Below are 71,203 nucleotides of genomic sequence, written 5' to 3'. Positions count from 1 at the left end.
GTCTCCAGACTTGATTTATTTTAACCAGATTTGTCTTGATTTGCGGTCGACTTCCCGTGCGTCCTGGTGCAAGTGTGAGCGCCGGGGCCGTCAAGCCGTGCACGCGTCCTGCTGCACGACACATAAAGGTTAAATCATCATTTCCTTTAAAAATAAATAAATAAATAAATAAATTGATAAATAAAGGCTCTCCAAAATACACCGTGGAAGTGCTTTGGAAACGCCGTCCGGGCTCCGTCATGTTGGAAGGGAGGAAACACAGGAAAACTAATCTTCACCCCCTGAAAAAAAAAACCCGACAGAACGGAAGCCTGTGTTTATCTGCTGTCCTGCTACGGCCAGACACCACGCGGCTCGGGGGGGCCAGGCGCGGCGCGTCTATTTTCCGAACGGGTTAAAATAAAAATCGGTGACGTGACCCCCACCCGTTCGGGAAAGGGCCCCCAGAATGGTCCAGGGGTCCCGAAGGGCCCCCCCCTTCCCTTCACCCCTCGACCCGCGCTTCATGTACGGCTTAAGAGGCGCTTTGCTACAGTACACCACGCTATGTCAGACCACACACACAGCGTTTGTGTTTCCCTGCCTGTCACACACACACACACACACACACGCACACACGCACACACACACACACATGCACACGCACACAGGGCTAAGTGGATTACACACTGATGATTTGTGTTTGACCAAAAGCATTTAGTCATGGAGAGCACAGCAATTCAAACCAGGGATTAGGACCCGAGCATGTTATCCATTCGGTCAGCGGGCATGGCTAATGGCGGCGGTGATTTAGCATGTCGTATCGGTGTGTCAGAGCGCGGCCGGGGCCGCCCGGAGCCGCTCCAAAGAACCGACGACACACGGGCGAAAGGGCCCGGCTCCCCGCGCTCCGACTTCTCCGTCTGCAACTCGCGTCGCGGGGCCCCCCCACCCCCACCCCGCCACCAGCGTCGCAGGAACGGAGTAATGGGATTACGTCTGGGACGAGAGGAGGGGCGCTGATGGGATTAGGGGGGGGGTGGGTTCAACCGGCGGCCCGCGGTCCGAGCGTGGCCCGCCTGTAAGTGTCCTTTGAGCGCATTTGAATCTCAGCGATGACCCGTAGTCGCATTCATTTCAGGAATACTGGCGCTAAAGCACCAACGACCAACAACCACTGTGACGATGCAGAAGCAGCGCGTGATGGAACCCGCTTTACACCCCATCAGACAAACGACAGCGACAAGCCGGGAGTCCTTTCCTTCCCGTTCGTCCAGTTCCGCACGCGAAAAAGCTGCTACGCGCGGCGGCATCTCCGTCTCCACGTTTGGGAGCCGACGCTACGACTGGCGGTTCGGTTTCATTGGAATCGGGCTTAAAACTAAGTCAACAAGTCACGTTTCTAAAATAATCACATACTTAATGTTGGCGTCTGATGTCACCACATTCACTGTGAACAAATCTCTTTTTATATGAGTGAGTTTGTGCATATTTTTAAGCACTTTGCAAACACTATGTACGCATTTTGTGACGCGAAACCCAGGCGCAGTTCATCCGACGGCCACTTCCACTGTCAGGTGTGTTTTCGGATTCGGTGTGAAGCCAGCTTTCGGGTATTATCTAGAAATGTGTCAGTTAATTGTCTTTTTTTTTTTTTGTATTGTATTGATAATAGTGATTTGAAGAATGCGATGTTGGTTCGGCATTTCCAAGTGTTTGTGGTCATCCGGCCCCTGAGCGGGTGAGACCGCAGGGGAGCGTCGCTGGATTAGGATGTTTCCAAGCCCAAGACGTTACGTCCTGCTCATAATAAGAGCGTATTTCAAATCGGAAAAAGAGGCGACTCAGAGGTTTTAGGTCTGACGCGGACAAATAAATCATAACGAGAGATAAAATAAAAAGTCAGCCTCTCCGACTGGAAACGGCCCCTCAGAGCGTGTGTTTGCTGCATCTCATCGCAGGGTGGGGGCGGGCGCATCCCCCCTCCCCGGCACCACCGTGACAAGAGACTGTGAATCTCCGGGAAACCTCCTGGAGAAAATCGGCTCCGACCTCCATGACCGAGTGACTGCAGCGCTGGTGTCAGGGCGGGAAATCACAGTGTGATGACAACGCCATGTGTGATTAGACACCAGCTCACTTTCCCTGCACAGGCTGCCTTTGTCTCGCTGCCTCCTCTTTATGGCCGCCGCCGCCATGAGACCCTGGATGAAAGACCTTCGCTGCTTCCCGCGGCTCCATTTTGGGGAATTGTTTAAAGGGAAAAAAAAAAAAAAAAAAAAAAAAAGGCGGTGGTGGTGGTTGGGGGTGGTGGCGGTTGGGGGCGGCGGTGGCGGTGGCGGTGGGTGGCGGTTGGGGGTCGCTCCACTCCGCTCCAGGTGTTTTTGCTTAGTTTTGAATGAATGCTGCGACTATGAGCGTCCGGGCGCTGTCGACGTGCAGATCTCTCTGATTTATTCGGGTGAATTTCTCGTCGCACGTGACCTTGTTGACTAGTAGCGCAGACACATTCAATTAGAAGCGCAACACTGTGTTTTCAGGACTTTTAAAACACGGCAAAGCTTCTTTCTTTCTTTCTTTCTCTCTGACCTTTGGGTGCGTCGATGCCGAGCGGCGTCATGTTTTTTTTTTCATTTTTTTTATTCGTTTTTATTTATTATTTTCGGTGATTGGTCACCCATGGGTTTTTAATCCTCGGAGCATTTTTCACGTGTGCGGGCGCTAATACTGTACGAGCACCGCGTCCAGAAGCTGATGCCAGGGTCGGTGTCTTTATGCCCACGGTGAAAACATGAAACATTTCAGGAGCTTTGATTCCAGGAAGAAGATTCATCAGTTCACACCAATCACCACTTTAGAACAATCAGAACATCATTTTAACCCATTATGAGAAATACTATATATATATATATATATATATATATATAGAGAGAGAGAGAGAGAGAGAGAGAGAATGTATATGTTGTATTGTATAGTTTTTACGAAAGGCTCTGTATATATAATATTACAGCATATTATACCATAGTACATACAGTACAATTTTATCAAGGTTTTAGTAGCAAATGGCAGTATAGCCATTGGCTACTAAAACCTTGATAACATATTATTGTTATACTTCATTACTTGCATATTACATATATTTATCCCAACTTTATTCCTATTCCTATTATAATGTTTTATATTTAATTTCCTTGAGTGTTTTGTGAGTTCTCGCTGTTGCACAACCAGTTAAATAAAGTTCTACTACAACTACGACTACTACCTTATTCACTACGTTTTACTGAGCCCTCGTCATTTTTTGTGATCCGTCTCAATCTGTTAACCCTTGTTAACCTGTGTTCATATGTATTTCAACGTCATCATCAATGTCATTCAATGATCCCCCCTGGATCAGTACAGCCTCCCCTCCTCCTCGGGGTCCCGGGGGGGCCTCGCCCGGACGTCTCGGGGGCCAGCGGGTCAGATGGTCTCAGTCTGGTGACATTGGTCTTGACCCGTCCCCTCTCCCCGTCAGACCCCGCTGGCCAGGAGCCCGGGGGCCCGACAGCAAACACGGCCCCTCATGTGTGAACGTCCCTTTGTCTCCCCCTCACTTTGATGTGAGATTCCCTCGCTCCGCGCGCCGTGGCCGGAAAACATGCGCTCAGCAGACGCCGCCCAAAGCGCCACGCCTTCCCTTCATCGCCACCCACGAGTTCAAACTGTACAAACCAAAGCCGTCCCCCTTCACGAAAATCAATTTATTAAGTACTGTACACACTTACTGTGATCAATAACTACGATACTACTAGAATTCAAAAAGTGCTTTGGACTGTGTATTGAGGGCCTGGCTCTTGTTTTGGCAAGGGCGGGCACCTTTCGCTGGCCCCCGGCGAGGCTCCGGTCGGAGGGTTGTGTGAACGCGGGGGCCCCCGGCTCCCGACATTTGTTTCGGATGCTACCGCGTTGCCATGGCGACGTGGCACCCCACGTAGGGGGGCTAGAAAAGGCCGCGTGAGTGACATACATGTTCCCCCCAAAGACAGCTTGGAGACGGCGGCACAATGCCCGGCGGAAGTCGGCCATTAGCCCGGTTACACGTCTTTAACCTCCACTTGATCCCTCTGGGGAAGTTGTGTGCGAGAGAGTGTGTGTGTGTGTGTGTGTGTGTGTGTGTGTGTGTGTGTGTGTGTGTGTGTCAGGCATTAAGAGAGAGACGGCGAGAACAAAACAAAAATCAATACTCTTTTTTTAAGAAACAACAAAGACGAAGCAAAGAAAAGCATTATGCATCATATCAGGTGCTATCAACTGAAGTAGCAGCTCCAGTAAGTTTGACTCGTATTTATATCAAAATTACATTTTGCACAACCTACAGTTTAGGGGACGAAGTCGCCGAGGGACCTATGGGTTGATCCTGTGAATCCCCCCCACGGTGCTCATCTTCCACGGGGGAGCCCTGCGCTCGGGAGGAGCCTCCCCGTCGTCCTCTCTCGTGTTTATCGTCCTCGTCCACTGAACACCGCGCGTCGGCTTGAGCCGCGTAGCGCTGCGCCCCCCTCTGGCCACCGGCGGAACTCCATGCGCTCGGTCCATCCCCGCCATGAGGCTGAGTGGAGAACCTCACTGTGCACTCAGCATCACCACACATCTTATATTTTTAATGAAGGGGGGGAAACACACACGCATTGTTTCACTTGCTGGAAAACACTGTTTATTCTCATTGTTCAAGTGGAACCCAAATTCATAAAGGAGGGTACCCGTCACACACACACACACACATCTCAATGTGGTACATTCAGATATTCAGCTTATTTGGGGATATCACGGTATATTGGAACAATCAGGATGTGGTTTATTCAGATAGGTTTCAGAACAAGGCCGATAAGAGCCTTGGTGCCATGAAAGGGAGAAGCTCTTCCTGCTGACGGCCTCCACAACAAATCCGTTCGTTCGTTCGTTCATTCAATTAGGCGTTTGTCCTTTCTGTCTGCAACAACAGACCGCACCGGCGCTAATGAAAAACCAATTAGCCCCGTTTGGCACCGAACCCCCGACATGGGCCCCACCTGAGACAGCCGGGGCTCCCGCTTTAATTCCCCTCCCCCCGGCGCGGCGGCCCAAGGCCTCGCCTGGCGCCGGCCCCGTCCCTTTCCTCTCCTTTTATTACTCCCTCTCACGGCCGTTTCCGCGGCTCTCTTATTAAAAGACATGCTGACGCGGCAAAGCATCTATTGCTTTGGCTGAAAATATGACTCGCTATAAGCCTCCAAAGTCCATTATTGGCTCTGTTTGGGCTCCCTCTCGCAGAGCTGCGGAGAGCGGAGACACCGGTGGAATAGGCGGCTGATTGTGATTGATGGCTTCCCATTAGCCAGTGTGTTATCGCTCGGCTGGGGAGAACAACCACTGACTTGTAACACAACACATTACCTGAGTCTCCACCCTTCCCTCTCTCGCTCTCTCTCTCTCTCTCTCGCTCTCTCTCTCGCTCTCTCTGCTCTGCGGCCCTATCCGAGAGGCGCTTAAATAAAATATAGACCCTCTCCACGAGATCCTCATTCCCCGCTCCAGGCACGCCGCCGACGGTTATCCCGTCAGCTGTGATTTGCTGAGCATTCCCACTCAATAAACACATCGTTAGTATTCATATTAACCGCAGCTCCCCCCCCCCCCCCCGTTGGAGATAGCCGAGCTCCCTCCCCTCCCCTCGTCGCCCCCTCCCCTTGTCTCCTTCTCCCTCGCTCGCTCGCCCGCTCGATCTGCTTCGCAAACCTGCAAGTCCTGATTGTGAATGTATCTGCTGTAGCTTCGGGTCAGATAGTTCTCTCACTCCCCTCACTCCCACCTCCCCTCCCCTTGGTGCGCCCCGTCAGAATGATTGATTGGGACCGGGGCACAGAGTGTCCTGCATTACCCCAACAAATGATCTGGCCCTCGCTGGCAGACCTTGGCCAGAGAGGAAAATCAATATTTCACCATTAAAATCTATCAGAGGAGAGTTAGGGCCGCGGCTGTCATCGGCGACACTATCGGGCCGCGGCAACATTAAACCTGACACGGGCAGCACTCCGGTAATCAATATCCAGCGGTTCACAGATCATTTGTGGTCACCTTTTTAAGCCTTGATGGATGTCTCCCGGGGCGGTGATTCATGTTGTGACACCGCTCAACAGGGTTTTACTCCGGTTAAGATGGCCATCCCTCAGGGAGGCGGCGGCGGCGACGGGGCGTTCGGCTCCGGGAGCGAGCACCTATTTCAAGGCGCCGCGCCTGTCCCGTCGAGATTACGCGGTGGGTTTTTATAGGTTTTACGCCCCGCTATCCGTGGAAAACAAGTTGGCCGGCACAAGGTCAAACCCGGGGGGGGGGGGGGGGGATTTGGCAGCGGCGCGTCTGGAGAACGAGGCTCGATCCGGACGGGAGACGGGCTCCTGGCGCTGACGCCGTCGCCAGCAGCGACGACGGCGCGGCGAGGCAAACTTACAGGGGTTGCGTTGGAGTCCCGCGGGGGGGGGGGGGGGGCGGGGGGAGCCTGGACGGCCTCTTTTTGGATATTTCCTCCTCAGCATATAGCTGAAAAGCTTTCAACCTTGCCTCCTGACCCTCATTCTGCTCGAGGAGATAATTGCTTGTCAGGAATAAATAGAGAGATTAATGAATTCATTAGTGGTGGGGAGTTAAGCTCTTCCGAGCAGCACTTACCGCTATGACACATCACGCCTATTGTTTTACTAGCTAGTTAGCCTTGAACAATAACATTCGCACAGCAAATTGCCTCCTACACTCGTGTAAACCACAGAGAAACTGTGTCCTCATCCCGGAATGCGGCAATAACGCAAACAAAAGGCGCTTTAAAATCCAGATTATTCATCTTAATTACTTTGGTCCGTGAGAGCGGCGTTCTGCGGGAGCCGCGACAGACAGGACACATTAATCCACATTAGTAGTGAGCTGGCGACCGCTTGATGGTGGCCACGCCGCGACGGTTCTGCACTTTGTTTGTTGCACGTGTGGCAGCCGAGCCTCCACTTAATTAGCCGCTCGCACTCGACGCCGCCGTTTGACTCCGGAGAAGATAGCCCCCTTTTTAAATTTTTTTTTTTACATAATATGAGCATCGCTCCCCGAATCGAGCGGCCCCGTGTCAGGGGAGTCCAGCGAATATTTGAAGAATTGCGACGGCGACAAGGATGAAGATGCACGGCGCGTTCTTGCCGCAAGTTGGAATCCCGTGTCACCAGTCGTCTGCAAGAAAATATACGGTGGCATATTATTTTAACTTTGAGAAGGTATTTGGGGTTACAGAACCGCAGAACTAATGGAAAGGTTGTTCTGATCTGGGGTCAACTGAAATAGTAAATAGTACAAATAAATATCTGCAAAACATATTTATTTTAATAATAAAAAAAAAAAAACCTGTAGATACCCATCAAGTGTATCTGTAATGCTTCAGGTTTAAGTAAAGAGGTGTTCACTATAGTGTGTAAAAACAGACAGGAGCGAGGAAGCTACCAAAAGTCAGTTGTTTATTTATAGATTTCTTCGCGCACAAAAAAAAAAAAAAAAAAAAAAAAAGATAAAAGTAATAATAATAGCGCACGTTGCAGAAGTTGTTTTAATGAGTGGATTCATTAAGCTTCCGTTTGGGCAACGCACAGCTTAACTCCTCCAACGTCTGATAACGCAATGAAAACAAGCGTCGCATCCGGAGCGGCGGGAACTGCGACACGTTGCCATGGAGACCGCTGATCCACATCCAGCCCGATTCAAGTCGCCCGCGTCTCAAAACTGCAGCGACTGAACTCGTTTTGGGATTTATCGTCTCCGTGTGCAATATCCCAACATATCCTGGGAGGGTTGTTTTTGGATGTCTGAAAGTTGGGACCAAAATTCCAGGATCAACAGAGGCGGCAGGAGAACTATTCTGTTTTCACCAGGGTTATATTTAAAAAAAAATAATAATAATAAAATCCAAAATTACCAACCAATTTCAGGAAACGGATTATGGTCGCCCGGGGCAACATGAAGCCCCACCATCACTCTCTAAAACCTCCAAACATCTTTCAATCAGAACAATAAACAATCGATTACAAAGTGATGGATGTTCTGTGCAACAACCCTCCTGCTGCTGCCTAACAGTCAGGTTTCCCCAAAGATGGCCGCTACATTAAAAGAAAACACTGCTTCAAAGCCTCCGTTTCCAAAACACCTTTTAATTCTCCCGATTAGACCCGGCCGGTCGAGTATCTTGGAAACCTCCCGTTGGCTTCTCAACCTTCCCCCTGCGTTGTCGCTGCTTCACTCGGCTCCAAACACTGTCGGCGTCGACCGCCCTCGGGAGCGTTAACACTGTTGCTGCCGTGAACAAACACCAACGAGCCCGGTGTGAACGACAAACGCAGGTGGAGCTGGTGGTGTATATCATTGTTGGCTATTAGCATTTTTATACAAACAAGTCAAAGATTCACAACCAGGGTACAACAAAGAATTGTTTTTATGAGGCTTTTAGAAAGATTAAAAAATAAAATCAAACAAAAGTAAAGCATCTTTTGCCATTTTTTTGGAGGAAAATTGTTTCCTCTTTTGTTGGAAATTGTTGGAACCGGGAGAACCCTGCTGTGCGGTTTGTGACTCTGGTGCAGCAAAGCGTCTTCTTCTCACGTCAGTTATTCGTTCTGACTTGGCAACGTTGCTGAAGCGCAACTGAGTCGATCTTGAGGCTCTATTTAAATACGACTGTTTCTCACCTGTAATACTTAAATATCTGAGCTGGATGCCCAAAAACAGAGAGTCAAGATGATCGTTATGAGATGAAGAGCTGGGTTTCTGAACAGCCCCCCCAGAAAAAAAAAATAATAATATCATTATAGATTTTGTTTTTTTTCCCCAGGTTGTATTTAGAAATTGGCAAAGTCACGCTTTTAACAACGCCACGACAATGTTCAAAATCAAAACGGACCTTGCCTGATAAACCAATGGGAACAGAGAAGAACGACACAGTGTCAGAAGAAAATGATGAACTTTGGGTGCTAATCCAAGTGCTGGTGGAAGGTTTTTCCAGTGGGATGCTGGTGATGCGGCTTCAGGGAAACGGAGAGTTCCACTTTCTCAGGATCTGATCCGACCCCCCCCCCCCTTTTATCTAAAACCCACAACATAAGACTTACTGAATCTTTTATAAAAATAAAAAAATATGAATCTGGCGGACGTTCAGCTCAATAGATCATCAACCATTTAGGATCTCGCTCGAAAATGGGGTGAGAAACGAGACACTTCACAGTCCTTCACCAACGGACGAACCAGATCAACACCAAACCGGCGAAGAGCGAGAAGCCGGGAACGTACAGATGGGCGCGTCTTCTTCCACGTCGCCGGGGACAGCGTGTTTGGCACGACAGTTCTGCCCATGCTCGTCACCTTCCGGTCGAGCTGCGATCAGAGGCGTCACTCCCCTCCGCCCGGCGGCGAGAGGAAAAAAAAAAAACAACAAAAAAAAAACGGAGGTTCGTATCGTCGCCGACGTGGCTAAGGAGAGCCAATCGGAGACACACGTTCCGTTCCAGGGAAAGCGTCCCGCAGCCAATCAAGAGCCGCCATCCAAGGTATACCATCAACGACACACAGACACTTTTTCGGCTGCTTCCGGCTCGCAGTCGGGACACAAAAGGGGGCCAAAAAAATGAAAAATAAAAAAAGAAGAAAGCTGAGGTTGGCTGGAAGCGAGCACTCCTTCAGTCCTGATGGGTCTTTTCTTGAACAACTTTGCATTCATACTGAGGTAAGGGAGAAGAAGAAGAGTCAGCAACATGACAGTGGAATCGGTCGCCGCGGCCACTGCGTTGCATCGAGAGAGGGAGCTGCTCAAGTGGTAACGGTGGAATTTACACGCGGCCTTTCAGAGAAGGACCTTTTCAGATCCGCCCGCCGTCTCATAATCCCCGCCGACCTATTGTCGCCAACTTTGGTTTCGTGGACGTGCAATAAAGGAGCCGGATTCAATTACTCACCAAGGCCAGCTGTCGCCCGATGTTTCCCATTGTTATTACGCCTGCGAAGAAGATGCACGGTAACCAGGAGCGGATGTAGAGGAAGTCTGGAGAGGTATACCTGCAGAGAGGGAGGAAGGCTACTTCAAATTCACCTTCAGCAACAAGCAACCACCCCCAGCAGGAACCCGACCATTTTCTTGACCAGAAATGCTTGATTGTGCAGCGGCTTTTTCTCAAAAATTGAGATGCAAAATTGAAAGTGTTGTGTCTCGAAACTGCTAATAAAAGAAGAAAGAGTCACATCTAATCACTTCCTTTTATTTGTGATCTGTTATCTGTAGACTGGAAATGGAATTACTCTCTTGCAGATACCCGTGACACATAAACCGCATCACTTCCCATGCTGCGGTTGTCATTTCCTGCCAGTGTACAATCCAGTACACACACACACACACACACACACACACACACACACACACACACACACACACACACACACACACACACACACACACACACACACACACACACACACACACACACACACACACAGGTTTCATTTGGGATTCAGTGAAGCTAATTCCACTACCAACAGCAATTACAAGTTAATATTTTCCAGGCGTTCTGACAGTGATGCCGTGTGTGTGTGTGTGTGTGTGTGTGTGTGTGTGTGTGTGTGTGTGTGTGTGTGTGTGTGTGTTGAAAGCAGCAGATCAGTGCTGATAGCTCCAGATGGGCAGACAGGTCAAACAACAGTGAGTGAGCTCAGAGACTAAACAACGTGATCCCTTTTTATTTCTCTCCCTCTGTCTGAGGCGTCTGCGGAGCGATAAGCAGCGCAGTGAGAGCGAGAGAACATTTATTTCCTTTCCTCTTTTCCCACCATTTGATGCGTGTTGTTGACATTACACTGTATTCCAGCTCGCTGTGCTGTCTCAGTTTTTAATCTTGACTTTTCTTATTTTGATGTCTCTTGTTTGGCGTTGCATTTTTCCTTTTCTGATTTGAGAGGGGCGGGTCGTTTTTAATTTTTTTTTTTTAAATTATATGTAATTATATCTATATTTCAAGAAATGGATAATGACAAAAAATAAATCAGGATACACTGATATACTTCTTCTTCTTCTTCTGTACGCTGTATTTGGGGCAGTCCACACACACACCGTCGTCCAAGTTTGATCCACATTGGTCCAAATTTGTGGTAGAAGTAAGCAAAAGAAACTGTTTTTCTCATCTCCATCAGCGATACCAAAAGGTCCCGTGAAAACACTGCAGACTATGATTGGTCACAGAGAACCGTCACCGCGTCACAGTGTCATCATTGCGCGACACGGGACATCCCAGATGGCGGCGCACGGAGACGCGGCGGCTCATTGCTCAACTTAAACAGCAGTGTTTTTGTTATTTAGTCTACTATTTAAAGCACTTGGTGCACTTATACACTCTGTGTTGAGATTCCACCACCAAAAGCCTGTACTTTATTTCAATGGAGATCCTGCATCCTGCTGCTATCGGGCTAGCGGGCCGCTCTGCTCACCGAGCAGACAGGACTGCAGACTCAGGTAAGAGTAAAGGTGGAGGAGTGTGCATATATGTTAAAAATGACTGGTGTACAGCCCCGGACATTGTTGGGAAACACTGTTCCACAGACATAGAATTCCTGGCTTTGAAATGCAGGCCCTTCTTTATGCCAAGAGAGTTCACTGCCATCTTAATAACAGCTGTTTACATGCACCACATGGTAGCGCTAAGATGGCCCTGGAGGAATTGCATAGCGCTATCAATAACCAGCTGAATGCACATTCAGAGGGAATTGTAAAATGTGGCAGGAGACGTTAATCACATGGACCTAAAGACCATACTGCCCAAACTCCACAAAAATTTTAATTTCCCCAACCACCTACAGAAAAACTTTTGACCAAGTTTACACAAACATCACGGGAGCAGACAATGCCGCCTCATCTCCACACCTTGATTTATCAAACCACATCTCATGGGAAGTGAATTTGTTTGAAAAAAGGTAAAGATTTAAGAATGGTGATGGGGAACAGTTTAAATTATACTGTATTTCAAAAAAGCCATTTTTGTTACCATTATAACATAAGGGTGTATTCTATTACAGACAATTAGGTTACATGTCATCTTGAATTGTAGTTAGTTACAAACATTAACAGTAATACATTTTTGAGTATTGCAAATATATGGCTTGTACATCCTTCATCCCAGCGACTAACCTGGACCCCATGCATTGCTGCCTGCAGCTATACTTAACATTATTATTATAAAATCATTATTATTATTATTATTGATCATCTTCATAGTGAACTCACTGAAAGACTCCGTTGTAGACCAGGAGCTGCGTGGCCAGCGTGGCCAGCAGAGCGATGCCCACCCCGAGGCCGAAGCCGCTCCGGGAGCGGTCGAAGGTCCACCACAGGCCGATGGAGAGCGCGGCCAGTGTCAGGGACAGCTGCACGTTGTTGGCAAAGTCCACTTTCTGATAGAGGCCGGGGGTCAAGGATCTAGCGGTCAGATTGTTAGACAACAGAGCCGGAATAGTTAACCGCAATCTCGAACTGCACCCCGAGAGATAAACCCAGTATTTATTTAGTTAAATAAATAAACTCAAGATGAGAATACACTCAGTGTGGAATGTCCATTCAGTTTAGTTGAAACACTCAAATGTCACCTTTTTAATGTGGCTGGGTGTTGGGCAGGATGTCACCATTCAATTCAATCTGATATTGATGAGTTGGCTCACGATTCAGTTCTATAGCCGTAGATTGACATTTTATACACAACGAGAATTCCTACGAACTTTTCAGTATACCATGGAATAAATGCCCCCTTCCACCCTGCCCGACTTTTCTGAATTCTGAAAAAGATAGTTGTAAATGCATATAAACAGGAACAATGATAAACACTTATTTGGTGCCGACAGAGAAACAGCTCAGAGGATACAGCGCTGGCGTGGTTGATGCCCACAAACACGGCCACGCAGCGCATCACACTGGACCACTCCCGCTTGAACTTGTGCGGCTCGCCCAGACGCCGGTCGATGCACGGGTACAGCAGGCCGATCATGGCTGAGGGGGAAGCAGAGGAATGAGAGCACGTCAAATGGGGGCAAAAACCACAGCTCGCTTCTACTGCTTACGGGTTATTATCGGTAACGGAAACCAAAACTAACTGAGGAACCATTCAAATCGACGGAGATTTTCTTTATTTCCATGTCTCTGAGGAGGAGGATTTCTTCTTGATTCAGTGTCCAATGGCAGATAATTGGAGCCAACCCTAACAATCACAGAGTTTAAAGTAAACGTCTATTTTGTTCTAGGTAGTCCACTGGTTGTTTATCACTTTATTCACATATAAATGAGCTTAAACTAAACTAGAGTCTTATTGGTTTTCTCAAGTCAAAACCTCATAGAATAACACAATAACACACAGGATGTGATGTTGAATCCTTGTGATGATAACTTTGGGACGACACACAGAAGCCCAATGCACCCAAACAACTTCTGTGACAACCACCTCAACTACCGCTGAGGTTAACAAGTCAGGAAGGTTAACAAGTCAAGAAAGCTGTGATAGAAATTGCCAAGAGGTTATAAAACCAAACTACAGACAAAACATAAAGAGGATCTAATGAAACTGCGCAGGAAGTACGAAAAATAGCTGGAAACTGTGCAACTCAAATGCCGGGCCCTGGGCGTCCATATTGTTGTGCAGATAAAGGCTGTTTGCTCGGCCTCCACGCAATTTCTGATGACGCGCCGTCTGGGACGACACAAAGCTCTGCTCACCACCGACGGTTCCAGCAGCTTTTCACTTTCAACGTTTGCATCGAGTCCTTGCAGCGAGTTATGACATCAGGTTTCATCATCAAGCCTTTGTGTGATTTTTATTTATTTCTTTAACACGGTTACAGCTGTGAAGCCCAGTCCTGGGTTCTACGTCGAAGCAGCAGCCTGTCGACGACTTAGCAAAGTAAACTGCTGCGAGCGCTTGTGCGGCGGTGACGGCTACAAACCAACTCCTAAACATTAATTAATTTTGCTCCGTCAATAAAGTGCTCAAGCGTCCCCTCGGGGAGGAGGGGAAAGGATGCTCGCTTTAGCAACAGGTGGAAACTGCAGCGTGCAACAGGAAGAGCAGCGTGGTCCATGGGGTCCGGGCCCCCGGGGGACCAGGCTCCGCCACATTGCAGCTCCCCGGAGAGGACATTTCAATAATTGCTGCCTGTCAAGTCATAGCTGTGTGTTTCTGTGTGTGTACATTTATATCTGTACTGTATGCGTCTATCTGGTAACTTATGTGTACTGTGCATGTGTCTGTTCAAGATATATTAATAAGTGTCTTTCATCCTCTTTCACCATCAACCACCAACACTTTTTCACAACTGAATTCAAAGTACTAAACTACAAGTATCCACTGAAACAGGTACTGATTCAATCGATTACTTCTCCTGAATAGTACAGACTTAGTTTGTGGTGCTCCATTTGTCAATCGAACTTTGACGGAAAATGTATCATAATTGATTTGTCCACTAGGGACATAAGAACATAAAGACAAAGATCATGAAGGTCCTTGATACAGCGCTTGATATCAGATATTCTCTGAAACAGATACACTGTTTCAGTCTGGTAGCAGACTGATATCCAATCGTAATATCAGTACATAATAAAACTATGTTGACTACCTAAGGCTGGTCTACTATCACCACACGGCTGCACCTACCTGAGGCCGTGCCGCAGCAGGGAGGGACCCACCAGGCGGAGGAGAAGATGCTGCTGATGACGTCGGGGGGGAAGAGGGTGACGTTCCTCTGTACCTGCAGCAGGTTCAGCACCAGGGCCAGGAAAACCCCAACGGAGAACAGCATGGCCCCGCGGATCACCAGGTTGGTGGTCCTGCAGCCCGCAGGGAGATTTGGGGAAAAGGAAAATTATCTCCAGGACAAGAATTATACATTTCTATTAGGGCTACACCGATACTAATAGCGTTAAAGGTTCCGATATTGTGCTCAAGTGTCGTGCTCCTGAAAACATGTCATGTTGGGTTGGTCTCCTGTTTCAGGTTTTATTTTTCCACACTCAAACAGTGACTGATAATGCACATTTAATACACCTCTGGGCCAAGGCAATATTAACAGGGCAATGCAAGACAAGTTTAATTGTGGAGCACATCTCATACTCAAGGGCAATTCAAAATGCATAATATAAAAGCAAAAAATGTAATTCTAAAAACGAATTAAGAAAGGACATTATAAAAGTCACAGAGTTAACAGGTTAAAGCGAAATTTAAGAAACAAGCTTGCCCGGGTTCACCAATTTCAGATTGTCAGGTTATGGATCGCGTTGGAACGTCTTCATAAGAGTTAAAAGCTGTGGACGTTGTTGACACCATCCCACACTGCTTAATTATTAATGTCACCATGACGAGGCATAAGATTCAGAACTAACCTGTTGGTGATGGCTGCGATGTAAGGCCCTCTGGCAGGCGGTGGCACCTGGCTGGACCCGGGCGGCTGCTGCAAGCCATCAGTCACCGTGCTGTCGGCCATGGCGGTCAGTGTGAGGGACATCCGTAGTCCTCAAACGGAGGAATATGCAATGCAGGCTGTTGTTTATGTCCACCAGAGAGTTTAATGTCCTCAGATGTCATCCCAAATATACTGAGGAAAGAAAAACAAAGTGTGTGGGGTCAGAGGCCGTTTTCAGCCGCACCTTAAAAGGTCGAGTAGGGATACGGTCATCTTTTGGAGCTCAGAGCATTACTTAATGTTCTCTTTTTTCAGTAAACATTTGGGAGGGTGGCTGAGTTGTAATGTGGGTCATGTTGAAATTTCCAGCCAATACCAAATCCTGTTATTCGTGCCTGGTTTACAGGTTGTGTAAAGTCTGGTGACAGTAAGTACTGTTATGTGTTGCCTCGGGTTGCCTGAGGGTGACTGCCAACCAACGTCAACAACATACATAATAATCATAACAACTGAAAAACATAATAATCATAACAATTGAAAAACATAATAATCATAACAATTGAAATACATAATAATCTGCGACATGCAAAAGCAAATAACAATGAACAAAATCAGCGTCCCAATTATTTTGTTATATTTATTGTATAATATTATTTTCAACACCGCAACTTCTACAAGGATGAATAAAGTCTATATATCTATATATCCATTTAACCATCCATCTATCCATGCTGTAGCCTTGGTGTGAGCTGTTGATTCAACCCAACTAACGGTTCATTTTCATGTGGTTATAAAGCTCACATCGCGAATTTGATCAACAATCCAGATAATTAGCTGACGCTATGGACTAGCTAACCTGATTACACAGCTAACTGACACCTATGTTGCTATTGTTATTAGTTGCTTCGCTGACTGGGGTGAACGCGGACACTCACCTTATGGTTAAGATTCAATTTCCCAAATAAAACTGTGCGTTTCATTCAAAAACCACAAGAGTCGAGAGTCACTTCGCTGGGACACAACAAGGTGCACAAATTAGCCTTCTCGCCAGCTCTGGCTACTTCCGCCCCTCCCAGCCAATCAGCGTCTTAAGCCATGACGTCACCCGTTTACACGAAACAAAAAAGTCATGCTGCGTTGCTGTCGGATTGGATATCGGCCATTCCGCCTCGCTCGATGAGCTCCAAGGTGTGTCGTTGGTTCTTTTCTGGAAAACATTATTTTACGGCAAGACCTGCAGTAGATGTGTGTTTTTCACAAGATTGGGAATTTTATAAGCTACAAAACGCATGTTTGCATGAGTTAGAGGTGTTTTAAAAGTTATTTGAAGCTTTTAAAATTAAATTAAAAATAGATGTATTCAAAGGGAGCTTTGTTCACCATAAACAGTGTGCCCCGCCATGTTGCCGGGAGGCTTAGGTCTGTCGTCTCACTAAAATCGGGCCCGAGTGATCTGCCCCGAAATTCAGACGTGAATGGCCGCTCCTTTACGGTCTCCCCTCTACGAGGACGGATTTTGACCGAGTTCCACTTTAATGGAATGCAGCACGATTGTATCGATGCCACGTATTTTGAATATGCTGCGTTCAAGTCCTGTGGGAAAAGCGGCTCGTCTGACGAACGCCCATCTACTGTATATGACGACAGCAACGTGAGGCGTTTGACAGGGAGAGGGTCTGTTACTATCTCCACATTCCCATGTGTTGCACGCAGGGGAAATCATCTTCATAATAATATACAAATGAGTATTCAATATAAAAGTCATATTAAACTAGTAAATACGTCGATGTATACCTTAATGGACAGTTTGCACATTACAGTATGCATTATTTATCTGTATATATATTACGGTCTACTATAATTATGTACAATACAATCTGCATTTAAAAAAAGTGTGTGTGCGTGTGTGTGTGTGTGTGTGTGTGTGTGTGTGTGTGTATATATATATATATATATATAAAAAAAAATTTAATTTTTTTTTTTTTATAACTTATCTGTATAGCTTGATGGCCACTTTGCACATTAGGGTGTACATTATTTATCTGTATATATATTACGGTCTATTATATATATATAACTTATATGTATAACTTGATTTGTTTGCACATTAGGGTATACATTATTTATCTGAATATATATATATATATATATATATATATATATATTTTTTTTTTTTTTTTTTTTTTTTTTCTAATTTAAATTTAATTGTATATAATAATGATGTACAGTAAAAAAAAAATATATATATATATATATATATAATGTTATTAAATTTTATTGAATTTTTAAATTTAAATTAAATTTGTTTCGTTTGAGCCAGGCTAATTAACTATTTATTCATGCCTGGAGGCTGCTGGAGCCTATTCCCTCGTTGGTGCCTTCAAGTCTGAGAAATCGGGTTACAAAGCAGGAGGCTGATGTGAGCTGTGTTTGCAGATTGGAAGGTGGTGGTTCCCACCTCTCCCACAATGAGTGCTGCATAAGGAGCTCATACTGATGTTCATGTTGAATGGTGTAACATAGATATAAATGGGGAGATTCATCGACAAATGCCAGTTTACTAAATGAACATCTTTATTCATCATTGTTTTCTATATGACTAAATACAAGTGTTTTTAATTTACCTTTTTGTTAAACTCTGGAACTACATGAAAACAAAAACACTGTCCAATTTGTCAAATAATATAAAATATATTATTTTGTAATAATATCATAGAACGTTTTTTTTTTAATCCATAATTTAATTTGCTTTATATAGCTTTTTATTATTAGTATTATTAGTAGTAGTAGTACTATTATTATTATATATTATATATTATTGATGTAATTTTTTTGCCTATTGTATTGTCTGCTTTTGTTATGTACAAACAAATATATATCTCGGAATGTATTGCACTAATGTACTTCATGTGAAAGCAAATTAACATGTTCATTTTCATTCACTTCATTTAAAACTATAATACCACAAAATAAAACCAATGTGCACAAAGCTTTCTTGTTTCACCGGTTGGTTGCGAGTTGGACCGTTCGGCCTACGCTGTCTATCTTTTATGTTTTACCAAAGAAAAGAACGTGTTATTGCATGTACTATTTCCACTGCCGCAGTGCACTGTACAAGCACACGCCCCGAGATACTTTTTCAATCTGCTGCATAATATGAAAACTTCCATTTTTTAACAATAACAATGACAAAGTTTGCCCTGAGCCGCCTTGAAACGGGAAACCATGGATGGTCTACCCCTCTATATGTCCCAACTATTGTGTAGTCAGGTATAATCCCCCAAACTGCATCACGAGCAGCGTGTCCTGGTATGCTGAATACAAAATGTAGTGTAAATGAGACGAGGGATTAACTGTGATCCACTCCACACCGTGACTCCACCTCTGTAAGCCTATTAGCCCACAAGAGCAAATCAAATATGGCGATGGAAAAAAAAAAAAAAAAAACCTGTGAAACCTGAGGTGTGGGAGGAATGAGAGGATTGCGGATGAAAGATGGCGGCAGACGGAGGGACGGCGGAGGGGCTTTGCCGGCTGCAGGCTCGGAGGAAGAAGCCGCTTTCTTCGGAGAGTCGAAATCGCCCAATTTGTTTGACTAAGGCGTCGGGGATTAACGTCTTGTCGATCCTTTTTGTTTCCGACACGTTGCCGCGCCCCCTTTGCAATTACAAATTTCTTCCACAATTTTTTTTAATTGACACTTCACAATTTCGCCGTATTTAACGCCGTTCAAAAACGCCTCAAAAATAGTGCAGGAGCCGACCGGAGCCAGAGAAGAATATTAATTTGAACGGTTAATTTTACTAGGGCAGCAGATGAGGGACATTCTGATTTGATTAATTTACAATCCTTATTACATTTTTTTCTATAATTTTGTGACTCAGCAGGTCCTACATGTGGAATTACCCACAATCCCGTGGGATATGTCCTTAACCCCAATAATTAGAGTGATAAAGGAAGCCTTGTGGGTAAAAGGAGGATATGGGGTCTTTCAATTAGTTGTCAAGGGCTATTTGGAGGCCCCCTGACACCGGCAGAGCAGAGCCAGGGATACGATTCATCATCCTGCCGGTGCCAAACGTTAAGGGCCTTTTCATTATCAGCGCAGTGAGTCCCAGTGTCTGCGCCCCGGTATAAACGTGAGTGATGGCAGGGGGTGAGCGGGGGGCGGAGGCGGTGGAGAGTGTGGAGGGGTGGGGTGGAGCCCTCGTAAATGTCATCCCCATTGGACCGTTGCAGGTCTCAGCTCCCAAATAATAGGCCCCCTGACCTCTCTGTTGTCTATAATTAACCTCTAACCCCCCTCCCTCTCCGCCTCATCCACCAATCCCCGGATAGTGATGATACAGGAGATGCGTTTTGCCGCGCCCCCCGCACCCCACCCCACCCCCCACCCCCCCGGTCTCTGCTGCATCTGTCACTTTGGGCGCGATGGAGCCCAGCACGGGGCAACAAAAGAAAATGGCTGCCGGTCCTGTGCGGCGACCTGAATTTGTCGTGGGTTTTTTTTCCGACGCTTGCCAGGAAATTACGCGGCGGCTGTAAGGTTTTGCTTTCGACGCGGTTTGATTTGTCCGGATCTGAATCGTCCGTTCACGTGGCAGTTATCTGATCACGTGAGCCCCTTGAACTCCGATGCGCATTTTAACGCACAAAGCAAAAATGCACCGATGTGCGTTGCGCCGCCGTGAGCCCCGTGTGTCCCTCTGCACACGACTACCGACGTCCATTGTGCGGCCGAAGCCTCGCGCGCGAGCGTTTTGGATCCTGAAAGCAGATTAAAATGAGGCGGATCGTCGCCGGGTTAGAAACATCCATGATTTCACCAACAGACACAGTACATTTTGGTACATAAACATACACCTGAGGACTCTGGTTATTTGCAGAAAAGGCCGTTTTGTGTCTGCTGCCTGTGAACACAACCTCCGCCCTCGGGGCGTGCAGTATGGATCAGGCCTTTCCAGATACAATAACCGGTTCACATTTATTTTTTTTGTCTACCCCCCCCATCTCTCTGTGCGTGACACACAAAGAAAGTGCCTCAACATCTGTAGCTGTGCCATGTACCCGCTAGCAGGGGACCGGCCGGGGCCGCGGACGACAACGCCGGAGGAAAAAGGAAAATGGGTTGACGCGCGCCAGGCCCCTTCCCCTCTGCCGACGCTCTGACATTTACCACAACAATGACGCACCAGACAAACAAATTACGGCGCTGTAGGTGCCGGCTTAACGACCCAAAGTCATAATGGAAAGTCAAACGATCCCTAATGACCCGATCAGACAGCCTCGCACGGGTGTCTTTGAGGGGGAGGCGCGACGGCGGGGCCGCGGCGGCGGCGGAGCGCTCAGGAAAGTGAGACGTAGAAGGGGACGGGGCGGCGGGGACAAAGCCGCGGCGACGGAGCTCCGTCTTTCTTTAAAACCAGCAAAGGGGGGAAATACACCTCTCATCTCCATTGGCACGGGGAACTGAGGGTAATCATTTTGGGCTCCACAAGTCGACCAGTTCATCATTGTCTGAGAGAATTCTCCGGACTACAAAGGGGAAATGCAAATGCTGGGTTTCTGGCACTGCCACGCAGGCGGCGGCGGCGTGTGTGTGGCATATTGAATGATAATGACAAAGCCAGTTATATCCCCCAAGAGCAAGCCTGCGGAACAATGATTACAGATTGGCCGGTGTATCCCTCCCCCCACAAGGGATCCTGATTCTAATGCTAATCAGAGCTGCTGCCCATTGAAATATATCTGTACTCGCAAGGCACGAGAAAGTAAGATGGAATGCCCCAGTTAGGCCCTAATTGTAGAATAAAACCCTGTTTATTTTGATATTCCACCACACTGGGTTCTGCACGTCTGGCGGTGCCAGGCTTAACCTATTGCTCCACCTGCTGGCTTTGGGATGGAAAGAGGGTTTTTTTTGTTGTTTTTTTTTGTTTGTTTTTTTAAGGGTGCGGATCTACTTTCGACCAATTATTTCACCGCTTTCAGCACTGTCGCACGTAGAGGCTGTGAATGAAGAAAGTGTCTCAGAATGAACCGTCTCTTTTATCTCCAAGAGCTTTATTTAATTAATTTCATAACAAGAGCACCACATTTTCTTTTATTTTCTTTTTACATATTATTGTGTTGTTCAAGTTATTGGTGTTTATGTTAAAATAGATATTAATCATTCCCTGGGCATATCTTAAGAAGCCATAATAATGTGATAATAACACAGTAGAGGCACTAATCGCTGCACAACAACTTTGGCAACCTATTGTGTATCCATGTTTTGACAACAGTTTATAGATTAAGAGTTTGTATTGATACCTAAAAGCATTGCAATATGAAGCTCTCTGTGGTTTCAATGTTTTAAATGTTACGCCATGTTAATGTAAAGTGTCTTTGAGCACTGGGGAAGTGCTAAACAAATACAATGTATTATTATTATTATTATTATTATTATTATTATTATTATAGAATTGAGGAAGCCAACATCACGTTATGACGTCGACTTGTAACAGTTCATATTTTTTTAATGCAAATACACACACACACACACACACACACACACACACACACACACACACACACACACACACATTTCACTGCATATATGTATGGAAGTATGTATATGTATGTGACAAATAGAAAATCTTGAATCTTGAACACACACACACACACACACACACACACACACACACACACACACACACACACACACACACACACACACACACACTATACCTCCACCCTGAACTCCATCAGCCACTGAATTCACTTTATTTTCATTCTGGGGGAGAGAAACAAGCTGCGGGTTAACGGGAGGAGGAGCGGCGGAGGCGCGGCAAAGGAGCGGCGGAGGAGCGGCGGAGGAGCGGCGGAGGAGGGGCGGAGGAGCGGCGGAGGAGCGGCGGAGGAGCGGCGGAGGAGCGGCGGAGGAGCGGCGGCCTCCCATTGGCCGTCCGCCCGGTGACGCGGCGGCTGTCGGTGTTAATCAGCGCGCATCTCCTAACGGGCGGCGGCGCTACCGGAGAGGTGCGCGCATCGCCATTCAGGACGAAACAGATGATAAATCATTTGTACATAATTAGTGCTCAGCAAGGTTACAACTGACACGTATTTTCATCTTAATTAGGGGGGAAATTTGTTCCATTAATTTAATTTGGCGCGCATGAGCGGCTCAGCACCTAACTAAGTTAATCTTACACCTGTCAGGGGTGGGGGGGGGGGGGGGGGGGGTGTTGGATTAAATGGAGAAAATGGGAAAGAGTCCTCTATCAGGACTGCTTCATGTGTGTAGAGGCTACAAAGCCAATTGGATTGTACCGGGGCACCAAGGGAATATAATGCACTGTGGACAAGAATAAAATCAGGGTTATACATTTATAAAATGTAAGGGTCTTTGACTGTTTCACACCAAACAGAACTATAATAAATGAACACATACTGTGTATGAAACTGGTGTACGTCAGGTCAAAGTGGAACCGGTAAGATCATTTGGTTTAAAAAATACTATATTTGATATTCATCCCCTTAGCTGGCAATTTAGAATAATAAACACCCATTCAGTTTGTGTAGTTGCTGTTCTGTATGTGCTCCTCCATGTGCCCTTCCTATTGTCGTATATATATATTGTATATATTATATTGTATATATATATTGTATATATATATATATCCCCACCACCCCAAGGGACTAAGAAAAACAAAAACAATCGATCAGAAGAACAACTTTAAAGAAAAGAAAAGAGACTGTGGAGATGAGTGTAGGACCTGGATGTTGCCGTTGACGATATAACAACATCAAGGCACGGGGCCAACGCAAGAGAATGTAAAATCATAGGTATTTAATCTCTGATGAGTGCAGAGGGGGGTAAAACGCACCTTCAAAACATAACGGACAGTTTTTGTGCTATGAGGTCCCGATATTAAACCAACTTCGATAAAGCATAAGTTAAAACAACACGAGTCAGTATGGCGTGCCACTCTCAGCATCATCAGTATATTTCTCCTCTCCCATTTCCCCTTTCCGGGCTCCATCCAGCCCATTAGATAGGCATAAACGTTCCTTCATCCTAGAGCAAATATTTGACCGGCTCTCACAGATGGGCGCTATGGAGGAAAACACGGTCCATCACGGGAGCTGTTGTCCATTTACACACCGCAGTGCCCTGATTTAGTGCTGAGGCGGCCTTCATATATTTGAGTGAGAATCACTGTCTGCGGTCGTTGCAGTCCAACAGGCAGGGGTAGGTCCCAAGGACTAGCTCTCTTTTCATTGTGAGAGGTGTATGAAGCTGTAGTAATTGCCCGAAAGAGATAGTTCTATAGAGAGAAAGAGAGAGAGTGGGAAACAGAGAGCGGGGAGAGAATGACTGATTTAGTAACTATAGGTTTTCTAATGGAATTCTCCACTGTCTCTTGGGCGCTCAAGCTGACAACCATTACCTGCACTGATGCATAGTCCATTATGGGATGGCCCACTTTAATAGAGTGTCTATCATGTGAAATACAGAGACGTCAGGTGCCACAGCATGCACTCTCACCCATGTGTGAAGGTTTAACCCAACTGTAATGGCTTCACAAGGCTGCATAGCCTCACGAATGTATTGAAAATCAACACCAGCCCGAGAGAAGAGGGAAGAACCAAGTGGAGCACAGACTCGGCTGAAAGTGACTGTTCTGTATTAACTTGTTGACTCGCGGCCGCTGAGCGGTGGCCGGTCACACTCCGAAACCCAAGAGCCATGTGATCAGCGGGTCTTGTCGCTGCTCTGAACTTTTAACGCCCCGACTGACGGACATAGTTTGCCTTCCCGAAACAGTTTGAGGGAACGGTTTGTAGGTGTGACGGCCAGTTCGCCTCATGTTTTTACGCGGGTTTCATCAAGCCCCCAAAGTCTTGCAAGATAGACCGGTGATGAGACTCTGTAGGACGGTAAACATATACTAACGATGCCATGTGCCGAGGAGTGGTAAAAATAAAGTTATTCAGCAGATTGAATTTGAAATGTCAACTCCAACATTATTATCACTAGTGTCAACGGTTGATCTTGCCATTGAACTTGTATTTCCAGATTAAACGGTGTGAATGTAAATGCTTAAAAGGACGTTCGGAAATTCTAACATGAACTCACCAATCAAGTCCACAGAACAATTATATAAATTTGTAGAAAACTGGAGCAATTTTCCTCTAAATCAAAAAAAAGAGGGGTTGATGGAGTTACATTTTCAGACATGATTTGGGGAGCCCTCGTCTTCTCTTGTGAACAGACAGCAAGCGTGACATGAGAAGATATTGTGTGAGTTTTAATTTTCATGATTACCTTACATCTGTTTTGAAAACAACATTATTCAACTCACCTGATGTTCACCTTTTGGTGCTTTTAAAAAAATCCGTCCTGCGGGAAACAGCGCCCCCAGTGGCGACAAAAAGTCACTTGACCCTGGATTCTCCTTGAGGTGTAGAAATGTCTCCAGCAGCACCTTCATTAAGATGGATACAATGCTGGATTTTATGGTTTTATAATAGTGGAAGGCTGTAATTTGCATGGTTATTGAATAAGGGTAAGTTATTATAAATAATATTTGGTGTAAGGTTTGATGAGAGCTTGAGAGGGAAGCCCGTCCCGTCAGTTTGAACAGCATTGCCAAATACGTTATTGTTCTTGATCTCGGAGACAATGAGGCACGGCTGCTAAATTTGGCCGACGTCATTTCTACCTTTATATCCCTGAATTAATTTTGATATGGTAATTTGAAAGAACTCGGTCTACAAACCATGAAGGTTACATCGTTTCCTGAATGAATAAAACGCACCAGGAAACAATTGATGACAGAACAAGGCGGATGAGCTTGATCTACACAAACATTTCGTTCACACTGAACCTGCACATTGAATCATGAACATAAATACATAAAAAAGAAAAACCTTGTTTATCACGGAGAAGGGACATTCCGATTTAAAATTTGAAGATGAAATATTTCACATACTGCCCAATTATATTTAAATAAATAAATGAATAGTTCAAATATTTTCCTCACACCTGTTAATGCAACTGCACATGAACTACACACGCAGACTGCCATCGCCTCTTTAACGCCAATGAGGATATTTATTCAAGTTGCAAACATAACTTTGAAACAATTTTGAATCAAATACACAGTATGAAATAGTAAACACAATATTTAGTAAATACAAACGTGTTAATTCATCTCAGAGGTGGATTCAAGCAAATAGACTGGAATCAAACAGCCCACTACACCGACACTGAAGTAAAAGTCCATAAGGTTACCAAAATAGCAACGTCGTATAAAACATGTTTTTTGTTCCAGGAATCCCCCCCCGTTCATTTTTAGGTCTTTTGAGGATTTCTGAAATCTCTTTTGCGGGGCATCTTCCCCCCCTGAGATCCGCTTTTACTCTCACTTTTATTCCCATTCGCCCTCATCTGCTTCTCGTGCTTCTTCAGGTCCTCCCGACTCATGGGCTCGATGATGGCGCCCAGCTTGGTGACGACCTTGGGCAGGGTGAGCTTCTTCACCGTTTGCTGCGTGTTCCAGGTGCTACCGATGGGGGTCCGGATGGTGCCCTCAAACTGCTCCAGTTTCTTGAAGGGAAACGGCAGCGAACTCAACTGGTGGACGCTGACGCCGCTGTTCCGCTTCTGGGAGATGATGACGCTGGGCAGGGCGCGGTCCCTCCTGGGAGGGGGGGGCGCGGCCCTCACCCTAAACTTGCTCCGCTTCCTACGGGACGGCTTGAGGCCGAGGCCCCCCCACTCGCCCCACCCGGGAAGCGTCAGGTTCACCTCCTTCGGCTTCCCCGCCTGCTCCTCGCTGCGCTTGTCCCTCAGGAAGTCGGAGACGACGTCGTCCCCGGCAAACGCCTCCTTGATGATGCCCCTCTGCTCGTCCTTCTCCTCCGCGTCCTCCACAGTGGTCGGGGCGAACGGAACCGCGATGACTTTGGCCCCCTTGGTGAGAACTTTGTTTAGGTCGATCCCCCTCTTTCTCTTCCCGGTTCTGGCTGTTCTGTGCGTCTCGGGTGGAGCGGACGGCGGGGGGTCCGTCGCGTCCGTCGCGTGTTCGTCAGGGGGCTCGTCCTGACCGAGGAGCTCCACATCCTCGAGGTTCCTGACTCTGAACAGCGCCTGCTCAAGCTCTGCGGAAGGATCCGTTTCACCGCTTTCCATGGCATCCTTGGCCCTGGCCTCCCGCTGGCCATCCGCCAGCCCTTGGTAGAGGCTGGTGAATTTTGCAAGCTCCGCCCCCTCCTCCTCCTCTTCCTCTTCCTCCTCCTCTTCAGCTTTGCTCTCCTCTGTCGCCTCCTCATCGCGGTTCAATGCATGTACAAGAGGGTCTTTCTCAGATTCGTTCCGCATTTTACGCCTGGCGGCAAAACCTCTCAGTAGGGCTTCTTCCTCAGTTTCCTCTGTGCCCTCCTCCTCCTCCTCCTCCTCATTCTCCTCTTGGACTGTTGCACTGCCAGGCATCTCTGCGGTAAGCTCTGCTGTATCCCCTGCCCCGGCTTCTGCTGGTTCAATGGAGAGTTTGCCTCTCATCCATGGGTTTGCGGGGTCCAGCCCTGGCTCAGCGTCGTTCACAAAATCAGGAAGCGCCTCGGCATCCGACACCTCTTCGGCACCTTCTTCGTCATCGTTCAGCGTGGCTGACTTCTTCTGAGTCAGATCTCTGTTGACCTCCAGCTGTTGCTGCATGGCTTTACGGGCTCCCTGGTCGTATTTCGCCATGATGGCCTTCGATTTGGCCCACTTGCCGCTGTTCTGGTGTTTGAGCGACATCCTTTCCTGCATCCTCGCCGTCTCCATCTTGCTGAGCTCTTCCAGAGCAGCGGTGGGGTCCGTCTTCACCATCTCATCAAACTGCTTGACAAAGTCCTTGCGTTTGGCTTTGTTGTGCACCTTATGGTATTTCTTGCTCTTGATGCTCCTTTCCCTCTTGGCCTTCGCCTCGTAGTAAGACTGCAGCACTCTGGCCTTCTGGAGCTCCGCGCGACGGATCTTCGCCTCCTCCAGACTCATGGCCTTCAGGGAGTCTTCCTCCATAGGGGTGAGGACGGGGTCGTTCACCGGCTGCTTGTTGACCGACAGCAGGCGGAAGATCTCTTGCTCCAGCGGAGTCTGTGCTTTCCACCCACACACCACCTGCTCCAAGGGTTTGGGACCAGACGGCTCCTGGTTCAGGGGGAAGACCAGCTGCTCGGCCTTGCTGTTCTGTTTGACGATGCTCTTCCAACGGGAAACCTCCTCGGCGGTCTTCTGGTAGGCCAGGTCCCTCTGGATCCTCTCAGTCTCCTGCCTGCTGAGGGGAGAATCAAGGGTTTTTCTGCTGAACTGCAGGCTCTTGATTTGGGATTTGGTCTTGGCCGAGACACCGGGGGTCTTGCCAGCGGTCTCGATCAGGTCGGAAAGGTCGATCTTGTCACCTTCGCCCTCTGCGTTGACGGAGAACTCGGACATCTGAACGGTCGCCTCGGACCTCTCGGCCAGCTTCCTCTTCTTCTTACCGCCCAGGGCGCTGATGGCCTCCAGCAGCTTCTGGTGCCTTCTCTCATCGCCGGGGCCTCCTTCGTCCCCACTGGGGATGTCTTCGTCCATCTCGTCCGGTAACCCCCCGTCCTCCTCCTCCTCCCCCCCGTCGTCGTAATCCACAGCCTTATTCTCCACCGCGGTGTTTTTGGTGATCTCCGTCGCGCCTTTAGCCTTCTTGGCAACTCTCCCTTTCTTGCCTTTCTTTATGACATCGCTCTTGTTGCGACGCGCCGTCTCACTCGCTCCCCTTCTCGGCGCCTTCGCCATGTTGGCTCCCACCGACCCGTGTGTATACACACGTGTGCCGCCGGTCGAGCCAGCGACGTAAAAAGATTGCCCACAATTGGACTCCGCCGTCGCAAAAACTGCCTTCTTCTTCCGGGTCGCGCTTGGGGAGGTTTTTCCGCGGCGCTCGATCCCCCTCTAGTGGACAAGCGTCGAATCGCGTAGTGAATTGTATTGATTTAGAGACAAACGTTGAAAAACGTTGAGAACATAAGACAACAAAACAATAAAACGAATATTAAGATGGGAGGACACGATGCATAGGGCCAGCTCACATCAACACAACATAGCAATATGAAATAAACCTAGCATTGCGACATAAATAAAACACGCATTGTTTATATACATTTTATTAAAGAAATTAACAATAAATTAAACAATTAACGATAAATCTCTGTATCGACAATTGACTGTCAAACGTAGCACGTTGTGCCAGTCAGCTTGGCTAAAAATAAAAAAAAATAAAGTGTAAAACAAAATCTCAATTTGATAAATTCTCTCTTTTCGTGTTTCCAAACAGGCGCCTCGACGGTGTTTTTTATGGGATGTCCCCGCGGGAGCGCGCCGCACGTGGTTTGATCACGTCATCACGTGACGCCGCCACACTCCAACATGGCGGCGGCGGCGGCGTCCGTCTTCCACAGGGTGAGGACCGGGTCCAGGATAGGCGCCCAGTACGACCAGGAGGGCAACCTGATCCAGGTGAACAGCTCCGCTCCACGCCGCGCCGGGTCTCCATGACGGTCCGCGGTGGAAGCTGTGATAGCACCCCGTGCGAACGCTGCCTTCGCCCGGAAGGAGCGAGCGACAGGCGACCTACGTCCCACTGGTTATGATCCGTGTTTACAATGTGGTCTCACTTGTCTGGAGGGACGTTTAACAGCAACATTTATATATAGAGAGCATTGACATGTTTCTGTCAATTATATATATATATATATATATATATATATATATATATATATATATAATGTTCTATTCTTGTTTAAGTTTACCTTAACTGTATCTGTATACTTACTTATCTGTATAAACGTTTTCTTTCACTGCAATAGTTTCATTTTTCAGTTTCATGTTTTCACTTTTCGGGTTTCTCCTCCACCTGTTGTTGTTGTTTTCCATTTGCGTGGGTGGTGTAAACGTCTTCCCTACGCATGTGAGGCTCGTTGAGTTCAGCTGGAGCGACGTTCACTTGCGTCACGCACTAGATATCCCGTAAACCACCACCACCACCACCACCACATGATACTCACGTCGATGGGTGGGGGCCATTTCCCGATGGCTGTCGATTTTCACAGCGAACATTATGGGATGGCTGAACACAGTGGAGGTTAACAGAGCTGGTGGGCGTGATTCACATGCACCTCAGTCAAACACTCCTGTACTGACTGTGGCGGCTTCCAGCTGTTTTTACCCGTGAAAAGACCCTGCTTGTTTACTATTATTATTATTATTATTATTATCTTTTAAGACTCTCTCAAAATGCGTCCGTTTTGCAGGTGGAGACCAGAGAGGATGAGGAGCAGAACGTCAAACTGGCGGAGATCCTGGAGCTGCTGCTGGCGGCCGGGTACTTCAGAGCCCGCATCAAGGGACTGTCGCCCTTCGACAAGGTGCCGCAGAGTACACGGAGAAGTGTTTGTAGTTCAAAACGAGGGACGGCGCGCTCCCCGCCCTCTCCTCACGCTCATCTGTCTTCACAGGGCACCTTTTCAAACATTTGTAACGTCGAAGGTTAACACGTTTTTTGCTGAATAGGTGGACAGGTGTAGTTGCAACCCGCTTCTCTTTTTGGCTCCACCCTCAGGTGGTCGGTGGGATGACCTGGTGCATCACAACCTGCAACTTCGACATCGATGTGGATCTGCTCTTCCAGGAAAACTCCACCATCGGCCAAAAAATGTAAATAGCTCTAAAGTACAAGCTGGTTTCCCCAGACCTTTGGAAGGGGCTGCACGGCGATGGTGATTATGATGATGATGGTGATGATGGTGTTTAACCCTGGCGCAGCTTCACGTGACCCCTGATGCTCTCCCTTGTCCCCAGAGGCCTCACGGAGAAAATCGTCTCTGTTCTGCCCAAGATGAAGTGTCCTCACCGCCTGGAGCCGCACCAGATCCAGGGCTTGGACTTCATCCACATTTTCCCCGTGGTGCAGGTGGGCAAACAGGGCAGCGTCACACACTGAATGTTTACCGGTGATACGGAGCCGGTTTTAGAACTGATCCCAGAGCATCGTTAAAAAGGTGCACATGCTCTGAAAATAGTGCAGCCCAACACTTAAACCTAATATATATATATATATATATATATATATATATATATATATATATATATATATATATATATATATATATATATATATAATTTTTTTTTTTTTTTTTTTTTTTTTTTTTTTTTTTAACAATGGATCTACAATTCCTCCATGATTCACAAATGACTCACGATTACATGATGAGTGGGTTAGTTTTATTCCTGACGACGTGTTGTTCCTCCTCCAGTGGCTGGTGAAGAGGGCCATCGAGACCCGGGAGGAGATGGGCGACTACGTCCGAGCGTACTCCATCTCCCAGTTCCAGAAGACGCACAGCTTCCCAGAGGTGACGGTCTCAGAAAAACAAAACTCAACACGAGGAAGATTCAGTATAGTAATAATCAAGCATTATATTTGTATATTCTTTTCATTTTAAGGGGGAAAAAAACGTGCTTAAAATAAACAAAAAAACAGGTAGAAACTCACAGTTTTGAGGCCTTTTTAAAAGAGCACTCAGGTTCAGTGGCGCTGGCCGTTCCACAGGCGAAGTGCCGTTCTGCAAAACCTCCCATGATGCGTTGTGCTCAGCATTGAGGTTGAGGTTTTAGTGGATGATTCGTTTCCTTGAACCCGTCGCCGTTGAACCGACCGAGCCCTGGTCTGGACTCTCGCTGCGGTGATGCTGCCCCCTAGAGGCCTTTTCATGTTGTTGTTTTTTTTTGTCTCAGCAGGTGACAAAACTTTCCCCTTTTTTAGGGAATTTTATCTCAAAAAGATGACTGTCACTTTAGCTAACTGCTCTGTGTTGTCTGGGAACAAAAACGGCGTTCAGGGGTTGTAATTCATCGGTCAGCTTATCTAACCTGATGATTAAACAGGGTTGTCTCCATTTTTGATGGTTATTATGATGAATCATAATCATGAGACGCCGCTGAACACTCCAGCTGGGAACTAGCTGTGTGCCTCCACACTGTGCTGCAGGATGAGGAGTTCCTGCAGAGGAAGAGCAAGGCCATGAAGGCTGTTCTCGACGTATCGGTGAGTCAAAGAACTATTTTTATAACTTTGATGATATAAATAAAACCTGTCGCACGCCAAAGTAAAATTATCCAACCACCACGTAGGCGTGCCTGCAGTTATTAGAATATAATAATGGATATGACACATGCAATGGAATCCTGACTGATAACAGTGTCACGGTGTATTAATCAAAATTGATATTTATGTTGTTTTTGGGGGTAAAGGGTTTTTTTTGGGGGTAAATAAATAAAACAAATCCAAATGGAACTCAGGGGTTAAAGTTCTCTCTCGTATTATATTAAATGAAGTTTATTTTCTAGTCAGCACACATTTTAATTTAACTGAGCAGTCTTCTGATGACGAGTCCCGTTTTTAACGTTGTCTCTGTTTTGGTGTTTTGGAACCCGCCTTGAGAAGGACCTCCCGCCCGCTCTCGCAGCGGTGGCCGCGCCTACTTTTGCGGAAGGCGCTTGACTCTGCTTTTCCTGTTTTGTGTTCTCCGCCGGTGCGCTCCTCCGATCCGCCGTTTCATCCGGGTGGTGCCCGCGCCGGGCTCACAGGAAGTATACAAACCCAGGAGGAAGTACAAGAGGCAGGTGGAGGCCGGGGAGCTGCTGGACGAGGAGTCGCGGGTCCACTCCACCCTCCTGGAGTACGGCAGGTGAGGCGGCGCTCCTTCACTCCGCCCTTCTTTCTTTCTTTTCCTTTTTTAACTTGCTGTTGTCCGTCTCTCACCCCCCCCCCCTCCACCCCCCACCCCACCGCACAACGTGGAGGAAGCTGGTTTGTTTGTTTGTTTTTCTTGTTTTTTTTTAAGTGTTAGTGAAACCTCTCCTTCCTTACATTTCCGAGCAGTTCACTGTGTTTGTGAAGGTGTCACGTTGGCCACGCCCGGGCGCCGTCGCCGCTCGCCGGGTGTTTTAGTTCCCTGCCGTGGCCTCGCGCTCACTTCACCTTTTCCGTCCCCGCACTAGAATGTCAGATTACCTGCTGTGAGTATGAGAGCCTGGTGTGATGTGATTTAGACTTTCATTGGGTTTTTCTGTTTTCTGCCCGTTGCTGCTCCCGCCGGGGTGCTTGAACGCGCATGTCCGCGCACGTTTGACGTGTTTCAAACCTCTGCTACTGGTTCCGCCTGGCGTACAGGCAAACAAGCTGTTTGGAGGTTTTTGTTTGTGGCGTGACTTGTTTTCAGTGGAGCTCTTCCTGCACAGTGTGTTTGTCAGTGACTTACGACCTGTTTTGGTTTTTTTTGTCTTGTTTTTTCTCCTCTTCCTCTTCTTTGTTTCCTCAGACGTTACGGCTTCAGCAAGCATTCCAAACAAGGAAAAGTAGGTGTCGATAAAATGGATTGAAACTCACATGTTTACACGCTGGTTTGAGCCTTCTGAACGCTTTGCTATTATCAGTAAACACTGCAAATGATACGTCATTGATTTTAAGATGCAATGAATGACGGCACGAGTATGTAGTAATAAAATACTGAAAGGAAAGAAAACACCCACTCATACAAGTTTCAGTTATTATATCTATGACGTGAGTGTTTTTCAGTGAATTTAAAAACACGATGAACGACCGGATTCTCAGTGCTCATAGTAAATCTAACGACACAGGTTCAGGTTGTTTTTCTTCATCTTTCAATTTAAGCTATGCGTCACAGATTTTCTATCTTAATGTGCTAATATCAGGTTCTTTAATCCACCTCACCCCTCACCCCCCTGCATTTTAACAGCGTGTCATCTCAAGTTTCTAGAATATATGTATATTTGTTTTTAAGATCCAGTCTCCCTGTTTGCCTTTAGGCGGAGGAGCGGAAGGCCTCCTCGGCTGCGGGCGCTCAGGCCACGCCCTCCGGGATGGCGGAGGTGTCGGAGGAGGAGGACCTGCAGGCCGCTGAGGAGGTCGGCCAAGGGCTCCCTCACTTTTCTCTCCAAACTGCTCGTTCTTTATTTATCGTCAAGTAAGAAAGTAACTGGTTTCTATTCGTTTTGTCGGTTTGCCTTTTATTTGGACTCCCTTCAGCTGCGTATCAAAACCCTGATGACCAATATGGCTGCCATGGCGACTGAGGAGGTAAGGAGCACTGTTCTGCTGTGTGGAAACGCATTCATGTTCTACTGGGCCTTTAGCAAACTTACTGTTCAACAGCCTCCATTTGTCTTCATATATTCTGTATAAACGAGCAGTCGACTTATCTGTAATAAGATCTGGTCTTGAAATAATGTTTTCTCGTTAGCTGTTATTCCGACAATTTTGCTTAAATAGATGGGAAGTAGGTCCAAAAAACACAAGTGGTTTAAAGTAGGTGTGAAGTTAATTGATTACCTTCTGTAATTGAGACTATTTGTGAATACTTAATATATACTATACTATATATATATATATATATATATATATATTTACAAGAGGAAAAACCTGCAGTTTGTGACTGAACTCTGCTTTCCCGACAGGGGAGGCTCACTGCCAGTGCGGTGGGTCAGATAGTAGGACTGCAGTCTGAGGAAATCAAACAGATCGCCTCAGAGTACGCTGAGAAGGTGAGTTCCAGCCAAACATCACTGTTACTCTGTATGAGGGGAATTATGTTGCAGTGACTGCTACTAGTGATCTAAATGTGATATTGTCATAGTCTTGACCCCATTGCATTAACCAGGTGAATTCTGCAGTAATTGCCATTAAAAAAAACAAAAAACAAAAAAAACAATTATTAAAATTGTCTTTATTAGCCCATTCCTATATATCATAGAGTTGTCAAAATGAGCAGAACCAGACTCTCTCTCTCCCTCTCTCTCTCTCTCTGCAGCAGTCTGAGCTGTCGTCGGAGGATCGGCCCGAGCGGTTCGGTCCGCTCCAGCAGCACCGCAGGACCACGGCCTCGCTCAACAAACAGATCCAGCAGAAGACCAAACAACTGGAAGAGGTAAGGACTGCGGGAGCCTTTACACAACCACTCACACGTCACCGCTGCACTGAAAGATGGACTTTAAATTTAAAAAAAAAATGCAATAACAGTGATAAGGAACATCTTCCGCGTCGCTCAGTCCCGTTTCCAAAATAAACCCCTCAAACTTTATAACTCTCAGTGTGAAAGCCGCGCGGTCATGTTTTGTTTGTGTGTGCGCAGCTGCAAGCCAGGCACAGGGAGCTGAAGACAGGCTGCGACGAGGCCAAGACGAAGCTGACGGAGGTAAGAAGCGCCTCTGTTTGAGGAGTTTTGAATTGTGATCGGCCTCATTTCAATGAAACATTCGTACACCGGCCGGGGTCACTTTGAGGTTGTGATGTCACGGCGACGGTTTCATGTTCTATCTGATTTTATTGAAACAAAACTATTCATAAATGAATAATTAACAGTTTGTTTTCAAAATCTGTGGTCTCAATATTATTGTAGTTTGAAATTCCTCCGTTATTGTAACGCCATTTGAGCGCCGTCCAAAGCCCAAGCAACGTTCCACGTTCCAGCTACAAGTACACTCTGGAGGCCGAAACTCATCTTTTCTGCAGCGTTTCTACGAAAAGAAGCCAAAAAAACCTGCAAATCCCGTCACAGATTGAGAGAAAGCTGCTCCAACCTCTGTGGCTGTGTCCCTCTCTGCAGGCCACAGAGTACACGGAGAAGCTGCAGGCGGAGCTGAGTTCCCTGGAGGAGGTGGAGTCCCAGGCCGACGGAGCGTATGTGCTGAGGAAACGACGACCAGGCAGATTTAGGATAAATGATGATGATAATGATAATAATGATAATGATGATAATAATAATGATAATAATATGATGATAATAATAATAATAATAATAAGATGATGATGATGATGATGATAATAATATTAATAATAATAAATGGTATCCAGCTGTGGCCTCTTACTGAGAGGAGTGCTATATTTTTATGTATCATTTAAAGCTTATCTGAAACCTATATTTTTGCCTTTAAATCCTTGTATATATATTTTTTATTTCTTTGTATCTAAGTATTATTAAAAAAAAAATTCTATGTTTTAAAATCTGCAAACGCGCGGAGATGCTGCGTGAAAGGCCCCGTGCTGTACAAATAAAGATGGTGTCTCTTAACGGTGGCCTGCTCTGCTGTTGACAGCCTGCTGGACAAACTGAGGACCCTGGTCGCCTTGAACGAGAACCTGAAACAGCAGGAGCAGGAGTTCCGCACGCACTGTAGAGTGAGCGCGCACACACACACACACACACACAAAGGAATACACCCAATACTGTAGATTGTCATTTGATTGAGATAGTGAGATGGAACAGAAATGACTGGAAACTCCATTTTGGGGTTTTTTTTTATATCTATATTTCTTTAATATTTGGTCCAGGAGGAGATGGCTCGCCTGCAGCAGAACATTGAGGATTTGAAGCTCACGGCAGGTGACGACACCGAGGAGAACAAGGTACGCATCGGGTGTGGGGGCTTTGAGTCATGCACCATAACTGTGCCTGAAGTTTTCGAGCAGCTAGCAAAAAAAACAAAAGAAAACCCCCAAAGAACTAAATCCCTCAATCCCCCTTTCCACTCTCACAAAATGTTAAAACAAAAGCCCAGAACAGTGTTTTGACCCGGGTCCGTTGTTTTTTTCTATGACTTGCGTTGCTCAGCCTACAAGTCACCCTGGGCTGGTCCTGCGTGTTTGCTTCTCTTTAAATCGTTTTTTTTCCCAAGTGAACGGTCTTTGCGCGTGTCCATGGTTTGTGCGCTGCAGCGCGGGGGGGGCACTGATTCGCCCTTTGAACTTCATCTTTCCCTCCCCTCAGGAGAGGAACCAGCTGATCGAGAAGCAGTACAACACCGACCGAGAGAAGCTGCAGAAGATCCGGCTGTTGATGGTGAAGAGAGAAGAACAAGCACACAATACCGGCTCCCATTGAATGACAGTTGTTCATATATAACAGTGAAGGGAACAAAATACAAAATATGAGGCGGAATCAGTGGCCACGCTCCAGAAAATGAACCCCCGCGGCCGCCGCACTCCAAAGTCACCGCATGTTGCTCCACTCTCTCCCAGGCGCGGAGGAACCGGGAAATCGCCATCCTGCAGCGCAAGATTGACGAGGTCCCCAGCCGGGCGGAGCTGACCCAGTACCAGAAGAGGTTCATCGAGCTCTACGGCCAGGGTGGGTTCCATCGTTGCGCCATGCCGTGGAATATTTAAATATTTAGAGAAATGTCAAATGTGGCGTTAATATAAACCACAGCATCTCTGAGTGAAACGGATCAGGCTCGTAGTTGGAGCACGGGGGCAGCGGGATAAAGGAAGAACCTGCTGTGTTTATCGCAAAATAAAGACCTTTTCAATAGGAGGGAAATGTTCTCCAAATAATTTATTTTATTTATTTTTGCTTGTCTCAGTTTCTGCAACTCACAAGGAGACCAAGCAGTTCTTCACCCTGTACAACACGCTGGACGACAAGAAGGTTTATCTGGAGAAGGAGGTAAACACAGCAGGAGAAGTCAGAGCACAAACCTTCCCCCAGATATGGACTTTGGGAGGAAAAGGGGAAATCTCTCTACGGACGGAATGTTATTGTCCCTGTCGTGTAAAGTCTTTAAAACTGCACATTTACTGTTTTCAAAACAATGTTTCGCCTGTGCTCACTTGGCCATGGGAGTAGCTTCAGTCACAGTAAATAACACTGTTCACGTTGCTGTGATGTATGCTAACCACTTTTATTTTTTCATCACATATATTTTTCATCAGATTTTTTTTTTTGTTTTATTTAATATTGTGAGAAAAAAAAGTGATTTTTAATATAATAGGTTTTTTTAATATATATACAGAAATTATTCTGAACAAATTGGAAAAACGTGGACGTGAGCGCTGTACGCCGTCGCAACAGCCGAGTTGAATCATTTCACACGACGCGATCCGAGTAGAATCTCTGAGCGGAGTCCAGGCTTGAGGCTCCACCGTTTACTTTTACAAACGGGCCTCGGATGTGTTCATGAGGGGGGGCGTGCGACACAACCTTCAGCAGAAACATCTCATCCCACCTAAACCGCTGGATCTGTGACGCACTCCATCTGTGCTCTGGTGTCTGCAGGTCAATCTGCTGAACTCCATCCACGACAACTTCCAGCAGTGAGTACGGTCGCCGTGGCGGTTTGCACGTTGATACGGTCTGTGGCTCCTGAGTTATCCAGTGATGGTGGAGCTGTGACGCAGCTTTAAATGTATTTCAACATGATCACACGCCACAGCGCTATACCGCAGCGCGTTGGAGCTGTGATGTCATTATTTCTGTTGTGCAGAATGACAAACTGAGTGAAAAGAGACGAGTGACCCTGTCCTGACTCCTCCCCAGAGCCATGTCGTCCTCGGGGGCCAGGGAGCAGTTCCTCAGACAGATGGAGCAGATCGTGGAGGGCATCAAGCACAGTCGCATCAAGGTGCAGCGCCGTCGCTCACGTCGCGTTTGAGGAAACGAGGATTTCCTGTTTGAGAAGGTGGAGCCGGGTTGAGCCGTAGCCGCCTGTTCCCACCTCTGTTTTTAAACTCCGGGAACGTCTCCTACCGCATGGTGGAGTCTTTGGTCGTCTTCTAACTTCTAACTGTTGAACATCTGCTCTACAGGGAATTTATGAGGGAATCCATGATTTATTTTTGTTCAATATCATAACGAAAATATGATGTAAAATCCCACTTTATTAATCCCTGGGGAGGAAATTCGGGTGTTGAATTTGACCATATGGTAATATACATATTTTAATGTAATTATATATAAAATATTTATAAGTACAAATACATACAGGAGACTTATTCTGTGTATTATTTGACATTTATGTGTGTTTTCTTTGGTGTCAGGAGACAAGGTCTAACAATGTTGTTGAAGTACCCATTGACGTAGTACAACAGCCTGTGGGACTTCCTTAGGACGTGCAGGGTTTTGAGCCGGTAGCCGTGTTTATCTCCTCCAAACCTCTCCCTGGGTTCTTCTGTGTGTTCCGTCAGATGGAGAAGAAGAAGCAGGAGAATAAGATGAGGAGGGATCAGCTGAATGACGACTACCTGGAGCTGCTGGACAAACAGAGGCTCTACTTCAAAACAGTCAAGGACTTTAAAGAGGTGAAACTCAGTCATACATTATACCTCTTTCTCACTGCGCCAGAAACCTGGTCACACCAGCTTACATCCGGCATTTGTCACCGGTGGGAAAGGGGAAAAACCCGGGTCTCAGTCCCTCGTCAAATGACCCTGCAATAATCCCGGGTTTTAATCGGCTCCACCTCCGATCGGCTCTGATTTGAACAGGACACCCGTGTCCACCCTCTAATTTTGGCCCCTTTACCTGCGTGATGATGATGATGATGATAGACAGGACTATCCCTGTATCATTCCATCATTTCATCCCATTTAGAATCCAAAATCAGAAGTTATTGACTTTTTATCGGCATGGGGAACCATGAAATGTTGTCAGTGTTGGGATCGGTACCAGCAGCACTGATACTCCATACTGCCGGTGCTCCACGCTGTGTGTCGGTTCCTTCATGAACGATCAGATTCTTTTGAACGACTCAAAAGTACTTTTTTATCAATTAATTTTTAAGTTTTCGTTTTATGGTTTCATGTCGTCGTTTGTTGAAGTTGCTGTCTCCGCTACTGTTTTGTTCCCTATCACACTGGAACCATGACACGCCCCTTTTCCGGCGTGTTCGCGACGACGAACGTGATGCACCAGAAATAAAAAACGGCATTTCTCCTGGCAATGGGAAAGGTGTCAATCACCTACTATCAGTCGGTCGAGCCGTGTTTAAAAAATAAAATAAAATAAAAATCCCGGCCCGACCGGCTCATTTTTGTGTGAAAACGGTATGGGCTTTCCAAACTGGGGCTGTTGGGAAGCCCATTGTACCGTTTTCAGAAATTATAAGATGTAATCCAAATATAACATCTTTTAGGTTTTCATTTTTTTTATTTCATTTTTTTCTCACTAAATATATATTTGTCGTGAAATCTGCATTTAATTTGTCAGCATAGTTCATTCTAAAATAAATCATTCTCATTTTTCACTCCACACAAACCACGCAGTGCGTTATTATAGTCAGATCATTTTATTGTGCTGGTACTGAGCTGCTAATCCATGGGAGCAAAGACTTTCAAAAACCTCTTCAAGCTGAAGCTGCTTTCACACATGGACTCCAGACAATGTTCAGATGATCAGGTTCGGATGTTGTACCACCGTTGTTGGGTTTGGGCGAGGGGTGGAGCCTGGGTAGAGCCTGCAGGAAGCTGCAGAGTTTTGCACCCAAGATGGTGGACGAGGCTACCGACTTAATTGGGTAACTGTTGTTTTTTGTTTTTTTTTGCGTCGGTACTCCACGTTTTCAAACGAATCCCCGACAGAAACGAGAGAGCGGAAAGGAATAACAAAGGAAAGCAGGAAGGGGTAGAGAGCAGCTGCGCTCTGACCCTTCTCCACCCTCGGCGAGCGGGCGCGTCCGCGTGCGGATGACGTCTGTGTCGTGCGCCCGTCGCAGTCATGAACACGCGACACGCCCGCTCGCCGACTGAATTCTGCGGGTCGCCTGCTCTGTTCACACGTACCGCTGGATCAGACATTATGCAGACTTGGGGCTCGGCTGCTGGCTGGGTGAAGTCTCTTTAGATTCAAGATTCAAGAGGTTTATTCGTCACATACATATACATACTTTCATACATATATGCAGTGAAATGTTAATGCGAGCACCCGGTGATTACACACAATATGTCCTAGACTGAACACAGTAGCTACTTAAGAAAATTTCTTTCTATTAGACCAACTAACTGATTCCTAAAGCGTAATACATTAAGTCCAATACTTATAGAATAAAATAAAATTTTATACAGTACAGTAACACCAAACAACCCAGACACAGTATGCGGTACAGTATGCTACATACAGTACAGTAAGGTAGCGGAGCCTATGTGTGTGGCTCAGTGAGGACCCCTGGTGAGGTCAGCGTTGACAGTTCTGACAGTTCTTTAATGCCCGGTTCAACTCATTAGGACATTTGTGTTCACACGTGCATCTCCTCCGCGTAACGTACACAACGTTCTGACTCTGTTTCCTGTCAAGACCGTGTGGGGAGTGTACGCCTCATCTTGAGGGGATCGAACGTTTGTTTCTTGTCCCTTTGACCTCCCCACAACCGCTAGGTTTTTCTGAAGCAGCCTCTAGTGGCCGTTTTCCGAACTGCAGTTTGGAGCGTTTCCGTTTTCCGTGGCGGTTGCTGCTCGTCAGACGCGGGCAGGGAACGATCTCCCGGTTTCGCTCCGTGGAGCAGAATGTGTCGATGCTTTTTAAATTTTTATGTATTTATTTATTTATTTTTTGCTGTGTTCGCTGCGCTGACTCTGGCGTCGTACTCTCTTCCCAACAGGAGTGTCGGAAGAACGAGATGCTGCTGTCCAAGCTGAGGGCTAAAGGCGCCTCCTAACCCGGTACCTGCCCCTCACGCGGCCGTCGCTCTTTGGATCTGTCCTCTCACCGTAACAACGTACGGCCGCAGTTTTTTTTGTTTTTTTTTAGATAAGATCTGCGTTCCGTTGCCGCAACGTGCCGAGACTCTAGATTCCTTTTCACATTCCACCGTGTTTTCTTTCGGTTTTTTTTTTCATCATCCTTTGAAAGAGATTAGATTGTTAAACCTGCAATCCTGATGATTAATAACTTGTATATAGAATCCAGCCGGAATGTCTTAAATTTCAGATGAGCTAATGTGCCAATCACGTGGGCCGTGTCCCAAACTGACAAACGGACATAGAGAACTTGGAAAAGGTTGTTCCGAGATATTTATTCTGTGTTCCGACTCTGTGTGGCTGATACCACAGCACCCAACGTATGAAGCATCTACCCTGAGTCACGTAAGCGGTGTTCCTACACGGGGCGTGCGTCAAAGAAGGGGAATTCATTCTTTCTTTGACGACGAGGATTAAAAGGTCAAAATACCTGTGAATGTAGACACAAGCCCTGTTTTTTTCCCATTGTCCGTACAAAGTAAAAAAATAAAATTAAAATAAATGTTCTTTACGAAATAGCCTTCATCCATCTTAAACCATTTAACCTGAACCATTTTATTTGCCCATACGAGCAGAAATCAATGAATAAAATCAATTTCCAGTGAAGAACCAACTACATCTTGAGTGAATTCTGGATTTTGTTGATGTGCAACGTGCTGGAGTCCTGTTCCTACCTGTCCGAATCACCTGAATCATTCAAATGTGTCTGTCGGCCGTTTCTGTGCTCAGTCTTTGTGTTTTGCAGAAAAGCAGCACAAAGTTTGACGCTTCCCCTCATTCCGCCAGCGACTGTATTTGACGCCCTTCTAAAAATAAATGTTGCGCTTGAGGTTCCCCTCTGCTTTTGAAACGCCGCTCCTTCCGTTCAGTTTGCAAATACAAAAGGAACTCACGAAACATCCGTCACCTCATGAACACGTTCAACTTTGATATCGCTGTTATCGTCTACTATATGAACACACAGTAGTCTTATGTGACCTTGAACATCTCTATAATACCAACACATGAAACGTCAGTATTACCTTTATCATCTGTGTAATATGAAGAAATGAAATGTCCATATCAGCTTTAAATCTCTACAATATGGACACATTCAACTTTTATTTTACCTTCATCTCTGTAATGCAAACACATAATCTCAAAACACAGTTTGTCATCTCTGCAACATGAACAAGTGAGACTTCTGTACAAAAAAAAAGGGTGACGCCGCTTCGTTCACTTTACATCGCGTTCTCGGCCGGTCAAAATAAAGAAAAGATATTCAAAACAGTGTTACATCGGACGTGATCGACTGAAGGAAACGTCCTGTGTCACTGCCATGCTTCAGTCACTTAACACACACACACACACACACACACACACACACACACACACACACACTATACCCAAGTAGTTTGTTTGGGCTGTGTGTTTTACTGTACGAGTCTGAAAACAGTATGTGTAATGTGTGTGCTTGTCTCTGTGCTGTATATCTGGATGCTTGTCTGTGTGTGTGTTTATCTGTGTGTTTTGATTGGTTGTGTGTGTGAGTGTGCGTGTGTGTGCGTGAATTCCGGTCTCTGTGAATCTCAAATTCTGTTCATCTCCCGCGGTGCAATCAGCGCGGCCCCGCGCTCCAATCTGCTGTGATGCAGAACAGGCGGTACGGAGGCTTCGCATGTCCCTTCCCCGTCACGGCTGCGATACGGCGTCCGCCCCCAAACACGGTGTCCGGCGGCGCTATCGCTCCACCCTCCTCTGGAGATACTCCCAGATAGCCTCCGTGTTCCAAACAGTTGGATTAGATTCTGTATCGCCGTATCTCCGCTCAATCGAGATAGCTGGTTCTGCCGAAACAGGTTAGTATGACAGGAGTCTGACTCCTGGTTCCCAGTGCAGATAGAATTCCGACGGTGGGAAAAAAAGGATGGAGAGTCATCTGCGGTGACGTTGACACTCCCGTAAGGAGAGATAAGAAGAGAAAGAGAAACACGGAGACGTGGGAACGTGTCTGCGTCCGGTTTTACGCTGCTTGTTTTTTGTCTTCACGTGTCACTGTGTCTGACACTGGGAGGGAGGCAGTGGGGGAGAGAGAGGGACGAAGGGAGGAAGAAGCGGAGCAATGGAGGGGGGAAGAAGGGGAGGGACGGAGGGAGCGGGAGGATGGATGGAGGGAGCGGGAGGACGGAGGGAGGAAGGTGTGGATGGAGGAAGGAGTAGGAAAGGGATGGAGGGGGAGGGGGAGGGGAGGGGAGGGGGCTGGCTCTGCTGGAGCCGGCAGTTGACCCCCCACAAAAAGAAACCAAAGTGATGACATTCAGTGACGAATGAGAGGCCTCGATGTCAGGGAACCGAGTAGAACGTCGCCCTCCGATGGAGTCAAATCCAACACCGTGAGGACGCATCACCAGTCCCCTCCGTCAGCTGGTCCTGAGGTACACACCACCACACCCCTCACAGACCCACGCCAGGCAGCGTCAGGGCGGTGACATCATTCTGAAAGAATTTGACCCAAAAAAATGGAGCAATTATTTTTTTTTTAAACCCAATTGGAAAGAAACTACAAAAAGCCAAAGTGCACTTCAATGTTATTTGGCCATAAATCCACAGTACTCCACCGCAGACTATCTCACCGACAAAAAATGTAAGAAAAAACCTTGACGTGTACAGACTCAACGAGCGCGGTCTGGCCGGGGGCGGGGGGAGGTCAGCGTCACCGTCAGACCTGGCAACCCGGAGAGGCCGGGCTGCCGTGGGCCGCCGCCGCCGTCGCCGTCAGACCTGGCCGTCAGACCTGTGCTCCCGCTGCAGCCGAGGAGCGGTGCCACAGACGTCAGGACATCAGACGCGGCTGCAACATCACGTTTATACAATTCTTAAAAAAAAACAAAAAAAAAAAACACATCAGCTTCATTAGGAGCCGAGCGGCGTCCTGCTCAGTGGAGGCAGCGAAATACGTGGCAGGCGGTCAGAAAGGGAGCCACACTGAGTGACAACTCACCTGAGCACTGCTGTCCGACCTGTTCTCCACCTTTTATTATTATTAAACCAAACAGTTTTAACTGTTTTAACTGTTATGTCTTGTTATGATGTGGCCACGTAAGAATCCTTGTCATTCTGATGATGCCAATTTAAATTGAATGGTAAGAAAGAGGGAGGGGAGTGAGAGGTAGGGAGGGGAGGGAAGGGTAAAGGGAGAGGAAACAGAGACAAAGAGGGGAGACGGCGAAAGGGGGGAGATGGAGGGGGAGGTGAGACGGACGGGGAGAGGAGAGACTGAGGAGAGGTGAGACGGAGGGAGAGAGGGGAGATGGAGGGGAGACGGGACGCAGATGGGAGATGGAGGGAGGGTGGACAGAGAGGGGAGACGGAGAAAGATAGGGGAGATGGAGGGGAGGGGGTGAGAGGTGGGGGGGGGTGGGGGAGGAAAAAAGGCGGTGAAAGAGAGATTGGGGGAGAGAGGGGGAGGAAGAGAGAGGGAGATAAAAGAAGCTCAGCTGCTGTGGTTCTGGAGGAGACGCCGTGACCCTGTGGAGGCTCAGTGTTTACCGTCAGCGGAGGACGCTCGCTGGGCTGGACCTGCTCCCTCAACCATCCCACGGGAAAAGTACATTTTGGGGAAATACAGGAATCGTTCTGCCTCCCTGGGATCCCTCGCTCTGCGCTGATCTGGACACGCCCCCCTCATCCCCCGAAAAAAAAAGAAAAAAAAAAAGGTTGTATGACGGGGGGACATGTGGGTAGGTGGTGGTGGCAGCGCTGCGGAGGTCCACTGGTTTCAGCTCCGTCCCAGTGAGTTCCGGCATGGAGGTCCCCGCCGTTCCCACCCTCCTCCTCCTCCTCCTGCTGGTGGCTGCCGGTGCACCTGGCGGCCTGAAGGGGGCGGCGGCGGTGGCGGGCGAGCTGGTGAGGTCACCTGAGGACCCCGGCGGCATGATCCTCGGCCTCTGGAGGCTGGCCATGAAGGAGTCCAGGTTGAAAGGCAAAGGTGAGACGACCACCGGGGAAATTTCAGTTTCGAGCAGAACATCCATTTTGGTTGGCTTGGATCGGGGGCTGGATGTTGGCTGTGTTTGTGGTGACTACAGCATGGTTAGAATGTCCTCATTTTTTCACAAATCGAGAGACGTCCAACGTGCGTCTATGAGTGAAAACAACTCCGGGTCTTGGGGTCAACCGTGTGTATTTCCGGCCTGAGCCCGAGCGACAGACCCAGGGCGGGACCAAGCGCACGGCGGCGGTAAAAAGACACAAACGGGACTTTTAGCTTTTTTGTGGACCGGGTTCCTCCTCCTGCTTAAGAAAACCTGCCCGTCCTCGCGCAGGGGGAGCAGCACCTGCTGTGGTCAGACTGCCGCTCGGTCGCAGCGTTTTGAAAACAACCTTGTTTTTCCACTTGTCGTGTTATGTCACCTTGGGAGATAGGGAGCCCTCACCGCCTCGCAATCTCCCGGACGAGGAATAACACGCCGCGTTGCGGCTGATTAAAAGGAGACGCATCTCTGTCCCTCCTGGAGGCGTGGCCCTGTTATACAACCATCTTATTAAAGGGAAAACTAAAGTCAAAATAAAATTGAAAGACACTCGGCTGTACCACTGGAAATAAAATACTGTATTTATATATTGGAAAATAGATCACGCTGAAAATAGATTAAATTTGTTTTGCGTGAAGTCATTGAATTTACCCTGCGTTACGTAGCATTACATAACTACATATTACATAACTACATATTACATAATGACATATTACATAATAACATATTACATAATAACATCTTACATAACAGAGTTGATTGATTTTTATATTGAAGAACGAGCTCAAAAAGCTGGAATAGACTCCACTTTGCAGCCAGGCCGGTGAACCGCAACGGGCCGGCCTGCACAGGTCCTCCGTCCAGAGTTTGGGAATCTTTTTTTATTTTTTATTGAATTTTTGTAGCAATGACTCCAACCCTCCTCCCCCCTCCCCTCCCCCGCAGGACTCCCTCCTCCCCCCGTCAGAGGAGCCTCCAAGCAGCAGCTGCTCTACTGTCGCGTCGGGATCGGCTTCCACCTCCAGATCCTCCCGGACGGGACGGTGGGCGGGGTCCACGAGCCCACCGAGCACTGTGAGTCACTCTTAACTGTCAGAGGTTGATCATCGTGAGGTGTGCAGACGGGGGGGTAGGTGAGACAGGAAGATGGGGGGGAGTGAGGGACTGAGTGCAGTTTATTTCGACAAATCTTATTTTAGTCCTGAATATTTCACTGAAACAAAGTCAAAATGATGGATCGTTTTGGGAGTGGGAGTCAGTGTCGGGCCCTCGGTCAGCAGGTGTCCGGATGGGACTCGCAGGGCCACACACACACACACACACACACACACACTCCAGCGTTGCTGGGGCCGGTTTGGTCAAAATTCACCCAAAGCCGCTGTGAGATTTTGTGACCCCATGTTGTTGCCGTGGGCTCCAGGTGGCCTGCAGGTGTTCTCCACCAGGCGGGGCGTGGTCGGCATCAGGGGGGTGAAGACGGCTTTGTACCTCTGCATGACGGAGAAGGGCGTGGCCTACGGAGCGGTGAGTGTGTGTGTGTGTGTGTGTGTGTGTGTGTGTGTGTGTGTGCGTGTGTGCGTGCGTTCACCCATCCTGGTATCTGACGTAGCTAGGGGCGGTCGGGGGGCTTAAGTGTCTTGCTCAAGGACACTTGAGCACGCTACCAGCCGGGGATCGAACTGGCAACCCTCCGATCACTCCATGTTGTCTGTTGTTATGAGTAGAAACCCTCAATGGATTCTGAGGGGATTCTGTAAACATGGAGGAGAAATAAAAGTTCAACTATTTCCCTGCACACTTAAAAGATAATAATGATATTTTGAAGACGATGATGTCATCGATGAAGTAGTCATAAACCAAGCCAGCGTAATAAAAAAGATGGTGCTTAATAAACCCTTCAGGGGGGAAATTCATCCTCAGTATATAAAACAAAAAACCCCAAAGTTCATCAGAATGGGTTGAGTCCTGCTCCGGTGACGTCTGCTGCCGTTCTCCGCAGACATTTAGCAGAAGAGACGCTCGACAGTCTGCAGCAACAAAAAAATTGAATAATAATAATAAAATAAAAAGTGAAGTTAAAAAAAAAAAAAAATTGTCAAATATAGACAAAAAGGCCAAAATAGGAAAATAGTCAGATATATAAAAATAGAAAAGAATATGCAAATTGTGATACCATGAATATGAATAATTACTACATACTAACCAGCTTATTACAGTGTAATATTGGGGTTATTGCACAAGTTGTATGTGAGTGAGAGGTATGTTATAGTGCCAGAATTCATCATTTAATTCATATTGTAATATTTAAATAGATTTTGGATCGAAATTCAGATCAATAAAATCAACCCCCCCCCCCCCCAGGAGCGTTTTTCGGACGACTGCCTGTTCAAGGAGAGCCTGGAGGAGAACCACTACACCACCTACTCCTCGCTGTCCCACCCGGGCCTCTACCTCGCCCTGTCCCACAAGGGGGAGCTCCGGAGGGGGGCGGGCGTGTCGCGCCACCAGCCCTGCACGCACTTCCTGCCCCGCCGGGTGCCGTGACCCCCGCCCCGGCCAATCGCAGGATCCCAGGGCCCTCAAAGGAGAGATCAACAAAACAACGCAGATCCTCCGTCCTCAAGCTCTTATCTCAAGTCGCGCGGAGAGGAAAACATGGCACTCTGCTGTTACAGAAGCCAACCCTCCGCTCCCGGACGCGTCCTGAATCACACTCTCAGTTGATTGTTTGTCCTGTATCCATGGCAACACCTTACGTAATTTACTATCGCAGTGGCCGCCGCAGAGGGGAAGGACTCTGGATCCCAGCGTGTCCTCTCTGACTGTTATTTCAACAGTTGTTTTGGACACGAGGGCTTCAGGAAACTTCAGGATGTTCAGGAGGCTTCTGCCACCGTCAAATTGTCGTCTGGGAAACGTGGTCGTGTGAAAACCGCCCCCCCAAAAAAATTCCGGCGCCATGAGATTTGGGCATTTCTGTGGTGGCTCCCTGGCTGTGTACGAGCCCTGGGAGCGCTCGATAGGGCCACAGCCCCCACCCCCCGGGGGGGGTCCTCCACGTCGGGACAAGGGGGACGGGGGCCTCCACGTCGGGACCCCCCAAAACTGTGCGTGACCGGACACAAACTACCTCGGGTCTGGAACGTCACTCACACAGACTCCCTGCCGAGCAGCCGGCCAGTGCCTTGCTCAAAAGCACGGCGACGTCAGCTGTCGACCGACGTGGGCCCCTTTCTCTCCTTCTTCGTTTAATTTAATTTAATTTAATTTAATTTAATTTAATTTATTTTATTATATTATTTGTCCGGCGACTTTCTGGCCTCCTCCGCTGCTCGGCGGGGTCAGGGTTTCCCCGTCACAAGCCGCACGAGGACTCACAGTGACCTTCAATGACCTTCAATGACCTTTAAAACGCTCTGGTTTTGACGTTGTGGACGAAGCCCCTCGGCTTGACGTGGACCTCAGGAAACGTGTGTGTTGTGTAAATGTGGCACACGGATGGAAAGGAAAATGAATAATTATATTTATTTAGTTTCTCGGTTTGTTACTAATAATGTGTTTTTAACGGCTGCTTTGTGTGTTTTTTGTGTGGTTTTTTTGTGTTTTTTTTGTGTACTGACACATTCCACTTCCTGTAACATTCAAACCCTTCCTGAGGATTTTTCCAAAAGACATAAAAACCATCGTGTTCTTCCGCCGTCGGCTTCCCTGTCGTAAAACATCAGGGGAAATGTTCGTGCTCAGAAATCCCAGCACTAGAATACCTTGAAAATATGAAAATAGCTACTTTTTTGTGCTGAAGTGCTTGAAAAGTCCTTGGAGGGGCATCATCATTGAAAACCTGGGATATTCCCCCTGACTGTTATATTCCAAACGTAAAGTAATACAACTTTTTTCAAATTGGCTTTTATGGCACGGACGATGCAGGGAAATGTAGATTGAATCCAGCGCGGTTGGAAATAGTCACTTAATGAGATGAATAATCGATATAATACATCCAATAATAAAAAAAACAAACAACGAAAATGAGAATATAGTCGAGTTTAATTTATGAAGATCAAATTGAAAGTTTATTATATCTGGGAGTGCTTGAAAATGAAAGAGTAGTGCTTAAAAGAAGTCCTTGAATTTCATTTGTTAGTGCCAGAATGAACCCCTGTCTGTCTGTCTGTCTGTCTGTCTGTCTGTCTGTCTGTCTGTCTGTCTGTCTGTCTGTCTGTCTGTCTGTGGTGAATCATCAAAAGGCGCCACAGAAATAACCCCAATGGGGTCTAATTTAAAAAGGCGGGCGCTCGGCGGGCAGCCACCGCCATTGACCGTGAAACACAAGTGACGGTGACCATGGCGACGACGTCCTCCGCCGCGTGGCTCCTCCACCTCCTGTTGGTGACGTATGTGAGAATCGTCTTCAGAAAGGGACGTTTTGGAAACATCTCGCCGGGGGGACTGGACCACGTGGTGTTGAATGTGAGGGGAAAGAAGCGGAGTTTGTAATTCAAAGCGTCTGAAACGGCCTTTCTTCGACTCGTTTTATTGTATTTATTTTATCTATTTATACTATTATTTATTTTGGTTATTGGACACGGTAGGAAGTATTTTTAAATGTACGTGTGTATTCCCTCACCCCTCCCCTCTTGGCATGTGATCCCGCTTTCATTTTTCTAAAATAAAGTACACCTCCTGAATAATGGATATTGCAGTGAAGTGTTGACGTGCCGGGGCCTCTCAAGATGTACGTTTGTTTAAGGAGGCGCCCGTTTAGCGGGCCCCCCGGGGCCCCTGCTGCGGACGGCAGCTGGTCAATATGAAGAACGGTGAACTGCGACCAAGCAGTGGCCGGGCCCCGCTCTTCCTCCCCCCGTCCACCCCCTCGGCCCTCCATCCTCGGCCCCACGCGGCCGCGTAACCCTACACCCGGTGCAAGGAGCTGCCGGGTGATCCGATCCTCCCTCCCCTCCCCCTCCCCCGGGGCGAGGCACTCAGGTGTCACTTTGGGCAGGAGGGCATTACTGAGGGGAAGAGGGGAGGAGGAGAAGGGGAGGAGGGCCGGAGGCGTCTGGGGTGAGGACTACGACCCGCCCCCCCCCAAGGAAGACCGTAGATTCTGGACGTAAACTGGAGCCGGTGACAGAACCAGTTGTACCTGCAGTGGGTTCCCAGGGCCCCGCCTGCCCCTCGGCGCGTCCTCCCGGTCGCCTCTCCTTCCCCGGTTCCGTGGCTCCTTCTCTCTCTGTTTCCCGCCCGTCCCACCGCTCCGTCTCTCCCGGGGTTGGGTGGGTGGGTGTGGGTGGGTGTGGCTCCGCGATGGGCCCCGGACCCTGAAAGCGCGTGGTGACGGGGGGGGGGGGGACATGGCAAAGCCAGAGGATCCAGAGGAAGCGGCAGAGAACACGGAGCGGGCGTCGGCCGACTCGGCAGCAGTGACCACCGCGGCCGGCACGCCCATCCCCCCGACCGTGAGACGCTTTATCTCCCTTTTGAACCTCTTGTGTTTATGTATTTATGACCTTTTTCAATGTTTGTGCAGGAAGGAAGCAACGTTTAAAAAAAAATAATAATAATAATGTATTCAGGAGGGAAAAGTAAAACTTTTATTTCCCACCGATGGGTTGAGGTTTTAATTCATAAAACCTCTTAAAAAAACACCTCTTATAGACGACCTTATTTTCCAAAACATTTATTATTGAAAGGACTCATTTGTGTAAATGTAATTTATTTTGATTCATTTGACACTGGCAAAAACAGCCTGGTTCTCCTTTTTGAAAAGTTATCAAACTGCAAGAAATTCAGGATTTAATGACTTTTTTTTTTTTCTTTTAAGGATTTGCTATTTTCATTTTCAAAATCTTTTTTTTGGAAGCAAACTGAATTATAAATATAAAGTCTGCACCCTGTTTCAGGGCAGACAATCTGCCTCACAAGAAACAAAAATCTGTATTTTTAAAAATGTCGGTTTTCCTAACATAAAGTTGTTTTTTTTTCTGTGTGTACAGTATATTGCACATGTATATCTCTCTGTCCATGAGAATAAGGAGTTTATCTTAAAGTCCTTGAGAATGCCGCCTTGAGAAGGGGCTACACACACACACACACACACACACACACACACACACACACACACACACCCCAATGTGCAACCTCCCCACGTGCTGCTAAAACAGCTCTGACCCGTGATTCAACAGACCAGGCACCTTCTTTCATCGCTCCATGGTCCAGTTGTGACGCTCACGTGTCCATTGTAGGTGCTTTCAGGGGTGGACAGGGGTCAACATGGACACTGTGAGCTCCCATACGCAGCAAGCTGCCCTGCACTGTGTGTTCTACACCTTTCTATCATAGCAACATTCACTGTTTCAACACTTTGTGCTGCAGTAGTTCTTCTGTGAGCTCCAACAAGACGGGCTGGACTTCACTCCCCATGTGCATCAATGAGCCTTGGGCGTCTATGACCCTGTCGCCGGTTCACCGGTCGTCCTTCCTTGGAGCACTTTTGGTAGGTAGTAACCACTGCATAGCAGGAACCTGACCAACAAGACCTGTGGTTTTGCAGATGCTCTGACCCAGTCGTCCAGCATCACAATGTGCTCCTTGTCAAAGTGGCTCAGATCCTTACGCTGCTTCAACACATCAACTTCAACAACTGACTGTTCACTTGCTGCCTCGTATAATAATAATATATAACACTATATATATAATTACAATATATAACAGTATATATTTATTACTAATAATATATAACAGTATGTATATATATATATATATATATATATATATATACACACATACACACAGTGGGGCAAAAAAGTATTTAGTCAGCCACCAATTGTGCAAGTTCTCCCACTTAAAAAGATGAGAGAGGCCTGTTATTTTCATCATAGGTTCACTTCGACTATGAGAGACAGAATGGGGGGAAAGAATCCAGGAAATCACATTGTAGGATTTTTAATGAATTAATTGGTGATTTCCTCGGTAAAATAAGTATTTGGTCACCTACAAACAAGCAAGATTTCTGGCTTTCACAGACCTGTAACTTTTTCTTGAAGAGGCTCCTATGTCCTCCACTCGTTACCTGTATTAATGGCACCTGTTGGAACTCGTTATCAGTATAAAAGACACCTGTCCACAACCTCAAACAGTCACACTCCAAACTCCACTATGGCCAAGACCAAAGAGCTGTCAAAGGACACCAGAAACAAAATTGTAGACCTGCACCAGGCTGGGAAGACTGAATCTGCAATAGTTAAGCAGCTTGTTGTGAAGAAATCAACTGTGGGAGCAATTATTAGAAAATGGAAGACATACAAGACCACTGATTATCTCCCTTGATCTGGGGCTCCACGCAAGATCTCACCCCGTGGGGTCAAAATGATCACAAGAACGGTGAACAAACATCCCAGAACCACACGGGGGGACCTAGTGAATGACCTGCAGAGAGCTGGGACCAAAGTAACAAAGGCTACCATCAGTAACACACTACGCCGCCAGGGACTCAAATCCTGCAGTGCCAGACGTGTCCCCCTGCTTAAGCCAGTACATGTCCAGGCCCGTCTGAAGTTTGCTAGAGAGCATTTGGATGATCCAGAAGAGGATTGGGAGAATGTCCTATGGTCAGATGAAACCAAAATAGAACTTTTTGGTCAAAACTCAACTTGTCGTGTTTGGAGGAGAAAGAAAGCTGAGTTGCATCCAAAGGACACCATACCTACTGTGAAGCATGGGGGTGGAAACATCATGCTTTGGGGCTGTTTTTCTGCAAAGGGACCAGGACGACTGATCCGTGTAAAGGAAAGAATGAATGGGGCCATGTATCGTGAGATTTTGAGTGAAAACCTCCTTCCATCAGCAAGGGCATTGAAGATGAAACGTGGCTGGGTCTTTCAGCATGACAATGATCCCAAACACACCGCCCGGGCAACGAAGGAGTGGCTTTGTAAGAAGCATTTCAAGGTCCTGGAGTGGCCTAGCCAGTCTCCAGATCTCAACCCCATAGAAAATCTTTGGAGGGAGTTGAAAGTCCGTGTTGCCCAGTGACAGCCCCAAAACATCACTGCTCTAGAGGAGATCTGCATGGAGGATTGGGCCAAAATACCAGCAACAGTGTGTGAAAAACTTGTGAAGACTTACAGAAAACGTTTGACCTCCGTTATTGCAAACAAAGGGAATATAACAAAGTATTGAGATGAACTTTTGTTATTGACCAAATACTTATTTTCCATCATAATTTGCAAATAAATTATTTAAAAATCAGACAATGTGATTTTCTGGATTTTTTTTTTTTCTCATTTTGTCTCTCATAGTTGAAGTGTACCTATGATGAAAATAACAGGCCTCTCTCATCTTTTTAAGTGGGAGAACTTGCACAATTGGTGGCTGACTAAATACTTTTTTGCCCCACTGTATATATATATATATATATATATATATACCCTCCATCCTATATATATATATATATATATATAACATGTTATGTTAATTATGTTCGGTTTAGTAACTATTGTGCATAATCACCGGGTGCATTGTAAAGGCGCTGCCGCCGCTCCCTTCCGCCTCCAGAGGCAGGGAGTTTTGCTTCACAAGGACTCAAAGACAAAATTGGGAATGAGATGTGTGTAAACACAGAAGGAGTCAATAAAGTTTCCCTAGAAGCCGTTTGTAACTAGAGCTCATGTCGATCATTTCTCCAGAATATGTAGACGGTCATGGAGTCATGGTGTTATCTCACCTTCAGGAGTTCATGTAGAACCGCGACAGGGCTGAGAAAGCGCGACCAAAGCTATTGGAATTACAGTAGAATAAATCTGCTGTGGGAACGTGGCGGTCCCCCAGGAGCCCGAGGCCCCCGAGCAGCCGGACCCTTCCAGGATCGAGGTGGTGTCCGTGACCAACCAGGACCTGCCCGACGTCGAGACCCCCACCACGCCCAACGTCAGCCCCCTGGGCACGCCCCCCGAGAGCCCCGAGCCGGAGAAGCCCGCCACGCCTGCACCGGCCATGCCCGTCACCAAGGTGCGGCCCTTCATTAACGGTGAGGGGCCGCGGGCGGGACCAAGGGCCAAAAAACACTGAAGTAGTATCACCTGTTGGGTGAAATGATTGAACTTAGGATTTTCCCAAAACCAGAACAAAAACCTCCCTCCCTCCCTCCCTCCCTCCATCCTCTCTCTCAGATGAAGACTTTGGGGAGAAGACGTGGCAGTGCAGACTGTTGGCTCGCAGGACCGAGCTGCTGATCACCGCCTGCGTCATCGTGGCGCTCGCCATCTCTCTGGGCGTCGGCCTCGGAGGTGAGTCGCCCGGCGGGCGGGGCCTTCAGCCCTCCCCTCCCCCTCCCCCCATCCACATCCATCTTCGTCACCCAGGCCCGGACTCGCCTCCATCAATATTTGATGCAGCGCTATCCTGTTCTAAGGGCCGTGGGCCTGCGAGGCCCGCGCGCGCAGGACCCCGGTGCCGCTGAATGGACTCCCACGGTGTGGGGCGGTGTTGGTTTACCCTCGGCGGAGGCGACCGGGGTCGGGCGATAAGACGTTCGTCTCGGCCGGGCGCTGAGCTCCGCCCCCTCCGAGTCAAACGGAGCCCCGTGTTCAGTAAACACATTACCCGAGGTTAATGCGGCGGAAAACGGGGCGTCCCGAGCGGAGCCGTGTGTCGCCGTGCAACCGGATAGAGCGAGAGAGAATGTGTTGTTCTAAACTGAACTGAGGGCCCGAGGGTGACGCCGGGTGTGGTATGTGGCCCCCTGCAGTGGGCCTGAGCTGTGCGGGGAAGTTCCGCTGCGGGGCGTCGTCGCGCTGCATCGGCAGCTCAGCGCAGTGCGACGGGGAGGAAGACTGCGAGCACGGGGAGGACGAACTGGGCTGCGGTGGGTGAGACGCGCCCGCATTCCTCCGTCACGTGTGCTGTGTGGGTTCCTCGGTTCCGGGTGTTTTATGGGCTCCGCCCGTCTCCCCCTCAGTGCGCCTGAGCGGGAAGAGCTCCGTGCTGCAGGTCTTCGCCGGCGGCGTCTGGAGAACCGTCTGCTCCGAGGACTGGAGCAGCGCGCTGGGCTCCTCCGCCTGCAAACAGCTGGGGTACTCCAGGTGAGGCCGCCGCACCGGGGGGATCGGCCCCGGCGGGAGGATCAATCTCCATGACGGGGCCCCCCCAGCATCATGATGTATGGTTAACCCTCGCGATTATTTAATATCCAAGACGACAGCACCGATGGGAGAACGTCCAGTTGGATTATATCCTGTATTAAAACAACACTATGCCTTGTAGTACAACAAATTGTATTGATGGACCTCAACCTGCGTGTGTGTGTCCAGGTATGTGGAGTCGCGCTCCCTCCCTCTGGCCTCCATCGAGCAGGACTTCCAGAACCACCTGGTCTCCGTGGAGCCGGACCAGGCCGGGACGCAGGCCGTCAAGATCCACAACGCCACCAACCTCAGGTGAGACCCGAAGGCACCGGCTCCGCCCGCGTCCCGTGCCGCCCTCTGCGATCCGTCGAGGAGTCGGGACAGACGAGGTTTGGTTATTTGCCGTGGACTTGTCGCTTCTTTAAGGTGGGGGTGGGTTTGTTTCTTTCCCGTCTCAGTAAGACGCAGTGCAGCTCCGGGAAGGTGACGGCGCTCAAGTGTCTGGGTGAGAACAAACACTCAAAAGGTTCTTTTTCCAGTGTGAAATTCTAACCCTGGCGGGGGTGGCGTGGGTTTTGTCAGCGCCTCCGTCTCTCCTCATCGCGGTGATGTTTGTTTTTTTTTTGTTTTTTTTGGGACTTTTTTTCTCTCCGCCCTCAGACTGCGGCTCCAGGCCCCGCTTCCGGACCCGCATCGTCGGGGGGAACGCGTCCAGCCCGGGTCAGTTCCCCTGGCAGGTCAGCCTGCACTTCAAAAGCGAGCACCTCTGCGGGGGCTCCGTCGTCGCCTCCCGGTGGATCCTCACGGCGGCGCACTGCGTGTACGGGTGGGTGCGGGCGGGGGCGGGCTACGTCCGATCAAGTAGTCGGGTTTTTCCAGGTTTCTCCGCGGCCGTCGAGAGACTTTGCCCTTCAGACGAAACACCATCCCAGAAACGTCCACTCATGATGGGAGGGACGGAACGGGGAGTGTGTGAGAGAGACGAGGGCTTTTGACTTAAAGTGAAACAAACGGAAGCACCACACCACACAGCCGCGCCTGGGAGGGCGCTGATAAACGTCAAATAACGGACCATTTTTGCGTCTTATTCTGTCTGTTTATACTGACAACTATCAAATCTTGTATCTTATCTAGCCTGTATAATATCTTATATTTGGTTGTATTCCTGCATCATTCTCCTGAAGACAGATCCTTTTATTGATCGCTGAAGGAAAATGAAGGCGTTTACTGCAGAGTGCATGAAAACAAAACAACAATAACAAATTAAATACAGCTGCAGGCAGCAGAACAAAGGAGTTTCGTCATGTTTGGTACGACTTTCCGGGATTTTTCACAAGTATTTCTCATGCTCACGTGTTCGACCAGTCACACCTACGTCACTTAATGTTCCTCTTCTGTCGTCCAGTTGAGAACGGTGTTTTACAGATCCCCATCGTTCCTGGATCGCGCGGTGCGGACACAAATGAAAGGGGCGTTTCCTCCAAAGGTTCATTAAACTCCCTGCGGTTCAAAAATTGCCTTGTGACCGATTGTAGTTTTCGGGTTTTTTTTTTTTTCTTTTATAAATGCAGCACGAGTTTCCCTTAAACGCAGCTTTGGCTCAAGTTTTCTACATGTCGAAAGTGCAGGTTCTAACGAGACCTCAACCATGTCTGTGCGTACTGCGGTTGTCCTGTTCCAGATACTTTTATCCTGAAAAAAAACATTAAAAACATTAGTAATAACAAAAATTATAATAAAAACTATAAATGTATTGATCGAGGTCATCATAATTCTTGTGATGAAAAAGAGTCCAAGTTTGGCCATTAACTCTCTTATTTATTCGTTTTCCGTTTTCATTTTGATGACGACCTTTGACCCCACCCCCAGGTTTGCGTACCCGGCGCTGTGGGCCGTGCACGTGGGCCTGACGGAGCAGCCGGTGAATGGAGCGCTGTCGCTGGCCGTGGAGAAGATCATCTACCACGGGCGCTACCGGCCCAAAGCCCTCGACTACGACATCGCGCTGCTGAAGCTGACGGAGCCGCTCAGCTTCAACGGTACGGCCACGCCCCGGTTGATGTTAAAGGGACATTCCAACGCGGTGCATAGATAAGTAAAGGATTACGTGCAGCCAGCCCAACCCATGATCAAAAAAATGTAATAAATGGAAAAATAATTGGGAAATTGTTTGTATCCGTGATCATACATTCCGTTGTAGTTTCTATGTGGCGCCACTAGGATGTTAATCGGTCATTCTTACCAGATCAGCGGTCATTATTTGGAGATAACGGCTCCCTGATTGCAGCTATTGACCAACTATTCCACAGCGCCGTGTAATGACCTCTTATTAATATGGACGGAAACAATGCATCAGTGCACCGCTCTGTCGACTTATTCAAGTATGTTCAACCCAGTGAGATAACGGAAATTCCACGATAAAATTTTGAAGAAAATGTATAAAAAAAAAATTCCAAATGCACCTGCGACGTTGAGTCACGTCAGGGTGACGTGTTGGGCTTTTCAGTCCGTTCCCGAACTGCAGGCGCGTCACTCACGGAAGACCGCTGAATCATTCGGGTCAAAGGTCGCCGATATTGAGACGGAGCTCGGCGTCTCCGTTGTTTTGTCCCCCCCCCCCGTATTTAAAGCTGCGGCGTCGCTCCGGTTTCCACTTTCCGGTTTCCACGGTCGTCACTTCCCACGCACCGCGGGCGGAACTCTAGGAGAACCGCGTTTGGCCGGTGACGCAGAACGGGTGGAGCAGCGCGGTTGGGAACGGCTCCTCCGCGTCCGGCCTCGCGGCCCGGAGGCCGCGGCGCGTTCCTCGGGTTTCCTGCTCCGTGACAGCGACGTGTCACCCCGAGGATCGTCTGTCCCTCCCGTCCCACCCAGCTCATCAATTTTACAGTGTTGGTTTGTGTGGCTCCCGCCGCCACCCGACGACACGTTTCCAGGGGCCCCGCGTCTCCTGATGTCTTCCTCATTTCCTGTTGCTTGGAAAAGCCTCGACTCTCCGGGTGAAAATATCCGGCACAGCTTTACCAAAACGCACGCGTCGAGCGCGTGGAAACGTTGTCCTGCTGCTGTCCAGCCCCTTTTCACTTCTTTTCGTCCTGGTATTGGAATACCTCATTTAGCTTTTTCGCATTTCTCTTCGCCGTGCCCACGACCGCCGTCCACGCCGGGGCTTCTGGGAAATGACGCTCGCTCGCTTCCTTGCTGTCGCAGGCCTGGTGGAGCCCATCTGCCTTCCCAACTTCGGGGAGGAGTTTTCGGATGGCACCATGTGCTGGATCTCCGGGTGGGGAGCGACGGAGGACGGAGGTGAGGATGGAAGCGGCGCTGCTCTTCAACTTCCTGTCGCCCGGTGATAGTTGGCGAGTTTTTGCAAACGGCGGAAAATCGTACTGATCCCGCCTTTAACACCCCCCCCCCCAGGGGAGGCCAGCGTGTCCCTGTTCTCCGCCCGGGTTCCCCTGATCTCCACCAAGGCCTGCAGCCAGCCGGGGGTCTACCAGGGCTTCATCTCGCCCTGGATGATCTGCGCCGGCTTCCTGGAGGGAGGCACCGACTCCTGCCAGGTGCAACACGGAGGGGGAACTTAGTAGTTATCGTAGTTATATGAAGTAGTTATTGTAGTAGTAGTTATAGTACTTATTTGTATCGGATCAGATACCAAACGTAGCTTCACGTGCAACAAAGACTCGGGTGACGTTTTAAAGACCTCCTCCTTTGACTCAACTGTCATTTCAGTGTTTTTTTTTGCTCAATGGACTAAGACAGTACATTTTTCACGTATCTGATGTATTTTCTCTCTACTATGTTCACAACGTCTTTGTCATGGTACTTTTATATTTGTATGTCCTTACTCCTTCTAAATTATTACGACAGCTCTCATACTGTTTATTTGTAAATTTAAATCAGGATCTGCATGAGCATTCTTCAGGGAAAACCAGGTTCAGTAGCACTTTAGGAAGTACTACAGGCTCTGGATCTCACAAGTACTTGTACTTTTAATACTTTCAGTACATTTAAGAGAAAGTACTTCTATACGTTTACTTCAGTAGAAACGTCAATGGTACTTTCGTTAGAGAATTCTGTTTGAGTATTTGTACTTTTACTTAAGTAAAGGTGTGTGTGTGTGTGTGTGTGTGTGTGTGTGTGCGCGTGTGCGCGCGCGCATGTGGGCCCCCAGGGGGACAGCGGGGGGCCCCTGGCCTGCGAGGACGCCTCGGCGTGGAAGCTCGTCGGTGCCACCAGCTGGGGGATGGGCTGCGCTGAGAGGAACAAGCCGGGCGTGTACACCCGCATCACGCGGTCCCTCAGCTGGATCCACCAGCAGATGGAGGTGAGGGGCGGAGACGCCAGGCGGTGCTCAAGGGTCACCTCAAGCACTTTAGCAGATGTAACACTTAAGCTGTAGTTCTGTACTGGCACAAGTTCTGGCACAATGAACCCTTTTAAAGGTTGAATATCATTTTATTATTCAATTCATTAGTGTTTTTTTTACCAATAGGGCTGGAAAGGACTTGGTATCTGTCTTTTTAAAAAACAAAAATAGATCAGAATCAAAATCACCTCGTGCCTCATTGAGTGACACCTGCATGGCTCAGATCCTGAACTTGACCTCATTTAATTTGGGCGGTGTTCAGCTCAGAACAGCGTCTGTATTAATCCCACGGTGCGTGGAGCCTTACTTATGGTAAATATTAGTCCGATATTTAGGTTTGTCATTGATGGTGAGCGGAGGGAGAAGGCCACTCCCGACACGTACGTAACATGTCGGAATCAAAGGTGGCGACGTATCGAGGGAAGTGTGATCGTCTTCCGGTTCGAGCACCTGCGGCGCCGTCGGCCTGCGACGCGTCTCTTTTGAGGAAAGGTTTCTGTCGGCGGCTCGGCAGACGAGGGGTTTCATCGGGTTTAGTTCTGAATGCTCCGTTCTAGACACCGAGCCGGGGGTCGGGTCCGCCCGTCCGCAGGGAACTCACCTCCAGTCAAAAGCTGCCGGGAGGAAGTGGAGTTCGTCCGAGAAGACATTACATTTCATTACATTTAGCAGACGCTTTTATCCAAAGCGACTTACAATTATTCGAATACTGACGGACGCAGCCATCAGGAGCGATTAGGGGTTAAGTGTCTTGCTCAAGGACACTACAGCATGCTAGCAGGAGGAGCCTGCGATCAAACCAGCAACCTTTAGATTACTAGACCACCAGCTCTACCGCCTGACCTCGGACCTCGGCCAGGCCGTGGCGTCCAGGTCCGGAACGGGAGTCACTTTGAGCAGAACGTTCCGTCTAAACCCCCGTCCCCCTTTCTCCGCTGTTCCAGAGAGAAGAGGCTCGGGCTCCGCCCACGGTCAGCGCCGACAACTGAGTGCGGCCGCCATTTCATGCCGCGGTTTCACGGCTTGGGTTTCGCCCCGGGCGCCGAGACGGGGCGGCGTTTCCCCGCTCCGCCCGGAGCGAAAGGGTCCGTTTCGGGATCTCGGCCACAGGAAACGGGAGCCGGCCTGCAACGCTCACACAGAGACTCTGGACCACACGGAGGTTAGGCATCGTTTATTCCAAAATAGAAAGCTCTAAGGCAAACCAGATAGAGAGAGAAACGTGAACAACAGCTGGTAAGACGCAGAAACAGGAACTTCAGTCCACTGGGATGATTTATTTGAACACCCCCGCCCCCACCCAAATCTTGTAGTTTAACCATTTTACCAAAGTCTGAACTTGGAGCAGTTTTAAAAGCCGTCACCACCTCTGACTGAAATCCAACCAGATGCACTTCCCGCGTACTACTCCCCTTACCCTGGTTTCGGGGAGGAGTATGGTGTTTGGGCGGAGGGGGCGTGTCAGGATGTTTGACACGCGCCGGGTTTTGATTTTTTTTGACCCCTTTTCTTTTTGAAAAGTTTCCGGGTGTTTCTCAACACCCGAGGGGGTCCAGAGCGACGCCTCTCCACCGAAAGCATCGGGTTAGATTTTGGACAGAAGTGGTGGTGGTACAGGTTAAAAAGGGACAGTGGAACAGACAGATAAAAACAGGGTGACCAGAAGAGCCGCCGCAAGTCGTACATTATGTCGACAAATTGATCAATGGACGCAATAAAAACCCGGTTTCACAAAAGGTTTTTTCTTTGTTGTTCTTGTTTTTTTTTGTTTTTTTTTATTGGAGGAGTCGTCGCCGAAGGATCGTCTCGGTGTCGAGTTGCGTTTCAGCCCGGTTCAGAGTCGGTTCACGCATCTCCGGCCATTTTCCTGATGAGAGCTCACATCTTGAGATTGCATTTTGAATTGTCCGTTTTTGGAGCATTTTAGGCAAAATGGTGAGAAACCTTTATTAAAATGATCTCCCGGTCCCACTGATGGAGACCCGAACATGTGTTGTTGTTTTTTTATTGTTGTTTTTTTGTTTTTTCAGTTACTGAATTGATTGATTTGCAAGTGGATATTTAGTTTGGAAGTCCTGCGACCGTCTCCGACGCCACCACAGTCTCAAATTTAACTGAATATTACATTTCTGTGCCGGACGGTGCAGTGATTGTTGGCAGCAATTCTCATTATGTCTAAAATAAATAAACTAACAACTTCCCCCACTTGCTTTAACAAATAGAAAAAAATCTCAACATGTGAGCGGGTTGAACCTCGGCGTGACACCGTGTCGCTCCTCTAACAGAACGAGAGAATTGAAATGAAAAACAAACCAGCCCGGTCGGTCGTGGTTGAGTTCCTGCTCGGAGCGCCAGGGGTGCGCCTGTTCTCGTGTGATTGTGTGATTAGCGTCATGTTGTGGATTGTGCATTTGATAAGAAATAACCCCCCCCCCCCCCCCCAAAAAAAAAAACAAACCCCAAGGTGTGTCCACTATGAGAGAGGATCGTAACATGATTTAAAAATAAAAAAAATAAAAACAAAAACACGACTCGTCATTCAACACGCTTGTGTCAGAGCGCCGCGTCGGGTCACTGTGCGAGGAAACCTGACGCGGCGCGGTTTTGGAAAATTCTTCATTTTGCCTTTTTTTTTTTTTTTTTTTTCCGATTTTAAAAACCCGAACAACTCTTCTGTAGTTTAGTGTCTTGACTCATTTTACTAAGCGTCTGGCTTTCTTTCTGTGCTTCTTGGCTAGTTTTCTTTACAAAAGAACGTAAGTAAGGCCATTTTAGTATCGCAAGTTTAAAACCAGATTTTACATAGCAAATTTTCAATTGGCATTCAATTCAAATCATTTCTTTTTCTCTCCCATTGTTTTTTTTTTTTTCGTTTGTTTGTTTTTTTTAAGAAAAACTTCGTGGGACCCTGGAAAACAGGGTCGCTAGTTTTAATAATGAATCTGTACATAAATATTCCTTACAAAACAAGAGAAAACACAAAACAAAAACAAAAACCACTCAATACTTCTCAAGTTTGTATATAAAAATAAGCATATCTCCTTTCAGTTTTTTGAGTCCCGTTACGGGAGCCGTTGAGTCAGTCATAACAAGAGTGTGCACATCTACTCAAAAACACAAGCATGCAATAAGTGGAGGCGGCCCCTAACGGATCCGCCCGGTGAAGTGTTGGCATCCAAGATGAGAGGAAGGACGACGTGGTTACGAGAGGAAAAATAAAAAATAAAATAAAATGGGAAAATTACTCTACATTAATTAACAAACATCGCCTCAGGTGTGTGTGTGTGTTGTTTTTTTTCCGATAACACTTCCTTTTTTTTTTTTTTTTTTTTCCCCCAACGTCTCAGAGTTTACAATATAATACAAAAAAGTGCACTCGCCTACATTGACTACATTGTAATAATAAAAAAACGGTTTCTGAAATGAAACTTGACGTGCAACAAAGGCCTCCGTCCAGTAGGGGCCAGTAGTGCTCCCGTCCGTACATCCTGTGATTTTGTGCTCTATGTAAACCGTGTGTGTGTGTGTGTGTCTGATTTGCAATTCACCGATCGAGACAAAGCCGCGTTCAAAAGCGTCCACTGCACCGTGGGAAATGTTTTTTGGATCAACTTTAGAAAAACGCTTCAGTTTGTTGAAGCTCTGTTTTCTACGCTGATCCAAAACATTTAGTTACGTATTGAGGTGCATTGTGGGTCATTTACAGAGTAACGTTTTGTGTGTACCAGTTTTTTCCAGTGAGATTTGGAACTTCTTATAAAATGGCCGACGCGCTGTTCCATCCACCGCTGGGCGAGCAATTTTGAACGCAGCCCAAAGACGACAAGTGTGTGTGTTTGGGTTGATTTGTAGTCCGACACACACACACACCTCGCATAATGTCTTTGTACGGACGTGCAGGTGTGTGTGTGTGTGTGTGTGTGTGTGTGTGTGAGGGCGCTGGCCCTCTACTGCAACGAGTCGCTGTTGTCCAGTCCCAGCCCGGCCATGTCGTCGTCGTCCTCGTCGCCGCTGTCTCCTGACTCGTCCTCGCTGTGGCCGCCCAGCATCACCTGCTGCACGGACAGCGTGGCGCCGTCCGATGTCAGGCTCTGCAGGCCCTCCATGCTCATCGTCACCATGGTGCCTGGGGAGGGGGAGACGTGCCGCGTGTGAGTACAACGATCAGTGTCTTTTGGGAGCCTTCTGTCGCCGTCGCAGCCTGGCCCTGCATTGTGTCATCCTGGTACTTTTTAACCTAATTTGAGCCTTAATTTGAGCACTATACTATGGTTTTGGATGTAGGAAAGACTAATTTGGTGAACTGGAGTGCTGGGATGTCACGATCTAGGAAGAAAGAAAAATGATATATAAAATTGCTGATTAATTATCATACAAATAATTGTTATTTTAATTACAATTTAAGTGTTTTTCCACATTTTGTCACTATCATAGCATAAACATAATCAAATCACACGTTTTGATCTACCGACATGTTCCGGTAGAATGGATCTTTACAAATTCCTGAATCGATTTGAAAATTGTAATACTTGGTTTGGAAGCTATGCAACAGTTTTCCCCTTAAATTAAACACTGGCCTAGTCACAAATCAGTTGAACAGACCAAATTGTAATGCACATTATATGGTACTAAATAAAAACAATTCTCATTATGTATCTTATGAGATCCTTCTCGAGATCCAGCCCGAGTACAGTTAGTTTGTGCGACATGGAATCGCACGTCATTCACATTTTAATGATTGCAACACTTGCAATTTTGGCTCACAACACGACTGTGTAATCTTAATACTTGACAAAATAATTTCTGGTCGTGGTGGTGACAGATGTTGAGCAGTAGAGTTCCATCAGCAGGGGGCGTCGTACCGTCTGGCATGGTGACCTGCTGCTGGCTTCCTCCCACGGTGGCGATAGAGTCGGGCCAGAAGCGCTGCAGCGGTCGGTTCTGGGCGCTCTTCTTCTTGGTTTTGGGCGTCTCGGAGGAGCTGGCGTCCAGCATGGGCTGCAGGATCCTCCGCCGCGCGTTGATGAACCTGCGGGGGGCGCAGTTTTTTTTTTGTTTGTTTTTTTTTTTTACTTTACAGAGTAAAGCTTCTCAACAGGGGGCAGGGAAACCTGCCGCCCGCTTACGGGCCGGCAGGTATGATACAGCCTCTATAGTGTTCTACTTTTTCTAAATGTAGTCGTACTTTATTTAGCAACAATTTGCAAAACAAAATGATCAAACCGTGACTCGAAAGATGAACAAACATGTTCACGTTTTTGCTCTACCACATAACATACCCCACTCAGGAATTGAAGCTGCTGACGAGTGTCCGAATGAGAATCCAGAGGTCGTCGGGGACGTTAAACAGCCCGGGCTTTTCAGAAGAGGTTCGCACGCAAAGTCAAAAAACAAGTTGGGGGCTTGGTGGTGGTGAGGTTTAAGTCATGCCACCGCAGTTTGGTTTTTAGCCCAACGTTAATTTTTTTAACTCCTGGTGATGACATTTATGCTTCAAAAATCGTCAGAGTGGTGAGGATTATCCTGCTGAACAAAAGTATCAAACCTTTGTTTGCCACGGAGCTTATTTTCTGCAATAATCCAAAATCCCACCGGCTTTTTGACGAGGGAACCAGGGCGGGGCTGACTTCCTGCACGGCCTCAGTCATCCCTGCTGCACTATTATGATACACACCAGGTCATTCTTCCTTCCCAGAATCTAACCCATAACTCGTCACGTCGTCCTGATTGAAAATGGCTGTAGTTTAATCCCATTTGAGAAGAGGTTTTTGTATAAAAATATCTTAAAAAGCCCTTTTACCAAATACTATTAAAAAAGGGAGAATGTTTAATATTCTCCCTTTTTTTTTTATATAGTATTTGATAAAGGGGCAGACGACAAAAAGGGACAGTATTTGATATAAATCCTTGTCACATTCACTGTCATTTTACTTTCCCACACTGAACCTCTGATAGGAAACTAAGGATTTTCTCTATGGTTAAGTATAAAGGAAAGAATTGGGCTCAGATGTAGACTTTGGGTTCATATATAGATGAATCCAGACAATATTAATGTTGAAATGAAGACCGCCATTGATTTAAATGTAATGTCTCACATTTGTAAAAACAAAATTGAAGACATTTTGGCAGACTCACCAGTTGTTGACCTGCAGTAGCGTCAGGTTGGTCTGAGTGGCGATCTGCTTCTTTTCATCCTCTGTTGGGTACGGGTGCTACGGCAACACACAGAAAACAACAGGTTTAATGTGCTTTTCAATTAAACACACCAGAAAAATGTTCATTCATTTGTATCTGCATGGATATAAATGAATCACTTGGCGGGTGTAGTGCTGAGGACCCAAGGACGTGCAGTGTCCAATTTGGTGCAATTTGGACACGTGTATGGTATTTATAAACTTTCAATAAACAGTGAGTGGGCGGGGCTTCAGGTACAACTTTAACCTGCAGGTTCATCTTCCATTGCGGAACACAGGGCTGAATCGTTGACATTTTACCAAACGGTGCCATTCAAATGTCTTTGAAGGTCTAACATTTTGAACGGGCGTCCCCTGAACGTCCCATTCAGGAGGTTTCATGTCGCAACTTACGGAAAAGTCCATTTTAACTTTAATAACAGTAACTAGGTTAGTCCTACGTAAAATGAAAAGTTCACTATGCTGTTGCTGTGGCTATTTTTACTTTTAGTAGAGGAAGCTTCTGCACGAGGCATAGTAGTAATTTGTCTCTTTGCGTCAGGGTCACGATCAGCCTATTTTATGTCAAGTAGGTTATGTTGTGATAATGACCCGCTGACCACAGATGGTCACGCTTATTACATGTCTACTTACTAAGTAAATGAATTGACATGAAATATTAATTTAAAATAATTGTATTAATAGTACGCCCTGTTTGAGGGATTCCACGACCAGGTTGCAAGCTATTCAGCTATTCAGCCTACATGACTTACCTATGCTGAATGGGACATTGCCATGAATTGTGAATTTGATTCTGCACTGGTCTCAAAGTCTTCCATTGTAATTTCATAGTAGAATCACAAGATGGCGCCGCTAACACTCATTATTCAGAAATAACTGACCGCTGATCGCCGCTACGGTCCAATCGGAATCTAGTGTTCCACAGAGCCGTGTAATAATTTGCAATAACGACCCTCTACTTGTACACTACTTCTGAATTATTTAATCTGCAGGTGAAACCACACTCACCCCGATGTGCTGAAAGAGCCAGGAGCGCATAACGTTGGTGGCCTGCTTGGGCAGGACGCCGCGCTTGTTTTTCGAAGAGGTGTCATCGTGGTTGAAGAGGTTCAGGTCCTGATGAAACTGCAGCTGGAGCTGAGAGAGGATCACACATTAGAGCTGCTGGGACAGCATCAGCAACATGGCGGCAGCACGAGCCCCGCCCTGCCGCTCAGATAGTCTGAACTGTCCCAGTCGGTACTTCCCATCTGATCGACGTTGATAAACAGCAAGAACTCCAACTTTTACAAACTTTTTGTCTTGTTTTCTTTCATTATTCTATGTAAAATATGTTTAATTAGATATTACCTCTATTATCAATACCAAAAATAAGCACTAATATGATACAATACACAAGGTTGATCAGGCATAAGCTGGGCTTTCCCACATGGACACTATTTGGGCTCACTGCGCAGCCAGCAACACTATCAACGCTACTCTACCTCCCAGTTTAGTCCGTATTGTCCACACATTTTTAATTTTCATACTTTAAACACCAGAGGGCAGAAGTGGGTAAAATATAGGAATACTTTTAAATTCTTTGTCAGCTAACATTGGAATACATTTTTTCTTTTTCTGACAAGCATCTACTTTTATTTCTGATACAGAGAGAATGTGTTAGTTGCACTTAGGCTTGAAATTGTTTCTGTACTGTTGCCTGTTACACTTTTCAGTTTGCTTCAAATGTTAAAAATATTGTGACAGAATGGAGCTGTGAACATTTTCAAAATGCAATTTCAACATGTCTATTCGGGTTCAGATAACTTCTGATGGTTGTACCATCATTTTGCATCCGAATTTCCCATAAATTCATGTTGTGAAGAATTGATTGAAAATTTAAAATTCCACAGATCAACTTCGAGTGCTCGTTAGCGGCAGCCTTCATTTTAACCGCAAACCCTCAACCTGCAGTTAGAAAATAAAGGGTTTGGATGCGGGAGGAGAGTGTACCTGATTGTTCTGGACGCGTATCGTCCCCGGCGAGATCGCCTGTGTCACCACCTGACCCTGGGGAGTCACCACGGTAACAGGCTGATACACCGTCCCCCCTGGGGACACACACACACACACACACACACACACACACACACACACACACACACACACACACACACACACACACACACACACACACACACACACACACACACACACACACACACACACACACACACACACACACACACACACACACTTAGGGAATTCCGTCTCTGCAGACAGGGAAGACAACGAGCCAGATTGAGTTGCGAGTCGGTGCCAGAGGAGGTGAGAGACGTTGGACCAGGACGACGATGAGTCAGTAACCACAAATAACAGTGTGGCGATTAAAGAGCTATATTTAAATAATCCGAAATGTATACTGCGTTATCCTCCAAACTGTGGTGTTGCAGCAGCACACATCAAAACAAAAAGGCAATAATAATAAAAGAACATTTTTACAATAGACAATGAGCCTGGAAATATTATTTTTCCAAAATGTGAAGCTTAAACAGTCTACATCAGAACCAAGAAACTGTTTGGAGGGCCATAACAGGCCCGCAAGCCAGAGGCTGCCCACCCACTCCTCCAATGGAAGAAGAGTGTGAATTTGTTTAGATTATTCATTTTTGGGACGTTGAGGTTGAGTGCACAGTCTGTTCATTTTTATCATTTATTGTGCTGCTTTTTTTTTGGGCTGAACATTTGTCGATATAGGATTTGCATCCTAACATAAAAGAACCGTGGACGTGTTTGTGTGCATCTGGTGCGGAGGTGTAGCACGTTCTGTACGTGTGTATGGGGGTGGCACAGACGTACCTGCTACCACCTGGGATGGGTTGACGGTCGTCACGGTAACGTTGCCTTGCTGCAGCGCCGACGCCGGCACCATGATCTGACCCTGGGAGCTGATGGTCCCCGTGAAGGAGCTGGGGGGCTTTTTGGACACACACACATAAATACACACACACACACACACACACACACACACACACACACACACACACACACACACACACACACACACACACACACACACACACACACACACACACACACACACACACACACACACACACACACAGTTCCTACCTGGGTCTTGGTGGGTGAGAAGCCCTGGACCTGCTGTCCCAGGACGGGGGAGTAGGGGCTCCCCGGCTCCCCGCTCAGCAGGGTCTCGCTGTTCATCTTGGTCTTGAGGCAGGCGATGTAGCGGCTGCAGAAGTCCTTGCACAGGTCGCTCACCTTCTCCAGCTCCAGCAGGTGGATCCGTAGCACCTGGATGGCCTTCACCATCTGGGGGTCGGGGGATCAAAGGTCAGCGGTAGGAGTTAACAGGTGGATTTCCCGAACCTGACCGGAGCTATTTTATGGGGGGGGGGGGGGGGAAGCGGGCTCCAGGCGACAGTGTCCTCACCAGGTTGTCGAGGTCGGGGTCCTCGCTGAAGAAGGCCTTGCCCTCCTTCTCCTGACCGCGCACAAAGTTCTCGATGTCAACATCGAAGCTGGCCGAGGTGATGCAGTCGGAGCTCTGCGTCGACTGTTCACACTTCTCGAACAGCAGAGCGAGCAGCGGGAACAGGGGGTGCCTGGGCGGGACGGCGGTCCAATTCATTATTTCATTTTAAATCTGATGTACGTTTAATCCGGCGGAGGTCCGTTTGGGTCTCACTACACGTCGTGTTGTTCCAGCAAAAGTCCAGAGTGAAATGATATCGGCTGTTACCCGAGCAAGATACAGTGCGAGAAGGAGGTTTGCTCTTCAGTTTATTAGCCGTGTTAAACCACTTGTTTCGAATATATATTTCTAGGGCAAAAAAAACAAAACAAACAACAACAAAAAAATATATATATAAAATTGGATTCAAACCATTGTTTCAACGTATGAATTGATTTGAAAACTGTAAGAGTGATACTTTGGAGGTTATGCAACCTTTTTCCGCTAAAATCAAATACCACATAAAATTCAAAATTCATTGAATTTATATTAGATCAAATTAATATTTGTCTTTATCTATGTATCGAACATCATGGAAATAATTTCAAATAGTATACTTAAATACTGGAAGCAATTGTCATTATGTATAAAATGCCAATATAATCGATACTGAATTGACGGCCATTGATCCTTTTCGGTGTATTGTGACGTTCCCTCCGCCTCGCTGTGTTTTCACGCCCGTTTCTCACAGAGGTTGTAAACACATCTCGAGGCGGGAGGTGCTAAAACTCAGCCTCGTGAGTCAGAGCAGAACGACCTTGAGAGCCAGGCTGAGAGTGGCTACAGAGTTCACCAGCTTTAAAACAGTTTGAACGACACTTTTTGAAATGCCACTTGAAGCGAATTTTGAGACCCATTCTGTCATTTCTCAGGAGGAGAAATTGTTACTAAACTGCGGTTGTGGTGAACTGCAACATGCATTCAAAATGTGCATACTTTGATAAGACAACACTGAATTAATCCCCCGGAGGGAAATTCGGAATTGATAACATCAACATCCCTTTTTCTGAATTCATACATATTTATACAATCAAAACTTTCTGTGCAATTTAGGGCTGTACTTTTTATAATATTGATTCAACACATTTGCAAAGCTGCAGATACTCTGACTGAACATCAGCTGCAAAAAGCATGTGAGGTCATAAACCAAAGACTTTCTTAGTTTCCAGTCAGGACTCCTGAAAATACCGTCCTCGAGGCTAAACACGAGGCGTTCCAGAGAGGTGCAGGCGCCGACAGCGCCGCACAAAACTCAATGCACATTTACACCTTTTTCTCCTCAATTTCCCTCGGGGGAATTAATAACGTGTCATCTTAAATCGTTAAAGTGATTCATCAAACATAACGCGCACATTTCTCCAAGGATCTGGCAGTCTGCGCCAGTGAACATTCCATGGACGTCCAATTGATTGTTTTTCTACTCTTGACTCTCCATTCAACTTTTTAATCACCGTTTAACCTGGATTTTGTCAGCCAGCGCCTCTGAAAACATTTTGCTGGAGAAATGTCAACATTTCAGCGATTAAACCTGAGATTAAAGAGTCAATCACAGTAACTTTGCGTTGTAAAATGTCACTTAAACACATGTCTGGAAAAACAATACCTCAATAAGATAATATAAACATAGACAACATAAATTATCTGTTCACATATCTCAACAAGATTTTACCCAAAGATGAATAAAATAACAACAGCACATTCATAGTTTTATTATAAATTATTAGTGAATCATTGGCAGTCAGATTGCTATCGCGCAATATGAAAACATTAATTAAATGAACAAAATAGTTGACAGTCAATTCAGACAAGTTTATACTTAATAAATTAATTTGAATCAGTGTCATCACTAATAGTTTACTACTTTGTGAGAAAGCTGCGTGCTTTTACAAAGTGATTAGTTAGGCCACACGTTAGCTGATTCAATCGTTTGATAAGGGTCAGGAACGGACAGTATTT

The 71,203-nt window shown here is 47.2% G+C and overlaps 6 protein-coding genes across 6 annotated transcripts in view; 3 read left to right on the top strand and 3 right to left on the bottom strand.

Annotated features, from left to right (window-relative positions):
- Positions 1-9,692: 9,692 nt before the first annotated feature.
- On the bottom strand, positions 9,693-16,502 carry insig2 (insulin induced gene 2; the record flags this gene model as incomplete). The annotated part of the gene is made up of 7 exons (XM_080019731.1): positions 16,371-16,502; positions 15,416-15,627; positions 14,691-14,863; positions 12,912-13,036; positions 12,281-12,447; positions 9,969-10,068; positions 9,693-9,734 (listed from the first exon to the last, which is right to left on the bottom strand). The coding sequence occupies exons 2-7, from the start codon at positions 15,535-15,537 to the stop codon at positions 9,693-9,695; spliced, it is 729 nt and encodes a 242-aa protein (XP_079875857.1). The 5' UTR covers positions 15,538-15,627; positions 16,371-16,502.
- Positions 16,503-25,516: 9,014 nt separating this feature from the next.
- On the bottom strand, positions 25,517-28,240 carry LOC307243973 (U3 small nucleolar RNA-associated protein 14 homolog A; the record flags this gene model as incomplete). Its single annotated transcript, XM_080018944.1, has 1 exon — positions 25,517-28,240. The coding sequence occupies one exon, from the start codon at positions 28,238-28,240 to the stop codon at positions 25,775-25,777; it is 2,466 nt and encodes an 821-aa protein (XP_079875070.1). The 3' UTR covers positions 25,517-25,774.
- Positions 28,241-28,843: 603 nt separating this feature from the next.
- Positions 28,844-41,643, top strand: ccdc93 (CCC complex scaffolding subunit CCDC93; the record flags this gene model as incomplete). Its single annotated transcript, XM_080018943.1, has 24 exons — positions 28,844-28,960; positions 29,755-29,868; positions 30,063-30,157; positions 30,302-30,413; positions 30,757-30,855; positions 31,491-31,547; positions 32,090-32,190; positions 32,504-32,521; positions 32,824-32,860; positions 33,332-33,430; positions 33,552-33,602; positions 33,980-34,066; positions 34,333-34,449; positions 34,654-34,716; positions 35,128-35,201; positions 35,618-35,699; positions 35,853-35,927; positions 36,289-36,360; positions 36,540-36,648; positions 36,884-36,966; positions 37,576-37,613; positions 37,837-37,921; positions 38,484-38,597; positions 40,892-41,643. Coding segments are annotated over 24 exons (1,956 nt in total), but the record flags the coding sequence as incomplete, so codon positions are not given.
- Positions 41,644-44,813: 3,170 nt separating this feature from the next.
- On the top strand, positions 44,814-47,587 carry LOC307243970 (fibroblast growth factor 4A-like; the record flags this gene model as incomplete). The annotated part of the gene is made up of 4 exons (XM_080018940.1): positions 44,814-44,997; positions 45,989-46,117; positions 46,464-46,567; positions 47,405-47,587. 4 exons carry the CDS (start codon positions 44,814-44,816, stop codon positions 47,585-47,587), a joined length of 600 nt encoding a protein of 199 aa, XP_079875066.1.
- Positions 47,588-50,394: 2,807 nt separating this feature from the next.
- On the top strand, positions 50,395-60,525 carry tmprss3a (transmembrane serine protease 3a; the record flags this gene model as incomplete). The annotated part of the gene is made up of 13 exons (XM_080018939.1): positions 50,395-50,499; positions 53,870-54,068; positions 54,211-54,327; positions 54,789-54,905; positions 54,999-55,122; positions 55,351-55,476; positions 55,623-55,669; positions 55,825-55,990; positions 57,034-57,203; positions 58,375-58,470; positions 58,585-58,727; positions 59,342-59,494; positions 60,481-60,525. 13 exons carry the CDS (start codon positions 50,395-50,397, stop codon positions 60,523-60,525), a joined length of 1,608 nt encoding a protein of 535 aa, XP_079875065.1.
- Positions 60,526-62,540: 2,015 nt separating this feature from the next.
- The window catches only part of pknox1.1 (pbx/knotted 1 homeobox 1.1), a 13,295-nt gene continuing 4,632 nt past the window's right edge, over positions 62,541-71,203 (bottom strand). The window contains exons 4-11 of the mRNA XM_080018553.1: positions 69,167-69,338; positions 68,842-69,045; positions 68,569-68,686; positions 67,723-67,820; positions 66,739-66,867; positions 65,672-65,748; positions 64,399-64,565; positions 62,541-63,662 (exon numbers count right to left, since the gene is read on the bottom strand). Coding sequence (XP_079874679.1) covers positions 63,484-63,662; positions 64,399-64,565; positions 65,672-65,748; positions 66,739-66,867; positions 67,723-67,820; positions 68,569-68,686; positions 68,842-69,045; positions 69,167-69,338 — 1,144 coding nt within the window. The 3' untranslated portion in view covers positions 62,541-63,483. The remainder of the gene's footprint in view (positions 63,663-64,398; positions 64,566-65,671; positions 65,749-66,738; positions 66,868-67,722; positions 67,821-68,568; positions 68,687-68,841; positions 69,046-69,166; positions 69,339-71,203) is intronic.

The sequence above is a fragment of the Zeus faber genome, assembly GCF_960531495.2.
Source record: "Zeus faber genome assembly, chromosome: 18".
Lineage (NCBI taxonomy): Eukaryota > Metazoa > Chordata > Actinopteri > Zeiformes > Zeidae > Zeus > Zeus faber.
Note: the sequence above shows the minus strand (reverse complement) of the source record. Positions and strands in the feature narration are given on the sequence as shown.